Source organism: Calonectris borealis, unplaced genomic scaffold (assembly GCF_964195595.1).
Source record: "Calonectris borealis unplaced genomic scaffold, bCalBor7.hap1.2 HAP1_SCAFFOLD_35, whole genome shotgun sequence".
NCBI classification, from domain to species: Eukaryota; Metazoa; Chordata; class Aves; order Procellariiformes; family Procellariidae; genus Calonectris; species Calonectris borealis.
Genome location: NW_027441451.1, coordinates 481,548 through 551,795, shown reverse-complemented (window position 1 = coordinate 551,795; position 70,248 = coordinate 481,548). Strand labels below are relative to the sequence as shown.

Here is a 70,248-nt window from a genome sequence, read left to right as displayed (position 1 = left end):
CTATTGTACCCCTTGAGGCAAATTAAACACACATTTGTGCTTAAATGTATATATATATAAAATAAATTAATGAACAATGCTTTGGGCAGAGTGCTATGACCAGGAGCGGTTCTTCAAGGAGTCTGCAAAGATGCGTCCCAAACTGATTCCTTATATACACTTGCACCAGCACGAATCCTCTGGGTGTCCGAACCGGGCACCTCAGCCCAGCCTTGGGTCCATCCCCCAGCGCAGCTCTGCTGCCCAAAGGTGGTCCCTGAGTGCTCACATTCCAGGATGGCTACAAGGCAATACTGTGGCTTCTCATCTCGTCACCAAGGGAAACTTTATTTCCTTACAGGGAGTCCTTCTGTCCCTGGCATTCCCGCTTCCAGCCAGTTTAACCCCTTCTGCAGTTGGGCCTTCTTGCCCTCCATGCCAGATTATTCCTTGGTCACAAATTACCAGTGCTGAGCAGTCACAATTTGAATTTCCCCTTCAGGTCTCCTGGACATGGCGCACCCTGTTACAGATAGGATCTGGCAGGAAAGCTCTCAGGGTTTCTTTAGTGTGGAGAAGGATGTGCTGCAGAGCAGGGCTTCCCTGCTGCACGGTCAGAGGGACAGGGCATGAGGGCTGCCTTCTGCTGGGGGGGACCGCAGGGGTGTGCAGGCAGGGGTGCCCAGGGCTGTCCTTGCGAGCAGGGTCCCTGCACCCCAGGGGCTGTGTGCTGGGGCAGGGACTCTGCCGCCTGCCAGGGTCAGCACTCAGCCTGCCCGGGGAGCTCCCCACGGCGCTGTGGGGAGAAGCTGTGGGTGGAAGGAGCGAGCCCCAGCAGGGCAGGGTCCTTCTGCTGTCGAGAGGGTGCTGCCTGGGTCAGGGCTGCTCACAGCTCCAGCTCAGCCCCGGGCATTTCCAGGGGGACTTTTCAAGAAGTCTTTTCAAGGCAGGGACTACCTGGAAGGAAAGGTGCTTTCCAGGGTCTGTGCTTTCAATTTCCTGCTGTGGTTGTGGGGGGAAATAGCAGATGTCAGTGTGTGTGTCAGTGGGTGAAACCACCAGCAAACATCAAACCAAAGCAGCCAGCTAGTATAAAAAGAGGCCCAGGAGCCAGTTATTTGAGAGACCTTAAGTCTGGAGTGGATATTGGAGAGCCCAGAGAGTCTGCGAGTTGGCTACTGGATGGATAATGTGGCCTAAACCACCTCCTGGAGAAGCTGTGGGGTCTTGTGGGTCAGGTGCTGATAAAGCCATCGGTCTGAGTCTGGAGGGGAAGCTGCCCTTTGTGTGAGAGAGCAGCAGGAATGCGTGGAGCACTGCTGGATACAGACAGTCGGACAGTCGGCATGAGAGGGCAGAACGGTGTGAGCAACACTGGGGCGGGTGGATGTGTGCTGCAGACCTCAGGAAGGTGTGGTCAGGAGGAAGAAGTAGATGACGCCTTCTTCAGACAACTGGAAGAAGTCTCATGTTTCCAGGCCTTGGTCCTCATGGCGGGCCTAAGCTATGTCAGTATCTGCTGAAGGGGCAACATAGCAAGGTGCAAGCCAGCCAGAAGGTTTTTGGAGCTTATTACGAAGTCTTCCTGACAAGGGTGACTGAGGAGCCCGTGAGGGGAGGTGTCCTGCAGGACATCATAGGTCAGGGATGTAACAGTCAGGGGTGAGAAAGTAGAGTTGGGGTTTCTGAGAGAAGGGAACAAGGCAAAGAGCAGGACTTGAGGAGAGCAGGCTTTGGCCTGCTGAGGGACCTGCTTGATAGAATCCCACGGGACATGACACTGAAGAGAATTGGGGAGAGCTGTTCGATGGTCAAGGATGTCTTCTTCAGGCTCCAGAACAGTACACCTGGACACGCAGGGAATCAAGTAACATTTCAGGAGGCTGGTATGGATGAGAAAGGAACTCCTGACAAAAATCATGCCTGAAGAGGAAGCCCAGAGAAGGTGGAAGCTGGTTGCTTTCCAGCCTCAATGGCTCTGTGTTTCTGTGCTGGAGGGAGCCATTTGTGTGTGTGTGTGTTTGTCTGTGCGTGGGGGAACTGGAGGGATGAGGGGGTGCCAGGGCCAGCTCCTGGATAGATGGAGAGTCTAAGGTCAGCTTCTGGAGTGATCACTACTGTATGTGTGCCTATATAGGTGTATGTTTTCCACTAACACAGCCTAGCATCCAAACAGCCCAACCCTTGTTTCTCTTTTCTCCACTGACAGTGGTTTCACTTGGCCTAGAGACCTCCCCAGGTCCCTTCCAGGATGAGCGATTGTGCATTTTCTTCCACCACAGGTCTTTCCTTGATGACGGTAGGGAGAGCACTCAGGTTCCCCAGGACCATGGAAGCAAGCAGACATAAGTTTAGAGCGATCAACCGTGGCTTTTTTGTCCCACTGAAGTCATTGACGCAGGGCTGCTAGGCAGGTAACCCCAAGCAGGTCTCATCATATCTGAGCTTAACCTTTGGATTCCTTTTTCCTTCTTTTCCCTCCCAAATTCTTCTCTTTGATCATCCCCAGCTCTGCTCTTTCCCCACTGGCCCTGGCTTTGCTTGCTTTGTGCCTTCCTATAGTGTTTCTAAGAGGGTTGTCGTGCTGATTCCTACATCGGTCAGTACACAACTAGTAAGTCCTTTTATTAGCTGTAGTGTCCTGCAGTTTCTTATGCTGTGATCCTGTGTTGATGGTTCACCACAATCAGGGTGAGCCATCTGCACACTAACATTAACAGGTGGCAAAATGGAGCTTCAGTCCAGGGTGACTTGGAGAAACTCTGGGATTCAGCCAACAGAAGCTTCTAAAGTTTTTCAAGGAGAAGTGGCCAGTCCTGCTTCAGGGGGAAGAATAATCCCATATATCAGGGCAGGCTGGGTCCTAACTGGCTGAGCAGTGACCCTGCGGAGAAGGACCTGGGCACTACGAGAGACACCATATGAGCCAGTGGTGCATGCTCACCAGGAACAAGGTCAACTGCATATGGGGCTGCATTAGGAGGAGCATGGCCACCCCAGACATCTTGAGTTTTCATCCCCCTCCAGTGAGCCGTGGTGTGGCCACACCTGGACTAGTGTGTCCCTCTGTGGGAATTCCTGCTCTAGACAGGTGGGGAGCAACTGGAGAGTGCCCAGAGGAGGTCTGCACATGTCCTACACTTTAGGCCCCAAACCCCGTCTTTGCAGACCTCTTCCATACCTACTGAATCCCAGGAACGTGCTGTCCCTGGAGAACCACTGTGCTCTTCAGGCAGCTCCAGATTCCCCTCCTAGAGGACGGGTGTCCTTAATGTCACCCGTGTGAAAGCCCTAGGTACATCCCTCAGTTACACTCACCATCTTACCTAGCATCAGACACCAGCTGGTGACTCATAAATCCAGTCCTATGTCTCTAAAAGCTCACAAACAGACACTAAACTTTTTAGTTCTGAACACATGGAGGAAAAGGAGCTTCAGGGGTGCAGTTCCTCAGGCCTCTTTGGAGAAGGAGCCCAGCCTGAAAGCACTGCACCAGCGAGATCCCATTTTATTACAGAGATGACACGAGAGAGGCTAACTCTGAGCCAGTGTTAAACATACTTTTATCAGGGCACCAGGTGCACTTACACATGCAAAGCAGGTACATGACTCAGATGTAGTGACGCAAATGCAAACGTTTGTGTAGGAACATAATAACCATGAACAACAATAACAGCAGCAATAATGATAAGTATAATGATTAAAAATACCAAACAAACAAGAAAAAAAGATGGAATCAGGTCTCTGGGAGTCATTTACGGAGAGAGGTCGTAAATTTCTCACTCTTGGAAAATGTCCATGAAATCAGTTTCCTAATGGCATCCTTAAGCTCCTGGTTCCTCATGCTGTAGATGAGGGGGTTCACTGCTGGAGGCACTACCGAGTACAGCACTGCCATCACTAGGTCTGAAAATGGGGAGGAGATGGAGGGGGGCTTCAGGTAGGCAAACATGATGGTACTGAGAAACAGGGAGACCACGGCCAAGTGAGGGAGGCACGTGGAAAAGGCTTTGTGCCGTCCCTGCTCAGAGGGGATCCTCAGCACGGCCCTGAAGATCTCCACGTAGGACACCACAATGAAAACAAAACACACCAAAACCAGAAAAGCACTAAACGTGATGAACCCAACCTCCCTGAGGTAGGAGTGTGAGCAGGAGAGCTTGAGGATCTGGGGGATTTCACAGAAGAACTGGTCCACAGCATTGCCGTGGCAGAGGGGTAGTGACAATGTGTTGGCCGTGTGCAGGAGAGCATTGAGAAACCCACTGGCCCAGGCAGCTGCTGCCATGTGGACACAAGCTCTGCTGCCCAGGAGGGTCCCGTAGTGCAGGGGTTGGCAGATGGCAACGTAGCGGTCGTAGGCCATGACAGTGAGAAGACAATACTCTGCTGTGATCAAGAAGAGAAAGAAAAAGAGCTGTGCAGCACATCCTGCGTAGGAGATGTCCCTGGTGTCCCAGAGGGAATTGGCCATGGCTTTGGGAACAGTGGTGGAGATGGAGCCCAGGTCGAGGAGGGAGAGGTTGAGGAGGAAGAAGTACATGGGGGTGTGCAGGCGGTGGTCGCAGGCTATGGCAGTGATGATGAGGCCGTTGCCCAGGAGGGCAGCCAGGTAGATGCCCAGGAAGAGCCAGAAGTGCAAGAGCTGCAGCTCCCGCATGTCTGCGAAGGCCAGGAGGAGGAAGTAGGTGATGGAGCTGCCGTTGGACATTTGGTCCCTCTGGGCATGGGGACCTGTTGGAGGAGGAAAACACAAGAAGTTAGGGGAGACTTCTCTGAGCAAAATCCAAGCCATTTCCCACAGCCCCTGCCCCTGCTGCACACCCCCCCTTTGCATTTTCCAGGAATCCTTCCTCAGCTGCGGGGCTGGAGCTCTGGTGGGTGCTGGCTGAATGTGGCGTGAGGAGCAGGGCCTCTGCCCGCTGGCTGCCGAGGAGTCAGCCCTGCTCTGCAGCAGTGGGTTCCTGGGAAGGGTGGGGGCAGGGGCCAGTGCTGGCGTTTGACTTGGTCAGATGGAACCGCTCCTAACGCAGAAGGGCCTGTCAGCATCTGCACTCCCCGTGCTGAGGAGCTGAGGTGGCAGAAGGCATTTTGAGAGGCTTGGGGGTTTTGACAGCTCCCCCCATCTCCCCTGGGGAGTGTTCTGGGATGTCAGGAACCCTCAGCATTTCTGCTGCACTCAGGAGAACAGAGAGAGTCCTGCGAGGCAAGAGGATCGCCTGTGGCTCAGAGCGCAGTGAGGGGAGCTGGTCTGTCCCCCGGTCTTGTTCCCAGCTGCCTTGGGCTTGCACCTTCCTGAGATGGAGGGCGATCACATTCTTATGTTCTGTTATGCAGCCAGACACTGCTGAGAGCAGAGGGATCCAGTGCAGAGCACGAAATGTCTCACCCTTCCTCAAGGTCTCAGCACCCCACTTCTAGCCCAGGACACTCGTGGCTCATTTCACCATCCCCACAGCATCTCCTCAGCCAGAGAGTCGCTGCGTTTCTCCGTGGGGCTTTCAGAGAACACAAGGGTGCTATGGGACAGCTTTGCATGCTGGAAGGCAGCTCACAGCTTGGAAGGGCACCCCAAGGAGATAGCCAAGTGTCCGAATGTTGGCAGCTCAGGAAGAGACAATTGACTCACTCCCCAGCCCCACAGGCTGCGTTGCCCACAGCCCCTCGGGTTAGAGGAAAGCTGGGACACTTGTTCCCATTGACATGCCCGCACGAATGGACGAACAAGATCAGGGTGTGACTCTGCAGCTGAAATTCCCATCCCCAGGCAGTCTGGCAGCCAGAACAAGATAACTTTAAAACAGGCACAGGGAGAAAGAAGGAAAAAGACAGTGAGGGTCTGGCTGAACGAGGCAAGCGCCGAGGCAGCCGGGCACTCAGGACAGCGTTCCCCTCACCCAGCTGTGCAGCCACCTCCCAGGCAGTGATAATGCAGGACAGTTGCCCTCAGCCCCATTGCTGGTCAGTGGGAACTGGGGACGTGGCAGGAGGGATGCCCTTGGCCTCTTCTGCTGGTCTGCTGGACAGAGAGGTGACTCCCAGCCTAGACCCCATGGCCGGGAGGGCCGAGGGCTGTGCTGGGTGGCAGAGATGAAGGGGGTTGCTGAGGGAAGGCATCTGCACTGCAGGGGTGGCCGGGAGGTGCCCATATCTCCTCTGCAACAGGGCTTCCATTAGCAGGTCCTTCCTTTGCTGCCCATCTCTCCTGCCTGGAGCTGTCCCTGCCAGGAGCTCTTGCTCTGGCCCCACGGCTCTTCCCTGCCAGTGCTCACAGACCCCATCTCAGCCCCTGGGTGCCCAGCGCTGCCCTGCAGCCTCTCCGTGTGCGCAGGGGGCAAAGAGCAGGTCCCACAACCCCCGATGAGACTGGAAAGGGGATGCTGGTGCTATCTGTAGCCCCCAGAGCCAGAAACTGAACACACAGACGCAGGAAAGCTCCTTATCCAAACAGTCATCCCTCCTTTGACCTTCCAATTGAAAAGTGCCCTTGGAAATGTCCCACTGCCCACCCAGCCAACCAAGAGGAGAAACCTCCAAAGACAGACACCTTCCCTTTCAGGGAACTCCATCTTGAAAAGTCCCCTCAGAAATGCCCGGGGCTGAGCTGGAGCTGTGAGCAGCCGTGACCCAGGCAGCAGCCTCTCGACAGCAGAAGGACCCTGCCCTGCTGGGGCTCGCTCCTTCCACCCACAGCTTGTCCCCACAGCGCCGTGGGGAGCTCCCCGGGCAGGCTGAGTGCTGACCCTGGCAGGCGGCAGAGTCCCTGCCCCAGCACACAGCCCCTGGGGTGCAGGGACCCTGCTCGCAAGGACAGCCCTGGGCACCCCTGCCTGCACACCCCTGCAGTCCCCCCCAGCAGAAGGCAGCCCTCATGCCCTGTCCCTCTGACCGTGCAGCAGGGAAGCCCTGCTCTGCACCATGTCCTCCTCCTCCACACCAGAGAAGGTGGGAGAGACCTCCGGAAATGTCCCACAGGCTGTGGCGTGTGCCAGCTTTTGGAGATCTCTCCAGGCACTGCAGCTTCTTTGCCCTGCGCCCGGAGACTTACCGTGTCAAGGGCTGTGAAGGTTTCTCCTCCCGTTCATTCTCAGCATCCTCCCAGCCCAGGCTGCCTCTAACCTCTCTCTGCCTCGCTCCTCTCCCCTCGGTGCCTGCAGGCAGTGCCCCCAGCCCTGCTCCTGGGCAGAGCTGTCTCTCTGCAGCGCTGCCCGCTTGCCAGGAGCTCCCTCCATCCCAGGAGCCCAGCCCAGCTCAGCAGCAGAGGACCAGCCCAAGGCACCACTTGCTCTGCCCCCTCGGGGCTCCCTCCACGTGTCCCTGCGCCTCCAGGGAACCTGCTGGGAGCAGCCTGAAGCCATCACTCATGGTCCCTCCCTCAGCTGCGGAGAGACACTTCTTTCCAGCAGGGGCATTTCTCCCATCTGAAGAAGAGTCAGCTCCAGGAATCACCTTTTCATTGGCCCATCTGTACACAGGACACCCGGACAGGGACAGGGAAGGACCTCATTTAGCACTGCCCAGGGAAGGGATTCAGCCCCCATTCCATGCTTGTGGCCCTGGGGCTAGAAGTGGGCTCAGCTGCCCCCCACGCACAGCACAAGCCCACAGGAGGTGGGATTCCTCTGGCCTCAGCTCAGGTGTGCACACAGCAGACACCTGCATGTCAGCTCCTTCTCTCAGCTCCCTGCTAATTAATGGAGATGGAGGCCAGGGCTGACGTGGTCACGTGCAAAGACCTGGGGACATTTGGAGTGCCAGAGGTGGTCCAAGATACCTGGAGCTAGCTGCAAGCTCTAGTGGAGCAATGCTGAGAGACAGGGCAGCATCTGGGGGCATCTTCTTGGAGGCTGGAGGTGAATCTCTTTGGCCAGTGGAAATGGCATCAGATGCCCACATTTAGGATGATGGAGCCTGTCTCTCTTCTTTATGTTCTGGGCAGCCTACGCAGGGATTCATCTGATGGAGTCATGTACCACAGGGAGAGCTCAGTTCCTCTCTGTCTTTCCCATCCGCCAGGTTGACTAGATCTCCATTGACTCTAATGGCGGTGGTGTCCTGAACATTCTCGCATTGCCCAATCAACTTCAGGGCAGTTATTCCATGTAAGGCCAGATACAGGCCTGTAATGGTAGGTGAGGTGCCAAGGCTCTCACACACAGCGACATGCAGTTGGCAGGGACAGCGATGGTCCTACACAGGAAAGCCATCCCCATGCAGAGCGAGGGTGTGACAGACACCCAGACAGCATTGCGACAGATCCAGTGCCTTTGGGCCAGAAACTGATTGCCACCCCTGCAGCGTGGCAAGGTCCGTCCCTTCTCTCTCCAGTAGAGGTAGGGCACTCCATGAATGGGAAGCCCATCACACCAGGGTCACCACGCGTGTGCCTACACCTTCAGACTTCTGGTTTTTCTCTCCACCAACCTTCCCTCACCCCCTGGAGAACACAGTCAAGGACCAGACCAACAGTTGTCACAGTGGGCCTCTCAGTAGCACCTTGTCATTCCTGGAGATCAGCTTCACCTCCACCAAAGGCCCTCGGGGACAGCAGAGACCCCACCGACAGCAAACCCATGTCTTGCCAGGGCTGCCCTTCCCAGCCCTGGTCCTCTCTGCCCTTGGGGACAGCAGGGTTTGCTCACTCTCTTGGCACCCAGGTTCAGCTTTCTGTTTCCACCTGCTCTCCACCCCGGCATGTCTCTGCTGTGAAGCAAAGCCTTTGCACACACGGGGGCTTGGACACTTGGTCCCACGTTTGCCTAAGACAAGTGAGAGCTTGGCCTGGGGCTGCACCTGCAGTGCTACAGCCCAAATGTGCACTGATGCCCTCAGCCAGGGGCACAGCCAGGACGAGCTGGAGTCTATGCTTTTTGACATGCATGGAGGAAGTGCCATGGCATGGTGGGACAAGTGACACAGCTTGGGGTGCTGCAATGGCTGGGTAGAGGCTTTTCAGGAGAGCCAGGCTGGAAGGGTCAGGAGTGGGGTTCCCTCAAAGTGAAGAAATTCACTGCATGTATGGAGCTCATCAATGGGGAAGTGACAAGTTGGGTGAATGTCAGAGGAGAGGCCAGTAAAGGTGACATCGTGGTTGGAGATAAGGAACCCACTGTCAGGGTGGGGAAGTTGGCTTAGTCTTTTCTAAGCACCCCAAGGAAGTCTCTGGCTGCAGAAGCCTGGCTCTCATGGGGAATTGTAATGGCCTTGGCATCTTCTGGAAGGAGAACACAGCAGGATGCAAACAGTCCAGGCGGTTTATGTCTGGGGAACCACTTCTTAGCACAGCTGCCAGATGGGCCAACAAGGGCAATCCAAACCCGGACTTGAGACTCACAAGCAGTACAGAGCTGGTCAGGGATGTGAAGGTCGATGTAAGCCTTGGCCGTCGTGACCCTGAAATAACCTCAGATGTTACCATGAGAATGGAGGGGCTGCATCCAAGGGTGCTGAGAGAGCAAGATGATGTCAGAGCGAGGCCAGTCTCCATCATCTTTGACAGGTCATGAAGACTGGGGGGACTCCCTGACGACTGGCAAAAGCAAAAGTTGCATGCCTGTTTCAAAGAGTCCCAGAGGATGAACTGGGGAGGGAAAGGCTGGTTAGCTTTGCTTTGGATGAATAACATGTCCCAGAGGTTGTTCTGGATTGCATTTCTGGGGCGGACGAGCCCCTCCAAGTGACACAGCTTCGGGACTCCCTGGATGTCTTGCAGCTCTGCAGAATAATTTCTTCATTCAAAGCGTTGGGAGGAAATGTATTTTTGGAAATGGCTGTAGAAATCTATATTTCCATAGAGGGAGAGAAAGGGTCGTCGTCTTGCTTGGCCATGGCCATGGCCATGGCCTATGACAAAAACCATGAGAATTTATAGACCAACCTCAAAGTTCTGAAAATGAAGACTTCTCAACAGTCATTACACAGACCTCTTCTCTGGACATGTTTCAACTTTTGCCTAACATCTTCTTTCAGGGATTGATGCAGCTGCCAGCACAGAGGTGGCCACTGCCTCCAAGATACATGGGGGTAGCTGAAGCCCTTCCGTGGGACAGGGAAATGTGACCCAGGACCTACAGGAGCCTTTCTGAAGCAGGAGCTGGTGGCCAGGCAGAGAAGGCCAAGGCACCTCGGTTGAGACACCTCATTTCTCTCTCTTGACTAGAAAGGGACCTCTCAGCAGTTGCACTCGAGGTGTCCAACATTAGAGATCACTCTCATCCCTCTCTTCACCTGCAGTGAAGTCATATGTAATTTACCTGCAGGCAATGAAAACTGAGTGGGTCTAGATGCTGCAGAGTCTACTTGAAGATGCTCCTGTAAGCATTACAGGTTCAGATTTATGCCGATTTCCATGCTCAGAACAAAGCTTTTCATTCGCTTTGTCTCTCTGCTTCTCCCTGTGGCTCGAGGGAGTTTGTGACTCCAGTGTGTGACTGACGGGGTGCAAAGAGCAAATATGGGCAGAGTCAGGGGCAGGGAGTGCTTTGAGGTGTCTTGGGATGTGTGCTGGAGACAATAATGTGTTTTCCATTGGTGTATGGTCATCCACAGTGGGAAGTGGACTTCGGTGGAGGTAACATGGACTTGATATACAGTTGAGGAATGTCTTTTGGGTTTTTAATGAGCTGTGCTTGACTTTGGTTCTGCTTCTTGGCAATGAAGAAGCACCTTTCTGTGCCTGTGTGCAGGTCGTTCTCCAAGTAAAGCAGGTGGGAGTTGGTGCCAATGGGCTGAAACACGCAGCTACAGACTGTAGTGGAGAAAGGTCTGATTTGAACAAGGCTGCTCTAAATCTCAGGTGGGTGATGGGAGAAATGGGGGGGGTTGGGGTAGGGACAAACACTTCCCATGGAGTGTCTGACATAAAGGGCCTTGCCTTCCCTGTATGTCCATACTCAGTTAGGAGATGCTCAGGACCAGTATCAATTGGGGACTGCTGATATCCCTTAATGTGGAAGCAGAAAAAGGAAGAAAAGTTGAAAAAGAAGAAATCCTTTCTTATTGTGATTTTTTATGAAAATGTTCTTACTTTGACAACCCTTCTGAAATCTCTCTGATTAACCACATAGAAATTGAGGAATTAAGGATAATTATGCCCAGAGACTTGGCTTGTTAGGGAATTTTGCATGTTCAGGAGCCCTCTTGTGCCAAGTTCCTGAACTGCAGATACTGAAAGCAGATTGAACAAGGCTCTGGAGATCTAAAAGTCAGCACCAAGCCTCCAAGTTTCTGAGGGTGTCAGCGGGCCCCACTGAGGGCCATCACTGAAGAGACCATGGAGGGAACGACCAGACAAGGTGACTGTCCCTGGGGGCTGGTGAAGCAGGAGCTCAGAGGCCCTGGATACAGGTAGAAAAATGAACGTGTAAGTGGCTGTGAAAGGCCTTGATGTGTTTCCTTAAGGAGGATGGCCAAGCCCTGAGCCCCGTACCCTAGGAATGGGGATTCTTCCCTCATGGGTGTCTCAGGGCGTTTTCTGGGGGCAGTGAGATGCGAGGGTTTGCGGTGCTGAGTGCAGGTCAGCGGTAGTGCACAGCCAGTGGCAGTGATTCTCTTCCTCTGCTCAGCACAAGTTAGACCACATCCAGAACACTTGACCAGGTTTTGGTGCCCCACAATGCCAGAGAGACATTGGCCAAGTGGAGCCAGTTCAGTGGAGGGCCAGCAAGATGGTCAGGGCTAGAGCACTTGCCCTGTTAGGAGGGGCTGAGGGAGCTGGGCTTGTTCCAACTGGAGAATGGAGGGCTTTTGGGAGAGGAGGTAACAGCCTTGCACTGCCTACGGTGCGCTTCCCAAGAAGACACTGTAGTGCAAGACGCAAGGGCAAGAGGCAATGGGCCTCCTTGTTCCTGGGGAAGAAGAGAGGGTCAGGCTTGATACAGGAAGAAACTTTTGACACATGAGGACAGTCGGATATGGGAAGACATTTTCCAGAGAGTGTGCGCTGCCTCCATCCCTGGAAGTTTCAAAGACCCACAGGGATAAAGCCCTGAGCAATCTGGTGTGACCTTGCTTTGAGTAAAAATGTAGGCATCTTACAAGATCACTTCCAGGCTGAATGAAACTTTCGTTCCTTCCCCTTCATGTCGTCAACATTAGGGAAATCACTCGGGTTCCCTCTGATGTGGAGATAATTCACATTGGGTGCAGGGCTGCATCACAGGAACCCCACACAGCCCTGATGACATCCTTTTCCTCACCTTTCATTCCCTGCTTCCCTTTTCCCCACTCTACAGTTCTTCACTATTATCCCCCTCACACCCTCCCAAAACAGGAGCCTCCCCTGTTGTCCTGGCTCTGGCTGGGCTGGAGTTAATTTTCTCCATAGCAGCCCGTGTGGTGCTGTGCTGTGGATTTAGGACCAAACCAGTGTTGATAACACAGCGGTGTTGTAGCTATTGATGAGCAGAGCTTACACAGCGTCAAGGCTTTCTCTGTTTCTCACACCGCTCCACCAGCGAGTAGGCTGGGGGGAGCAGAAGAAATTAGGAGGGGCTACAAGCAGGAGAGCTGACCCCAGCTGAGCAAAGGGTCATTCTGTACCATATGATGTCATGCTCAGCAATAAAAAACTCAGGGAAAGGAAGAGGAAGGGGGAATATTTGAGTTTATGGCATTTGTCTTCCCAAGTAACCGTTACGCATGATAAAGCCCTGCTTTCCTGGGAATGGCTGAACATCTGCCTGCAAGTAGTGGGAAGGAGTGAATTCATTCCTCATTTGCTTTGCCTGCCTGGGCAGCTTTGCTTTACTTGTGAAAATGTCTTTCTCTCAACCAATGAGTTTTTTCCCTTTTGCCCTTCTCATTCTCTCCCCGATCTTGCTGTTGGGGGCAGTGAGCAAGGACGGGGCAGGGGCTGAGGTGCTGGCTGGGGTTTACCTACCACACCAGTTAATCCTTTCCCCATTGGCCATGCTTTTCTTATGTTGTACCCTCCTTTGGTGTTTCTGAGATGGTTGCTGGGGTGTTTTCTACCTTGGGCAGCAAATCCATGAAATAAGTGCCCCCTTTCATTACCTGTAGCATTGTGCAATTGCTCGCGTTGCTGTCTTGATAGAGGACCAGGCATCTGCCCACGTACTGAAACATCTTAGCCTGGGCCTTTCAGTGTTGCCCAAGGAGAAGGGATTCAGCTGAGTCCGAGGGCGAGAATTCAATCACTGGCACGCAAGAACTTCACCTTTATCAATTTCCTGTCTTCCCAAAGCCTGAACAAGGGGTGGCAAAAAAGGATGAAATGAGAGGGGGTCATCACAGGTCTGTCAGTCCATACACAGCTGAGTTTTGTCCTAATAGGTCAGGTTTAATTCAGGTTAATTTTGCTAGCAAGCGTGATTTTTGGAAAGTGTTCAGATATTGTGTGCTTCTCTTTTTGAGGGCTAAAGACTGTCTAGAAAGCATCACCAAAGATATATAGCCGTACTGTAGCCATCTGTGGAGAACAGGTGAATTTGACTCATGAAGATTATGAATTAAGGAGTGCAACACCTCCAAATAAGGTGAGGGAACTGAGGAGGGGACACAGGGAGACACTGGCCTCTGTCTTCTCATGCCCCCAGCACCTCAAGGAGATAAAATCTGGGGTGAAAATAACCCATCATTTGTGTTGTAGTATGCCATAGTGGTATGATACCGTAGCTGTATGATGTCATAGTTGTACTGCAGCAGAAGCCACCCAAAAGAATGGGGGATGAACCTCCTAAGGAACGGGACAAGCGCAGTGGCGATCCAGCCTGATCTGGTTTCAGCGCCCAACAGTCCAACACAAGCATCTTGCCTGTCCTGATTGACCATCACAACCCCTGGAGCCCAAGTCGAGGACTGAATGAACTGAATGGACATTTGAGTGGGCATGGCCATCACCTGGTTTTTTACTGATCTACTCATCCACCCATCCCAACAGCAATGTCCTAACGTGGAGACAAGGATATGGTGGGGAATGGTGTTGAAAGCCCTCAAGAACTCCAGGTAAATGAAACCCACCACTCCTCCCGTACCAGGAAATGCAGTCCTTCCATCTCAGAAAGCAATGAGGATGGTCAGGCATGATCTGCCCTGGGTTCATCCAGTCACCTTCTCTTTCGGACTCACAGAAATGGAATCCAAAAGACATGCTCTCTGACACACTCCTCACCAAAGTGAGGCTGAACAGCCTCTGGATCCCCAGCTCGTCCTCTGCGCCTTGTGGAAAGATGCACACAGCATAATTATTCCAGGTTGTTGGGAAGTTTCCCTGATCTCCATGAACTTGCAAAGACAACACAGAGTGACCTGGCTGTGACATCAGCTGGCTGTCTCAGCACCCTTGGATGCAGCCCCACCAGTTCTGTGGACTGTTAACATCTGAGCTTGCTCCAGTAACCCCTGACTTGATCCACAGCCACTGCTGGTTTTTCTCCTCCAGAGTCCTGCTTCAAGACACAAAGGCCACAAAGAGGACAAAGAGTGCCTCCCTCCGCTCTCTTACAGCTGCTGCACTCTGGTTTTTATCCTTTCTTCAGTGGTATCACAGAGGTGCCACCAGAATTGCTTATTGGCTCAGCTTTGGGCAGTGGCTGGTCCATTTTGGAGCCAGCTGAAATTGGATTTATCCGACATGGAGTCAGCTCTTGAGCGCTTCTCACCTAAGCCCCCCTGCAGCCACCCTCACCACTGCCAAAACCTTCCCATGTAAACTCAATGCACAGGGTCTTTAACGTCCCCAGTAAGACGTGAGGTCATTGGACCCAACACTTCCTCAGGCTGGTTAAATAAGACTTCGTCCCCTTCCTCTCCCTGCTTATAGGTTCTTTCTGTCAGAGCAGAGATGTGCTGGACCTCAGCCGCGGCACCAGGGCCGAGCTCAGATGTGTAACCAAGAAAGCTGGTACCAAGTGCCCAAGCTCCCACGCAAGCAGAAGCTTTGCTTCAGAGCATGCTGGGGTGGCTGGCAGGTGGCAACGTAAAGAGGAAATGAGGTGTCCCTAGGGAGAGCAAACCCTGCTGTCCTCAGGAGCAGAGAGAAGCAGGGCTGGACTGTGCAGCCCTGGCAGGAGAGGGCTTTGCTGCCTGTGGTGTCTCTGCAGCCCCGGAGGGCCTGTGCTGGAGGTGAAGCTGATCTCCAGGAAGGACAAGGTGCTATTGAAAGGTGTCCTTGGCTGGACAGGAACACTGTGAAAATCACTGGTCTGTTCCTTGGTTGCCTCATCAAAGGGATGACTAAAGGATGTGGGAGAAGCACTGCCTTTACTGGGTAGAGATGGGACAGGACTCGCCTCACTGCAGTTCCGTGAACGAAAGCACCAAACATATCTGTGGCTCTCCTGGGGTCGGTTACATGCTCTGAATGGGGACGGTGTTCCTGCAGGTCTTGTGCTGTCCCTGCTGGCTGCACGCGCTTGTGCTGGAGAGCCCTGGCATCTCAGGTAGCACCACAGGATGTAGGTAACCTTTAAATTGAGCAGCTGCCCTGAAGTAGGTTAGGCATTGTGGGGGTGTCGAGGAGAAACCTGCCATAACTGTCAATGGAGATGTGGTAAACACAGCTGATGGAGAAGAGAGCGAGACTTAGCTCTCCAATGGCAATGACCCCATCTGCGCAGAGGAATACCTCTATAGGCTGCCCTGGACATAACGACCAGGTTTCATTGTCCTAAATGTCAGCATCTGCTGTCACTTCAGCTGGCCAAAGGAATGCCCCACCGGCTTCCAAAATGATGACCCCAGGCGCTGCCCTGTCCCTCTGAAATGCTCCATCAGAGCTTACAGCGACCTGCATGTGTCTTGGACCACCTCTGGCACCTCAGATGTCACCTGTGGCTTGCATGGGTACAGGAGGTAGAGGAGATTCCTCCCTATCCATGGCTGGGTGTCCTGTCTCAGAGTGGGACAAGAAGAGGGGATTCTTCGACCTAACTCTGTCTCTGATAGGGAAAATGCCCCTGCTGGAAAGAAGTGTCCCTGCCCAGTGGAGGGAGGAAACATCAGTGATGACTTCAGCTTGTTCCACAGTCGGTTCCCCAGGGACATCCCTGAGGGAGCCCCGAGGGGGCAGAGCAAGTGGTGCCTTGGGCTGGTCCTCTGCTGCTGAGCTGGGCTGGGCTCCTGGGATGGAGGGAGCTCCTGGCAAGCGGGCAGCGCTGCAGAGAGACAGCTCTGCCCAGGAGCAGGGCTGGGGGCACTGCCTGCAGGCACCGAGGGCAGACAAGAGCAGTCAGACTTTCAATGCAGTTGGGAGCACACCACAGCCCATGACACGGTAAGTCTCTGGCTGCAGGGCAATGCAGATGAGTTCCTGGAAGTGTCTCCTAGACCTGGCACACGCCACGGCTGATAGGAGCTGTCAGGATGGCTCTGCTGGCTTTTCTGGGGTGGAGGAGGAGGACGTGCTCCAGAGCACGCAGCTTCCCTGCTGCCCCCTCAGAGGGACGGGGCAAGACAGCTCCCTTCTCCCGGGGACGCCTGCAGGGCTGTGAAGGTGGATGTGCAGCCAGGGCTGCCCAGGACTGTCCAACAGCCCAAACCAGCACAGCTGGGGACAGGGAGAAGGCTCCTGGCAGGAACAGATCCAAGCAGCAGAGAGATGGGCAGGGGTGAGAGGGAGCTGCTGCCAGAAACACTGGGGAGGGGGATGTGGGCACCTCCCTGCCGTCCCTGCGGTGCAGACACCTCTCCCTGGTCTCCTTTCCCACCCTAAGCAGAGCCTCTGCCCCCAGGCCCGTGTGTCTCGGGCATGCGTTGCCCCTGCAGCAGCCAGAGTCCAGAAAAGGACAAACCCCTGATTTCCATCTGTCTTTGCGTGTCCCTCCTCCCTTGGCAGGAGCATTGTGGCATTCCACTGCCATCCCCTCCTGCCTGTGCTGCCCTTGTTCTCCCCGTTGGATTGGCTGAGTCAGTGTGGGGGGTGGGCATCGGGGGTGGCAGGTTCAGCTCCTGTTCAGACACCCACCCTTTGGGTCCTGCTACGCAGACGTGTCCATGGGAGCAAAGAGCCCAAGTGTCCTCCAGGCAGCTTTGGGACATTGAGCTATCTCCCTGGGGCATCCTGCTGGGCTGCAGGGTGCCCTCCAGAAGGGCACAGCTCTCCTGTAGTACCTCTGTGCTACCTAGGATCCCCATGGGGATGGTGGAGAGCAGGGAGATGGTGGAGACCAGGGAGATGGTGGAGAGCAGGGAGATGGTGGAGAGCAGGGAGATGGTGGAGAGCAGGGAGATGGTGGAGATCATGGAGATGGTGGAGACCAGGGAGATGGTGGAGAGCAGGGAGATGGTGGAGAGCAGGGAGATGATGGAGACCACGGAGATGGTGGAGAGCATGGAGATGGTGGAGACCATGGAGATGGTGGAGAGCAGGGAGATGGTGGAGACCATGGAGATGGTGGAGAGCAGGGAGATGGTGGAGACCACAGAGATGGTGGAGACCACAGAGATGGTGGAGAGCACCTCATGGAGAAGACACCCAGTGCTAAGGCCGTGGAAATGGTGCTGGGCAGCTGTGGGTGGGCAGCTGCGGGTGGGCAGCTGCAATGATCCCTCGGTGTCCCAGCCTGGGAGGGGGGAGATGAGATCCTCCTCAGGTACCCTGAGAGAAGGCAAGGGGCCTCTCATCTCCTCCTTGAACCTACATTCCTCTGCTCTCAGCAGGGTCTCGTTTCTTTTAAGGGGACCACCTGAGTGGGACCATCCTCCAGCTCCCAGCTGCCAGCACAGGGCAGCTGAGCACAGGGCTGATGGGCAGAGCAGCTCTCCTCTCCCTGCACTGAGGGACCCTCCCTTTGCCTCTCAGGACCCACAAGATTTCACCTGGAGTGCATTAGAAATGGCAGGGATTTCAACCATCCACAACCACTCCTAAATGTGGCAGAGGTGCAACTGGAAGAAAAGAAACAAACCCAAATGCCCTCAGCTCTGTTCTGCAGTTGGGCAAATTCCAACCAACAATGCCAAAAAAGCTCTTTGCTAGATCTGAGTGCATTGAATTTGAGATCAGCCTGTGTTCCTAGATCCCTCTCGCTGCACAGCAAGAAGGACTCCTCGGGAGCCCATTACAGAGTCCCTGCTCCCAGTGGCCCCCTCAGCCAGCAAAACCCGGAGCTCAAGTGCGGGAGCTGCAGAGAGCTCTTCCTGAAAAGAGTCTGAGTGTGGGGTTGCAATGAGACATGCGATAGGTTTTGCTCAGAGAAGTCTGCCCTAACTCGGTACTGCCTTGTCCTCCTCAACAGATAACCATACCCAGAGGGAGCAGATGTCCAACGGCAGCTCCATCACCCAGTTCCTCCTCCTGGCCTTCACAGACACGCGGGAGCTGCAGCTCTTGCACTTCTGGCTCTTCCTGGGCATCTGCCTGGCTGCCCTCCTGGGCAACGGCCTCATCATCACCGCCATAGCCTGCGACCACCGCCTGCACACCCCCATGTACTTCTTCCTCCTCAACCTCTCTCTCCTTGACCTGGGCTCCATCTCCACCACTGTTCCCAAAGCCATGGCCAATTCCCTCTGGGACACCACAGACATCTCCTACGCAGGATGTGCTGCACAGCTCTTTCTGTTAGCCTTTTTCATCACAGCAGAGTATTTTCTTCTCACTGTCATGGCCTACGACCGCTACGTTGCCATCTGCAACCCCCTGCACTACGGGACCCTCCTGGGCAGCAGAGCTTGTGTCCACATGGCAGCAGCTGCCTGGGCCAGTGGGTTTCTCACTTCTCTCCTGCACACGGCCAATACATTGTCACTACCCCTCTGCCACGGCAATGCTGTGGACCAGTTCTTCTGTGAAATCCCCCAGATCCTCAAGCTCTCCTGCTCACACTCCTACCTCAGGGAGGTTGGGCTTCTTGTGGTTAGTGCATGTTTACTATTTGGGTGTTTTGTTTTCATTGTGGTGTCCTACGTGCAGATCTTCAGGGCCGTGCTGAGGATCCCCTCTGAGCAGGGATGGCACAAAGCCTTTTCCACGTGCCTCCCTCACCTGGCCGTGGTCTCCCTCTTTGTCAGCACTGCCATGTTTGCCTACCTGAAGCCCCCCTCCATCTCCTCCCCATCCCTGGACCTGATGGTGTCATTTCTGTACTCGGTGGTGCCTCCAGCAGTGAACCCCCTCATCTACAGCATGAGGAACCAGGAGCTCAAGGACGCACTGAGGAAAATCATGACTGGATGTTTTTCAGAAGCAACAAACTGCCTGTTTTCCTCTGCATAGCATTGATAATGTAACTCATTACAGCCCCAGCCTGCCTTCAGAAGATTTTGGTGGGGGGGGCGTGGGGTTTTTTGTTTTTCTTGTGATAATGATGTTGTGCACAACGAACTGTTATTATTCATCCCACTTCTACTTCACTGTCTAGCTGTTACAGACTTTGTAGATGAAGAACCGTGCTCTCTGTGCATTTAAACAAAATTAAGGACCCTGTGGCCACTTGTTTCTCTGAGATCCTTCCCGTGAGACCTTCTCTGGAGCTGCAGGGCAGTTCCTGTGTGCAGAGGTGGAGGGGAAAAGAGTCCCGGCACAGCAGCACTGCCAGGGAGCACCAGCGTCTGGTCTTTCTGGAGCTGCTCTTTTTCCATTTCCACACTCTCCTCCTGAGCCCTTGTGTTGGTGCAAGGCCTGAGTGCTCTGGCAGCTTGGTCACAGCCCTGTGGTGTGGCAGTCCTGTGACCGCAGGCAGGGACAGGCAATGGGCACTTCTGTGACAGAGCTGGCCTCCAGAACAGCAGTTCAGCCATGAAAGGGATCTCCTTGGTACAGTGTCTGAAGGCTCAGGTCTTCTTCCAAGGTTTCTCTCAAGAACCTGCCCAAGGAATAGACTCTGAAGAGACTCCTTGCTTTGCTTGTATCTCCATGGGCTCAGTGTGATCAGGTGAAGGTCCCAGTATGGCCTTCTAGGGACTTAGGGCTGGTTCAGGTTTGGCTTGTTCGTGGCCAGCACCCATGCAGATGACGAATGGTCTCCAATTAACCTTCCTGGGGCTGCAGAGCATGTGACAGGGCTGATGGCAGGTGAATGTTTTTCTGGAGGGACTTCGGAGCTGCCAGGAGAGCACGGGGATCTGCAGGGACAGCGTGTGCCAGGGAGTCAGCAGGGACTGGAGGCCACTGAACATGAGCCTGTCCATCGTGGTGCCACCCAGAGATAATATCCTAAATTTGGGTGTGAACCAGCAAACGAGAGCTCTGCCACCCCAGGGGCCACAGCAGGCACAGGAAAAGGAGTCTGGCGAGTGATTCGTTTTACCCTCAGTGCACTTTCATAGACTGGATCCAGTGCGGCACCCAAACACATCTCAGAGCATTGGAATAAGGCATGGTACCTCTGGGCACCCTCCATGGCCACATAAGAGCTTGTGTGGGAGGCGGTCAGCAGCTGTGACCACCATCAGCTGGGTCTGCTCCCAGCTTGACCAGCAGAGCCCAACAGAGTCTCCCCGTGGCCCTGGGCACCAGAGCCCACGTGCTCTGCAGAGCAGCACCCCCAGCTCGGGGGCTGTGGGGAGCCTGGGGAGAGGGTGCAGGAATGGCCGGCCAGGCCAGCGCAGACGTGTTCCCCTGGGGAAAGGCTCTGTGGGGAGACGGGATGTCCCGGGAGAAGAGCAGGGAGGCACAGAAAGAGAAAGCCTTTGCTGCAGGTGCCAGCTTGGGGCAGGCTGTCCTGTCACTGGGGCAGCAGGAGCTGCCTGGGGAGCCCCAGGGCCAGGACTCTGTGCTGTGCTGGGAGCGGGCCTGGACCAGGGGCTGCGGGCTGCCTGGCGTCAGGACATCCTGAGCATGCCCGCCAGAGAGACACTGTCACTGCCCGCCCTTTCCTCCATTTCCTTCTGCAGGGCCTGCCCAGAGCGGGCTTCTCCGCTGGGCTGGGCTGGAGTGAGAGCGGGGAGGTGGGGAGAGCTGGGGGAGAGCTGGGCTGGGCTGGAAAGAGTCCCAGGGAGGGAACCACCAGCTGAACCTGGAAAGTGTGTGAGGGTGCAGGGCGGGGGGACACCACAGTGTCCTTGCACAGCCAGGCTCCTGGCAGAGACATAAAGGACCAGCAGAGCAGGGGCTGTGCCCGTGTGCGCTGGGCACCCCGCGGAAGCTGCCCCAGGGCAATTGTCACCCACCAGCCAGTAACAACCTCCACTTCCAGCACTGGCCTCTCACCCCAGCTCAGAGAGGTTGGTTGTCCCTCCATGGAGGACACCGAATGACGAGGTCAGAAGTCCACCTTTGCACTGTACAGACGAGATGTAAGCATGCACATCGTGTGTGTGCTGTAATACGAATCCGAGTGAGCCCAAATGCCATCATCTACCCCTGGGGGTGCCATGGAGGTCTGTGGGACAGACAGCGTCTTGAGGGGACTTCACGTTGGGAGTGACGTCCCCTGGGAAACCACCTGAATGCAGCCCCGGGATGTGCTTCCTTGAACAGGTCCCTGTGTCCACGCCTCGTGCTGTGGGGCATCTCAGAGGAGTGCGGAGCAGGGCGGCACAGCGCAGGGCTGAGGTGCCTGCCAGCCGCTGGGAATGGCAGCAGGAGGCCGGGGGGACACTGTGAGTGCTGCAGTGCTCTGCCTGTGCGTGTGCAAGGGAAGGGCTCCTGTCTCTGAACAGCCCTCTGTGTGTGAGGAGTGCGTGAGGCCAGCTCAGGCGTGGACACCTCCCCGAGCCCTGACGTTTCCGTGTGCCACTCCGGGAACACCCCCCACCGTCCCAGCTACATTCATCTCCCTGCCTTTGGACAGGCTCATTGCAACTGCCCCTGTCTGCTGCATCCCCCTCCCCTGCCTTTCTGGCCTGTCCCTCTCATCACACACCATGGAAGCGGCAGGTGTGAGGAGCCCCTCACCTCTGCAGTCAGAAGGGTGCTGCTCCATGAGTGGCATTGCCCTCCCGAATAAGGCATTTCACCCTTTCACAAAGCACAGAGACCATTTAGGAAACATGAATACACTCACAGGCACACACACCTCCCTCTTTCCCTGCTCTGAACTTCCTTCACGATTTCTTTAAGCAAGTAACAAAGAAACAAATGTTCTTCCTCATAGGTGTCCTAAATCGAGATCAGAGGGGACAAGAAGGACCTTAGCCTTCCATGGAGAAACGTCAATGGGAAAATCAGACATCACCGGTGGAGTTTCCCCTACTGCAAACGGGGAATGTCCCCAACCCTTCAACAAATCTCTTCCTCGTCTCTCTCATGTCCTGCCCCATGACTGGGGTTGTGAACACGCTCGTCATTGTGCTCCTGGTGGCAAACCAGTATCCGATCAACCCTATGGACTTCTTCCTGGGGAATTTGTCCCCCCTGGATTCCTGCTACAGCTCCACCACCCTGTCCCAGCTGCTGGCCAGCTTTGTGACTGGGGACAGCACCATCTCTGATCACAGCGGCGTTAGTGCTATTTCCCGCACCTTTGACATGCACTGAGTGTTTCCTGCTGGTGGCCACATCCTACTACTGGTACCAGGCTGTGTGCCACCCGCTTCTCTCTGCAAGGCTTACAAACTGGAAGGTCTTTCTTTAGAAGGCAGCTGAACCTTTGCTAGGGTATTTCTGTCCTCTGCAGGAGTCACTTCATGGTTGTCCTAGATACAGTTCTGTGGCCCCAACGTACTGGAGCACTCCTTCTATGATTTCTGGAGCTCTCACACAGTGACACCATGGCACTCACATGCTTTGCTTTCATAACCTGCTTTTTAGACCCAGTCCTCCTCTTCCTGTTACCGTGGGCATCCTGTGAGTGCATCAGAGGTGCCACCCTGTGAATTGCACAGAGAAGTCATTGAGGTCATGGGCCTGGCCAGAAGAAATCTCTTCTGGTTCTCTTCCGAACAGAGGACCTGGGCAGGTGTGCTGTGTCCCAGGCACTCCTCGGGAAGTGTGGGATGCTGAGAAGGCTTTTGGTGTGGGAAGGGGCAGAGAGGTGCTGGTGGAGCTTGCCAGTGTCATCGTGGGACCTCTCTCAAGCATCTTGGAAAGGCCAGAGTGGTCAGGGATGTTCCTTCAGAAAAGGCAGAAATCAAACCCACCTTCAAGAAGAGCAAGAAGAAGGATTGGGTCACAGGCTGCTCAGCCTGTGCTGGGCATTCTGTCACAGGCTGCTCAGCATCGTTTCAGTCCCTGGAAAGGTGATGGGGCAAATCATAGGCTGTTTCTGAGATGACTGAGCTTTCCTTGTTAGTGGCCAAATTGCACTAATCTCATCAAATCTGTGTTACTTGTCTTCCTATGCGAGCATATATAAAAATCTCTGTGTAAGTAAGTGTATAGAAAAATGTGTAGGTGGGCACAGTTACTCAACAAAATACATTTCCTACCAACATTCAGAATGGAGAAACTCTGTTCTGAGGAATTGCTGTATTTATACTCTTTGTCGCTATGTCCCCTGCCCGCTAGGACCACGTTTCCCTTAGCTGCCTTCCTTGTGCTGACAACCCTTTAAGAGAAGCCCTTCTGGGTCCTCCAAAGCAAAGCTCTGTGCATGCCAGCCTCCCCTTTGCACAGAGCTCACCTCCACCTCCTCATCCTCCTGCCTGCTTTTCTGAGGAGCCGTTGCCATCCACGGCTGCCCTCCCACCACTCGAGATGTCTCACCCGGGCTCTGCAGTCCCTGGGGGGAGCCTGTTTCTGCCTGTACAGCAGAAATGACAGTGCTGGGGAGTGGAGATGAGAGGCCAGCAAAGGGGAATCGGCTGGGAGGTTGGCTGGGAGGTTACTTGTGTTGCAGGAAAAGAAGATGCAGGGAGAAGCATCATAGCTGGGAGGTGGATTTGGAGGTCACTTCTGCAACCACCCAATTGTCCAGGTGCTTGGGTAGGCCTCATGATGCCACCTGGAGCATCAGAAAACCCACCCAGCGGTGCCGAGAGCTAGGGAGAGGGGAGGGGTAGAGGAAGGTGAAGATCAGATGGCTGGGAGATGGATTGTGACACCATTTCTATTGCAGCAGGCAGGCAGGTGCTATGATGTCATCAAGCACATCTTAAACTCCAAAGCAACACAGATGCCAACTCAGGGAGTGGAGAGGGGTAGAGGTGGGTAAAGCCAATGAGGTTGGGCTGTTGCTTGTGAGGTCACCTCATTACAGCAAATATGATTAGCCAGGAGCAGCCAGGCATCATGAGGTCATCAAAAGCACCAGATGTGAAGGCTCCAGGCAGATGAGTAGCCTCTGGTGAGCCCTACCCTGGGGTGAAGCCACCGCTATACGACACGGGAACCTATGGGATATGGCATAAGAAATTGCAGGAGGTGGAGAACCATGTGAGAAGGGACCAGATGTACAGGCAGCTCTGTGTGCCCCAGCTGGATCCCACGGGTGGTTAAAGAGATGTGAGAAAAAGTAAATGGTGACGGTTGTTAATTGGGGAGGGGACTGTGGCAGAGAGAGGGAAGGATCCAGGTGGACTGGGAGGAAGAAGCCCATGGACAGGGAGAGGAGGGGACGCAAGAGGACAGCTGCACATTGCCAGGGGGCTGGTCACTGCTGGTCTGTCCAAACCCTGTGCCTGATCACCATGGTCTGTCCTGCCTTCTTATAAAACTCTGCTCCTGGCTATTTGCTGTGTGACGATGCTATTGTGTATGTGTTGGGGGGTGAACTTCTGCAGATGCTTTGCCGGCCAAGTCCAAGTGGGGCTGGCAAGGAGGAGGGTGACAGGCTCTGGAGAGAGCCAGGGTCGGGGCTGAAAAGTGGGTAACATCCCCAAGTCTGGACAGGGGATCTGGGCAGACCCAAAGCCCAGGCCCACACGGGAGGGAGACTGGGGTGGGGGCGGAGTGCCCATGGGTGAATGCTGCAGGGGATGCATGGACCACTCATGACCTTCACACCAGATCAGCCTGAGGGGGGGAAGGGGATGGAGCCAGTTGTCTTTCCAGCTGTGTGTGTGCTGCTGTTGGTGTGGTGGCTGCAAAGGTGCTGTTCCCTGTTGGAGCTGATCTGTGGATGGTCGGGTGTGTCCAACTTGAGTTCCTTGCAGATACATGGATTTAGCACTTTCTGTTTGAGTGATGCCACCTTGCGCAATCTCTTGTTTTGTGGGGCTCCAGTCAGTGCCCACCCCAGGCACATGCTGTCTCTGGAGATCCCCCAGGCTCCCCAGGCAACTCCACGCTCCTCTCCTGGAGGATGTCCTCTGCCCTGTCCCATGTGGGACAGCCCTGGGTATGTACCACAGTGACAATTCACCATCTCCACTGTAACCACACACCAACGGGTAGGTCAGAAACGCAACCCTTGGTCTCTAACAGCTACCAACATGACCATGAGCTTTTCTTTCTGAAATCCAAGGAGCAACAGGCCCTCTTGGAGTGAAATTCCTTGGTCCTGTTGTTGACATCAGCTCAGGAAGGACAGCCCAATCTTGAGGAACTGCACTGGGGAGATGCCATTTCATAACAGAGATGCTATGAGAGAGTCAACTCTGACCCAGTGGTAGAGACACTTTTATAGAGTTTCAATGTGAGACAGAGCAGGTTCATTCCTCTGGAGAAGTGAGATGAATACAGAAATTTATGTAGGAACATAATAACCAGAAATAACAAGGGAAATAATATTAACCATTATGATAAAGAAAGTACAGGTCTGCAATGGGAAACCATAGGAGTCATTTGTGGAGAGAGATAGGAAGTTTATCACTGTTGAGAAACATCCCTGACCTCACTTTCCTAATACCATCCTTGAGCTTCTGTTTTCTCATGCTGTAGACGAGGGGGTTCACTGCTGGAGGCACCACTGAGTACAGCACTGCCACCACCAGATCCAGGGATGGGGAGGAGATGGAGGGGGGCTTCAGGTAGGCAAACATGCCAGTGCTGATAAAGAGGGAGACCACGGCCAGGTGAGGGAGGCACGTGGAAAAGGCTTTGTGCCGTCCCTGTTCAGAGGGGATCCTCAGCACGGCCCTGAAGATCTCCACGTAGGACACCACAATGAAAACAAAACACCCAAATGCTAAACAGACACTAACCACGAGAAGCCCAACCTCCCTGAGGTAGGAGTGTGAGCAGGAGAGCTTGAGGATCTGGGGGATTTCACAGAAGAACTGGTCCACAGCATTGCCGTGGCAGAGGGGTAGTGACAATGTATTGGCCGTGTGCAGGAGAGCATAGAGAAACCCACTGGCCCAGGCAGCTGCTGCCATGTGGACACAAGCTCTGCTGCCCAGGAGGGTCCCGTAGTGCAGGGGTTGGCAGATGGCAACATAGTGGTCGTAGGCCATGACAGTGAGAAGGTACGATTCTGCTGAGATAAAAAAGAGAAAGAAAAAGAGCTGTGCAGCACATCCTGCGTAGGAGATGTCCCTGGTGTCCCAGAGGGAATTGGCCATGGCTTTGGGAACAGTGGTGGAGATGGAGCCCAGGTCGAGGAGGGAGAGGTTGAGGAGGAAGAAGTACATGGGGGTGTGCAGGCGGTGGTCGCAGGCTATGGCGGTGATGATGAGGCCGTTGCCCAGGAGGGCAGCCAGGTAGATGCCCAGGAAGAGCCAGAAGTGCAAGAGCTGCAGCTCCCGCGTGTCTGCGAAGGCCAGGAGGAGGAAGTGGGTGATGGAGCTGCTGTTGGACATTTTCTTCCTCTGGGCATTGGGCACTGTCGTAGGAGAAAAAGGTAGTGACAAGTTACGGGAGACTACTCTGAGTAATATCAAAGCCATTCCCATAGACCCTCGCCCTCTCACACACAGAGACCCTTTTCTTTTTCTAGGAGACCTTCCTTCAGGTCTGTGGCTGGAACCCTTGTTGGTGCTGGCCAAGCGTGTCATGAAGATCAGGGCCTCTGCCCATGGGCTCTTGATAAATCAGCCCTGCTTTGCAGCAATGGATTCATGGGACAAGCGTTTGACTTTGTCAAATGAAACTGCTCCTAACACAGAAGGGCCTGTCAGCATCTGCACTCCCAGTGCTAAGAAACCGGCATGGTAAAGGCAATTTGAGAGTTCTGTATTTTTTTACAGCTCCCCCTCCATCTCCCCTGGGGAGTTTTCTTCGATGTCAGAAACCTCCAGCATTTTTGTTACACTCAGGGAGAACACAATGAGTCCTATAAGGCAAGAGGATTGCCTGTGGCTTAGTGCGGAGTGAGGGGAGCTGGTCTGTCCCTCCACCTGGTTCCCAGTTTCCCTGTGCTTGCACTTTTCCGAGATGGAGGGCGATTACACTCCCATGTTACCCTGAAAAGCAACCAGACTCTGCTGAGAGCAGAAGGATCCACTACAGACCACAAAATGTCTCACCCTTTCTCAAGGTCTCAGCACCCCACTTCTAGCCCAGGACACTCGTGGCTCATTTCACCAACCCAAGAGCATTTCCTCAGTCCTAGAGTCTTTGCCATCTCCATGGGGCTTTCAGATAACACAAAGCTGCTACGGGGCAGGTTTGCATCCTGCCGGGCAGCTGACAGCTTGGAAGGCCACTCTGGGGAGATAGCCACCTGTCCTAATGATGGCATCTCTGTAAGGGAAAATCAGCTCATTCCCCATCCCCACTGACAGCATTGCCCACAACCGCACAGGGGAGAGGAAAGCTGGGACACCTCTTCCCATGGACACACCTGCGTGGGAGGACCCACAAGATCAGCGTGTGACCCTGCAGCTGAAACTCCCATCCCCAGAGAGCCTGACAGCAAGAACAAGAGAACAGTAACACAGGGCAGTGCAGAAACAAGGAAGAAGACGGTGAGGGTCTGGCTGAGCGAGGCCAGGGCAGAGGCAGCCGGGCACTCAGGACAGCGTTCCCCGCACCCAGCTCTGCAGCCACCTCCCAGACACCTCCATTGCCGGGCAGCTGCTCTCAGCCCCTGTGCTCTGCAGAGGGAACTGGGCACGTGGCTGGAGAGCTGCCCCACAGCTCTGCTGGAGCTCTGGCTGCAGAGGAGGTGGTTCCTGCCTTGGACCCCAGTGCCCTGAGGACAGGGGCTATGCTGGGTGGGAGAGGAGGCAAGGGGCTTGCTCAGAGGAAGGGGTTTGCATTGGAGGGGATGATAAGGAGATTTCCGAATCCTCCCTCCCACAATATTTCTGGTTTTGGTTTCCTCTCATTCCCTCATCATATCCCTTCTGCCTGGAGGTTTTCCTCCTGGGAGGTGTTTTCCTGTCCCATGTCTTTTCCCTGCTCACTAACCCCATTGTAATCTCTGTGCACTCACCTACAGAAACCTGCCTGTTTGCAGGGCACTACCTGGGCACAGGTCCTGTTTGGAGGTTCAAAAGGTCAGAACAACCTGATGGGTCCAACAAAGGTGATGCTGGTGCTGTCCATAGGCAGAGGAGTAGCTGAAGACACTTTAGAGGCTATTAGCAGACCTACTGACCACTCAGAGATACAGTTCAGAAGTCTCAATAGCTTCTTCAAACTTGACAGGTCCTTCTCTATTTCTCTTTCACTCCCACACTGCTCCTCTTCTGTCCCCTGCCCTCAGGGTAGGAAACTGAAACCACAGACTCGTGAAATCTCCTTATCTTTATAGTAAACCCTGCCATCACCTTCCCCTTGAAACATCCCCTTGGAAGTTTCCTCGTGTTGATCTGGAGGTGTGCATAGCCCTGACCCCGGCAGCACCCTCTCGACAGCAGAAGGACCCTGCCCTGCTGGGGCTCGCTCCTTCCACCCACAGCTTCTCCCCACAGCGCCGTGGGGAGCTCCCCGGGCAGGCTGAGTGCTGAGCCTGGCAGGCGGCAGAGTCCCTGCCCCAGCACACAGCCCCTGGGGTGCAGGGACCCTGCTCGCAAGGACAGCCCTGGGCACCCCTGCCTGCACACCCCTGCAGTCCCCCCCAGCAGAAGGCAGCCCTCATGCCCTGTCCCTCTGACCGTGCAGCAGGGAAGCCCTGCTCTGCACCATGTCCTCCTCCTCCACACCAGAGAAGGTGGGAGAGACCTCCGCAAATGTCCCACAGGCTGTGGCATGTGCCAGCTTTTGGAGATCTCTCCAGGCACTGCAGCTTCTTTGCCCTGCACCCGGAGACTTACCGTGTCAAGGGCTGTGAAGGTTTCTCCTCCCGTTCGTTCTCAGCATCCTCCCAGCCCAGACTGCCTCTAAGCTCTCTCTGCCTCGCTCCTCTCCCCTCGGTGCCTGCAGGCAGTGCCCCCAGCCCTGCTCCTGGGCAGAGCTGTCTCTCTGCAGCGCTGCCCGCTTGCCATGACCTCCCTCCATCCCAGGAGCCCAGCCCAGCTCAGCAGCAGAGGACCAGCCCAAGGCACCACTTGCTCTGCCCCCTCGGGGCTCCCTCCACGTGTCCCTGCGCCTCCAGGGAACCTGCTGGGAACAGCCTGAAGCCATCACTGATGGTCCCTCCCTCAGCTGGGAGAGACACTTCATTCCAGCAGGGGCATTTCTCCCATCTGAAGAAGAGTCAGCTCCAGGAATCACCTTTTCATTGGCCCATCTGTAGACAGGACACCCGGACAGGGACAGGGAAGGATCTCATTTAGCACTGCCCAGGGAAGGGATTCAGCCCCCATTCCATGGTTGTGGCCCTGGGGCTAGAAGTGGGCTCAGCTGCCCCCCACGCACAGCACAAGCCCACAGGAGGTGGGATTCCTCTGGCCTCAGCTCAGGTGTGCACACAGCAGACACCTGCATGTCAGCTCCTTCTCTCAGCTCCCTGCTAATTAATGGAGATGGAGGCCAGGGCTGACGTGGTCACATGCAAAGACCTGGGGACATCTGGAGTGCCAGAGGTGGTCCAAGATACCTGGAGCTAGCTGCAAGCTCTAGTGGAGCAATGCTGAGAGACAGGGCAGCATCTGGGGGCATCTCCTTGGACGCTGGAGGTGAATTTCTTTGGCCAGTGGAAATGGCATCAGATGCCCACATTTAGGATGATGGAGCCTGTCTCTCTTCTTTATGTTCTGGGCAGCCTACGCAGGGATTCATCTGATGGAGTCATGTACCACAGGGAGAGCTCAGTTCCTCTCTGTCTTTCCCATCCGCCAGGTTGACTAGATCTCCATTGACTCTAATGGCGGTGGTGTCCTGAACACTCTCCCATTGCCCAATCCACTTCAGGGCAGTTATTCCATTTAAGGCCAGTTACAGGCCTGTCATGGTAGGTGAGGTGCCAAGGCTCTCACACACAGCGACATGCAGTTGGCAGGGACAGCGATGGTCCTACACAGGAAAGCCATCCCCATGCAGAGCGAGGGTGTGACAGACACCCAGGCAGCATTGCGACAGATCCAGTGCCTTTGGGCCAGAAACTGATTGCCACCCCTGCAGCGTGGCAAGGTCCGTCCCTTCTCTCTCCAGTAGAGGTAGGGCACTCCATGAATGGGAAGCCCATCACACCAGGGTCACCACGCGTGTGCCTACACCTTCAGACTTCTGGTTTTTCTCTCCACCAACCTTCACTCACCCCCTGGAGAACACAGTCAAGGACCAGACCAACAGTTGTCACAGTGGGCCTGTCAGGAGCACCTTGTCATTCCTGGAGATCAGCTTCACCTCCACCAAAGGCCCTCGGGGACAGCAGAGACCCCACCGACAGCAAAGCCATGTCTTGTCAGGGCTGCCCTTCCCAGCCCTTGTCACCTCTGCCCTTGGGGACAGCAGGGTTTGCTCACTCTCTTGGCACCCAGGTTCAGCTTTCTGTTTCCACCTGCTCTCCACCCCGGCATGTCTCTGCTGTGAAGCAAAGCCTTTGCACACACGGGGGCTTGGACACTTGGTCCCAGGTTTGCCTAAGACAAGTGAGAGCTTGGCCTGGGGCTGCACCTGCAGTGCTACAGCCCAAATGTGCACTGATGGCCTCAGCCAGGGGCACAGCCAGGACGAGCTGGAGCCTGTGCTTTTTGACATGCATGGAGGAAGTGCCATGGCATGGTGGGACAAGTGACACAGCTTGGGGTGCTGCAATGGCTGGGTAGAGGCTTTTCAGGAGAGACAGGCTGGAAGGCTCAGGAGTGGGGTTCCCTCAAAGTGAAGAAGTTGTTTGGATGTATGGAGGTCGTTCATGGGGCCAGTGAGATGTTGGGTGAGCCCTTGTGAGTGTGGGTCAGAGGAGGGGCCAGTAAAAGTGACGTAAGAGTGGGAGATGAGGAACCCACAGGCACGATAAGGGCAGAGTCTTTTTGGAGCACCTCAAAGAAGTCTCTGGCTGCAGAACCCTGGGCCTCACTGGGGGACTTTAATGGCTTTGACATTTTCTGGAAGGGGAACACAGCAGGATGCAAACAGTCCAGGCAGCTTCTGGAGTGTTTTGGGAGAACTTCTTAGCATGGCTGCCAAATCGGCCAACAAGTGTAATGCAGACCTGGATCTGACACTTGCAAGCAGGTGAGAACTGGCCAGTGAACTGAAGGTCAGTGTAAGCCTTGGTTGTCCTGACACTGAAACAGTGGGGTCCCAGCTCCCGAGGGAAGTCAGGAAGGAGAATTGAAGGCTGTAGATGCCAGACATCAGAGGAGCAGACTTTGGCCTATTCTGGGGAGTTCTGGTGCGGTCTCGTGGTCAGCAGCATTGAAGGGCAGCAGAGCTCAGTGCAGCTGGTCTTCAAGGACAGCATCTTCCAAGCACAGAAATGGTCTCTATGAAAACTCAGTTGAAACTTGGATGTAAATTCAAGGGCACCATAATGAGCTGTTACTACTTCAGGGACAGTTCAAGAAGAAGCAAAGATAATATGGGATCACCCCTAAATCTAGTAAGAGTAGGCATGGATAGATCTGAGATATTTGATGTGCTCTTACCACCAGCAAGGTCTCCCAGGCCTTTGCGCCTCAAGGCAGGACTCTAGAGGAAAACAGCCTTCAGTGGACAGGAATCAAAGCAGTAGCTGCTTGAGCAAACTCAGATGTTACCAGTGAAAAGGGACCGGATGTAGAAATCTGTATTTACATCGAGGGAGAGAAAGTGTCATCAGCCTTGCTGGTCCATGTCCGTGGCCTGTGAAAAATAATGAGAATTTACAGACCAGTGTCAAAGCTGTCAAGATGAAGCCTTCTTACACACTTATTACGCCGAGGTCGTTTCTGCATATGTTTCAACTTCTGCCTAACATCTTCCTTCAGGGGTTGATGCACTTGCCCACACCGAGGCGGCCACTGCCTCTGAGATTCCCAGGGGTAGCTGAAGACCCCACATGGTACTGGGAAATGTTACCCAGGGCTGACAGGAGCCTTTCTGGAGCAGGAGCTGTGGACAGGCAGAGTAGGCCAAAGTATCTCAGTTGAGACAACTCCTTTCTCTCCCTTGAGTAGGAAGGGAAGCCTGGACAATTGCCCCCAAGGTGTCCAGCACTGGAGGAGAATGAGAAATGAGTGGGTCTAGATGCTGCAGAGTCTACTTGAAGACGCTCTTGTAACCCCGCTATGTTGGGACTAGTGCAGATTTGGCTGTTCAAAAGAGAGCATTCCATGCACTTTGCCTCTTTGCTTCCCTCTGTGCATTAAGGGAGCTCATGACTTCAGCGTGTGACTCGCTCTGAGTGAGTATGGAGAAACAGAGCCTGGGGCAGGGAGTGCTTTGGGGGTTCTTGGGGTCTGTGCTTGACACAAACGTGTTTTCTGTTGGTCTAAGGCCATCCACTGTGGAAAGTGGACTTCAGAGGAGGTAAGGTGGACTGAATATACAGCAGAGGAGAGTGGTTTATTTTTTATTGAACCATACCTTCATTTGGTTTTGTTTGCTGGAATTAAGAAACATCCTTCTGTGTCTGCGTGCAGCTCGTTCTCCAAGCAAAGCGGGTGGGAGTTGGTGCCAATGGGCTGAAACACGCAGCTACGGACTGTAGTGGAGAAAGCTCAGGTTTGAACAAAGGTGCTGTAAGTCCCAGGGGGCCGATGGGAGAAATGGTGGGGTTGGAGGTAGGGACAAAGACTGCCAGTCTGACATACAGGGCCTTGACTTCCCTACATCTTCAGCCTCCGTTAGGAGATGCTGAGGATCAATATCAGTTGGAGTTTTCTGGTACCACGGAATGTGTAAGCAGAAAAAGAAGAAGTGGAAAAAGAAGAAATAGTTTCTTACTGATATTTAGTATTGGAAACTTTTCACTTTGACTACACTCCTGAAACCTCTCACATTAACCACACAAGAACAGAGGAATGAAGGAAAGTTATGCCCAGAGACTTGGCTGGGTAGGGCATTTTGCATGTTAATGAGCCCTCTGGTGCCAAGGTCCTGAACTGCAGATACTGAAAGAGGATTGAACTGGCCTCTGGAGAAGGAAAAGTCAGCAGCACGTCTCCAAGTGCTTACAGGTTGAAGATCAGATGTGCAGGCAACTGTGAAAGGCCTTGATGTGTTTCATCAAGCAGATGCTCAAGCGCTGACCCCCATGCCCTAGGAATGGGGATCCGTTCCCTCCTGCGATGCTCAGGGCTCTTCCAGGGAGCAGGGAGATGTGGGGGGTGCAATGCCGAGGGCAGGGCTGCAGTAGGACTCCTCCCAGGCTGTGTGGAGGGTGGGTGAGGAGACAAGGAAGTGCTGGGGCTGTGAGGAACTGGTGTCCTCTCAGGGGCTCCAGTGGAAGAGACAGCAGCCATAGTCGAAAGGACAAGGATTTCAGTTCTGTTGGGGGGTCCCAGCCCCCACAAAGGGGCCATCTCCACCACAGGCTGTCCTACACTGTTCTGTGCCTGTGCCTCTTTCTCTGCAGATTTTAACCACCAGCCGTGATTCCCCACCTCACTCTCACCCCATCAAGTCCCAAGCTTTACTGATGACTTTCTGTCCTCATTGACGAGTTCTTCAAACACAAAGCTGAGGTTTTCTGAGGTTCTGCCAATGGCTGTGAGTTCCCCACACACTGTGCGGCTTCTTCCAAAGCCCTGTTAATGCTCCTCAATCACCCAAGATGTGATGGGACATCAGCCCAGGAGGTTTGTGTGTTCTCCAGGCTCATGGATGTTTGCCTGAGGCCCATCCAAGCGTGGGGAGTGAAGGAAGAAAAGAGATCAATGTCAGCTCATTGGGCACTACTGAGCACATTCCCCCCAGCAGTGGGCATTCCCCTTCTGCCAGGCTGAGCCGTGCACACAGGATGGAAATGTCTCTATCATCCCTGTTTGTACAAGAAGGGCCTTTCTTCCTGCCATATTCCCAGGACAATCCTCCTCTTCTTCCTCCTCCACCTGCAGACATCAACTGCTGTCCATTGCTGGGCTCAGGCATGGTTGTAAGGATTTGCTAAAGCCATCAGCCATCCCCTTGCTTCTCCCGGACATCCCCCGACCCTCTCTCCCAGACCTACCCATGGCCAATCACTGCTGCCCAGGGCCTCTCGCTCTTCAGAAGAGGCCTTGAGCTTCTTGGTTCTTCCTGGTGCTCATTATAAACTTCCTCGCTCACTCCAGAGTTCATGGTGAGCTTTCTTGTCCACAACAGGGCCTTTTTGACCATCTCTTATGAAACCGTTTTCTGTTTATGATCGTCTGTGCAGAAAGAGCAGTCACAGAAAAGCACCAAATGGATCAAAACGGATGCTGCGTGAAATGCCATAAAAACCTGCTGAGTTCCCCCCGCGGCTGTGTCTTTCTGGCAAGGAGTCTGTCCTGAGAAGGGGATCCAGCCTCTGCCACTCTCTGGAGAGGCAAACCAGCAGCGTCCATGCCACCTGGGGAGAAAAAGGGTGACTTGTGCAAGACCGCCCTTCATCTGAACCACTTCGATATGTACTTGGGCACGGAGTATCATGCCTTAGAGTGCAAACACCGATCTGATGGGCACTGCCCAGAAGGGCACCCACAGATGCAGACTGCTATTTTGCAGGTGTTTATATTTAGGCAGATTAAACTTTTTAAAAATTTTTTCTTAATTTTTTAAATACTGATAGCCTTAGGGAAATCACACAGACACTTGAAGGATTATTGATGCATTTTAACATGATTATGGACAAAAGACCCACCAGCTTTGCATGTAATGTGATGCCACAGGCCAAGATTGGATGGTTTGGGCACCGTCCTGGGATCAGGGAAACAGAAGCGTGCTCCCACCTCCCCGACACCCTGCCCTCCTCACTGAGGCGTGTGAGAACCTCTGCCAACGAGGTCTGAGCTCACAGTCGTGACAAGTATCATATGTATAACTGCAGCCAACGTTGTCCTGCCAGCTCGGGATTTGAGCTTCCATCTGAGTCAAAACCCCTTCAGTTCACACTACCTCCAGCTTCCCTCTGAGGCTGGCTGTTGTGTGGCACAACTGTCCCGGCTCTCCAGGCAGGCTGGGCAATGGGTTGATGCCTGAATTGGAAGTTTTCCTCTTCCTGGGGTACAAGACCCTCGATGCAAGAAGGCTGTAGAGATTTCGGTTGCAGAGGTTTGAAGTAGTCCTTTCAAAATCTGAGCAGGGTGAGCTTTGGAGCCAAGGAAAAATAGAGCAGCTCTCAAGGGTGTTTTTGAATTAGTGCTACACCACCAGTACCTGCACTTCCAGTTCCCAAAGTCCTACCTGTGCAGCAGAGAGCCTGGAGTTGTGAGCTCCCTTCATCTGCCCCGCATGTCAGCATGTGAAATGGAACTAACCTAGTCACAAAGTTGGGTTTGGTTCTCTCCACAGCCTGAAGCACCACATGGGTCAGGAGACAAGCCAGGATACCTGACGAGGACTCACACTTCTCTGCACTTAAAGCTTAGGGTTCCAGGGAATCTCAGGTGGCATGGCATACCGATTCCTGGTTTGAAGGAGCTGGTCAAGTGCCTCGTCTCCATTTCTGTGGTGGTGGCTTTGATGCCTGGCTGATGTGCAGACTCTGTACATGGTTGCTGACACCTATTGAGAAACCTGCTCTGAAAGGTTTACCAAGGTAGGCTGTTCTTTTTGGAAGGGTATTAGGAGAGTGAAAAGGAAGAATGTGGGTTAGGACAAATGAAAAGGGATGCCAAAGATGTGGTCAGGGCTGTTTGGGGGTACTTGTAAGGCAGCCCTGCACGTGATGTGAATTATTTCTGGGGTCAGGGAGAACCTGAGAGCTTCCTCTACTCTGAAACCATGAAGGGGAAGGAAGGACAGCATCCTTCAGGCTGGAAGGGACCTCAGGAGGTGTCTCCACCAACCTCCTGCTCCAAGCAGGGTCAGACCAGATTACTCAGGCCTTTATCCAAACACATCTTGATCATATTCCAGGACAGAGCTGGTGCACGCTCCCTGGGAAACAGCTTCCAGAGTTTGACTTTCCTCATGATTGAGAAGTTTCTCCCTTTATCTAGCGTCCTGCCAAGCTCAACCATCCAGCTTCTTTTTTACCCATCTACTTATACACCCATGCAGACCATAATATCCTCTCTTGGCCACAAGAATATTGTGGGGGATGTTGCTGAATGGCTTGCTGACTTCCAGGGAAAAGACCACCACCGCTCTCCCGAAGTCCAGCAGTCCTGTCCTTTCATCACAGAAGGCAAAGAGGCCGGCCAGGCACAATCGACCCTGGGTAAATGCAGTCACCTTCTCTTCCAGACCCCCAGAGGTGGGATCTGAGTGGACGTGCTCTGGGGCACAGCCTTTAGATCCACGGCTCATGCATTGGCCATTTCTGAAAAGTGCAGACCACATTTGGGTGCTGCCAGGCGTCAAGGAGTTCTCCCAGTCTCCGTGACCTTTCAGAGATGATGGAGGGTGGCCTCACTGTGCCACCAGCCTGCTCGCTCAGCTCCCTGGGATGCCGCCCCTCCTGTCCCAGAGACTGGTAAAGATTGCATTAGTCCAAGTGACCCCGACTTGATCCCCATCCACTGCTGGCTGTTCTTCTCCAGATTCCTACCTCGAGTCACAGAGGCCTGGGAGACCTTGCTGGCGAAGATGGAGGATGAGAGGACATGGAGAATCTCACCTCTATCCCTATGAAATTCAGCAGTGGCCACACAGTGTCTTTGTTTCTTCTTTAACTCTTCCTCAAGGAGTCAACACTCCTTATGGTGCCCTTGAGTTGCCTTACAGGTCTAGACTCAGTTTCGATCGGGACTATTGCTGTGCCTGGAGGATGCTGTCCTTGAAGAGCAGCTGCACTGAGCTCTGCCACCATGCCTTGGCAGTTCATTCCATCAGTGTCACAGCTCGGTCTCTGACATGAACGGCTCCAGCTCACCGTGTCTGTGGCCCTGGCTGAGGGCATTGCTGCACATCAGGGCTGAAGCACATACGCTGTGGAACCAGGCAAGCTCTGACTTGCCATAAGGGGTCCTGGTACCAAGTGTCCTCGACCCCGTGTGTGCAAAGGCTTTGTTTCAGCAAGACTCGCTCACCCTTTAACAGTCCCATATGGCCAGTGCGAAAGTCTAATGGAGAGTGGAGACTAACAGTAGACTATCGTGGCCTGAACGAAGTCACACCGCTACTGAGTGCTGCCGTGCCGGACATGGTAGAACTCCAATACGAACTGGAGTCAAAGGCAGCCAAGTGGTACGCCACAACTGACATCACTAATGCGTTCTTTTCAATCCCTTTGGCGGCAGAGTGCAGGCCACAGTTTGCTTTCACTTGGAGGGGCGTCCAGTACACCTGGAACCGACTGCCCCCGGGGTGGAAACACAGCCCTACCATTTGCCATGGACTGATCCACACCACACTGGAACAGGGTGAGGCTCCGGAACATCTGCAATACATGGATGACATCATTATATGGGGCAACACAGCAGAAGAAGTTTTTGAGAAAGGGGAGAGAATAATTCAAATCCTTCTGAAAGCCGGTTTTGCCATAAAACAAAGTAAGGTCAAGGGACCTGCACAGGAGATCCAGTTTTTAGGAATAAAATGGCAAGATGGACGTCGTCAGATCCCAACGGATGTGATCAACAAAATAACAGCCATGTCCCCACCAACTAGCAAAAAGGAAACACAAGCTTTCTTAGGCGTTGTGGGTTTTTGGAGAATGCATATTCCAAATTACAGTCAGATCGTAAGCCCTCTCTATCACGTGACCAGGAAGAAGAACGACTTCAGATGGGGCCCTGAGCAACGACAAGCCTTTGAACAAATTAAATGGGAGAGAGTTCATGCAGTAGCCCTTGGGCCAGTCCGGGCAGGACAAGATGTGAAGAATGTGCTCTACACCGCAGCCGGGGAGAATGGCCCTACCTGGAGCCTCTGGCAGAAAGCACCAGGGGAGACTCGAGGTCGACCCTTAGGGTTCTGGAGTCGGGGATACAGAGGATCGGAGGCCCGCTACACTCCAACTGAGAAGGAGATATTGGCAGCATATGAAGGGATTCGAGCTGCTTCGGAAGTGGTTGGCACTGAAGCACAGCTCCTCCTGGCACCCCGACTGCCGGTGCTGGGCTGGATGTTCAAAGGGAGCGTCCCCTCTACACATCATGCAACTGACGCTACGTGGAGTAAGTGGGTCGCACTGATCACACAACGGGCCTGAATAGGAAACCCCAGTCGCCCAGGAATCTTGGAGGTGATCACGAACTGGCCAGAGGGCAAAGATTTTGGCATATCCCCAGAGGAGGAGGTGACACGTGCTGAAGAAGCCCCACTGTATAATAAACTACCAGAAAACGAGAAGCAATATGCCCTGTTCACGGATGGGTCCTGTCGCCTTGTGGGAAAGCATCGGAGGTGGAAAGCTGCTGTATGGAGTCCTATACGCCAAGTCGCAGAAACTGCTGAAGGAGAAGGTGAATCGAGCCAGTTTGCAGAGGTAAAAGCCATCCAGCTGGCCTTGGACATTGCTGAACAAGAAAAGTGGCCAGTACTTTATCTCTATACTGACTCATGGATGGTGGCAAATGGCCTGTGGGGGTGGTTGCAGCAGTGGAAGCAGAACAACTGGCAGCGCAGAGGTAAACCCATCTGGGCTGCCGCATTATGGCAAGATATTGCTGCCCGAGTAGAGAACCTGGTTGTAAAAGTACGTCACGTAGATGCTCACATACCCAAGAGTCGGGCCACTGAAGAACATCAAAACAACCAGCAGGTGGACCAGGCTGCTAAGATGGAAGTGGCTCAGGTGGATCTGGACTGGCAACATAAGGGTGAATTATTTATAGCTCGGTGGGCCCATGATGCCTCAGGCCATCAAGGAAGAGATGCAACATATAGATGGGCTCGTGATCGAGGGGTGGACTTAACCATGGACGCTATTGCACAGGTTATCCATGAATGTGAAACGTGCGCTGCAATCAAACAAGCCAAGCGAGTAAAGCCTCTTTGGTATGGAGGACGATGGTTGAAGTATAAATATGGGGAGGCCTGGCAGATTGATTATATCACACTCCCACAAACCCGGCACGGCAAACGCTATGTGCTCACCATGGTGGAAGCAACCACCGGCTGGCTGGAGACATACCCTGTGCCCCATGCCACTGCCCGGAACACCGTCCTGGGCCTTGAAAAGCAAGTCCTATGGCGACATGGCACCCCAGAAAGAATTGAGTCAGACAACGGGACTCATTTCCGAAACACCCTCATAGACACCTGGGCCAAAGAGCACGGCATTGAGTGGGTCTATCACATCCCCTACCACGCACCAGCCTCCGGGAAAATCGAACGATACAACGGGCTGCTAAAGACAACACTGAGGGCAATGGGTGGTGGGACATTCAAGCATTGGGACACACATTTAGCAAAAGCCACCTGGTTAGTCAACACTAGGGGGTCTGTTAATCGAGCTGGCCCTGCCCAATCAAGACTTTTACGTACTGTAGATGGAGATAAAGTCCCAGTCGTGCACATAAGAAATATGCTGGGGAAGACAGTCTGGGTTACTCCTGCCTCTGGCAAGGGAAAACCCATCCGTGGGATTGCTTTTGCTCAAGGACCTGGGTACACTTGGTGGGTGATGCAAAAGGATGGGCAAGTCCAGTGTGTACCTCAAGGGGATTTGATTTTGGGTGAAAATAGCCAATGAACTGAATTGCATGATGTCAATTGTTATATGATATTGTATATCATTATTTCTATGGTTGCTATCAATGGTGTAGCAGTAAAAATCACCCAGATTAATGAAGAATGAGCTAACTCTGATGAAACCGAGCAAAGTGCAACGATGATAGAACTGGACGAGCGCAGCAGTACCGAAATGAGAACTGGCTTCAGGATGCAACAGCCCAACACCACACACCATCTCTCTGGCCCTGAAAGACTGTTATAACAGATGGAGCCCAAAGTCATGGACTAAATGGACTCAATGGACATTTTAGAGGGATGGAAAATAGGCTAAGGGAATGATATCTGTGCGTGCATATATATATATGTGTATATATAAAAAGAAAGATAGGGTGGTTAATTGAAATGTATTAAAAAAAGATGTGAGACCTAAGCATGACGTAAATGGTATAGAATAAGGAGTGGATACTGTCCTGGTTTCGGCTGGGATAGGGTTAAATTTCTTCCTAGTGCAGTGTTTTGGATTTAGTATGAGGAGAATGTTGATAACACACTGATGTTTTCAGTTGTTGCTAAGTGCCCTCCTAGTCCAAGGACAGCTCCCCTGCCTACTGACTGAGCTAGGTACACAAGATGGGAGGGAACATAATCAGGACAGCCAGCCCAGCTGGCCAATGGGGTATTCCATACCATGTGACGTCATGCTCAGTATATGAACGGTAGGCGTGATCCAGGAAGTACCAATCGCTACTTGGTTATCGGTCAGCGCGGGTGGTGAGCAATTGCATTGTGCGTCACTCATTTTTGTATATTCTATCATCATCATCGTCGTTATTATTGTTGTTGTTGTTATTATTATTATTATTATTATTATTATTATTATTATTATTTCCCTTTTCTGTTCTATTAAACTGTCTTTATCTCAACCCACGAGTTTTTCTCACTTTTACCCTTCCGATTTGCTCCCCGTCCCACTGGGGGAGAGTGAGTGAAGGGCTGCGTGGTATTGGCTGCCTGCCAGGTTAAACCACGACAAGCCTTTTACTGCAAGCCAGTGACTGAACCTTTCATTTTGCTCTTGGTGTTGCCTGCAGCCCCCATCAGCTCCAGGTGAGCTCTGGCTTTCCTAAACACATCCCTGCATGCTCAGGTCATGTTCCTGAATCCCCCCTGCACAGCCTGTCCTTGCTTCCACCTCCTGATGGCTGTGCTGGAGCTCCCACCTGTGCCTGAGCCAGTGCAGCCCCACTGCCCAGCACGTGCCCCCACATCCCCCTCAGCAGACACAGCACAGCACAGGGTACGTTTGGGGTGGGGAAACGCTCCCCACCACAAGTCCCTGTGCCAGACCTCAGGGTCCATCCCCACCAGCCCTCCTTCTTTTGCAGCCCGCCAGTGCCCAGCCCCAGCCGTGGCCCACGCAAGGCTTTGCAGAGAGCCCCACTCTGGGCTCTGCCAGGTCTGGGCAAGAAGAGAGCCTGGGGCAGGGCTGGCTCTTCCCCCAACACAGGTACCAAGACCAACAGGAGGGAGGAGGTGGCCACAGAGCAAAACCACCCCTAAACTGGGATGAGTGGCCAGTGCTGGAAATGGCCAAGGGAAGAGGCTGGGGTGGGGGTGTGATAAATGCCCTGGGGGACCTTCTCGCTCTGTCCTTGCCACCAAGGGCACAGAGCAGCCTCCTCTCTCCTGCACCCGCCTGTCTCAGTTCCCTGCCAGGAGATTGGGCTCTGCACCACACACCCACTGGAGCATGTCCCTGCCCTGCTTGGTCACACAGCTGAGGTAACATCGGTGTTGTCCTCTCCCAGGCACTTCCCAGCCCAGCCCAGACCTTTCCCAGCTCTTCCCATCTCCCCTGCCCTCTCCCCAGCCCAGCCCCGCAGAGCAGCCCAGCCTGGGCTGGTCCCACGGCAGTGCCCACCGCAGGGTGCTGCAGAGCTCTGGGCACTCACCCCACGGCCCCAGCCCCTCTGAGGGGCACAGCAGCTGCTGGGGGGCAGAGAGGGGTCTCAGCCTCCCCATCAGCCCCAGGGATGGAGGCTCACCATGCCATGAGGAAATGGAGGTCAGCGAAACCGAAGAGCTCCTGGTCTTGGGTGCAGGAGATCCCCAGCCCAGGCTGCCTCTGGAGCTCAGTGCCAGCCGCTCTCCCCAGGCCAGCACCAGAGTCCTGGTCAGGGGACAGAGCAGCCTGCCCCGAGTGGGTGCCTGCAGAAAGACCTTTCTCTTTCTCAGGGATTCCTCCCTGCAGCACAGAAATGCTCCCTTGCTCTTCTCCCTGGATGTCCCGTGCCCCAGGTGAGCATGTCCATGCTGGCCTGGCCAGCCTGTCTTGGTTCCCACCCCGTGCTCTCCACAGGGCCCTGAGCTGGCAGTGCTGCTCTGGAAAGACCAGGTCCTGCTGTCGTCCATGGCCATGGCTCCAGGGAAGCAGCAGCCCCATGTGAAGGTGGCAGCAAGGATCTGTCCACTGAGGCAGCAAGGGGCAGCCCCGAGGTCCACAAGTGTCTGCTCCTCCATGTGGCAGGGGGGCTCGTGGCCCCTTGAGCCCTCCTGTGTGCTGGGGCTGCACCCCCAGCTCCAGAGGAGATGGAAGAGATGGGAACAGAGACAAAACATTTTCTGCTGCATTCTTTATTCCCAGCTCCTTTACCTACACAGGGAGCCTGGCTCCATATGTACATGAGGTCTTTCGGGTCCAAAAAGACTGGTGGGGGTGGGAAAGACTAATATTATTTAAGTGGAAGTAATATATGATGTATAAGAAACAAAGAGAAAAACAAGACACACATGATCAAAAGAACATCTGAGCTTTTCCTGAGGAGGATGGACACCTTATTGATGCTGCAGTAATGCGTCTTCAAATAGTTTCCTCAGGGCATCCTTGAGCTCCTTGTTTCTCACGCTGTAGATGAGGGGGTTCACTGCTGGAGGCACCACTGAGTACAGCACTGCCACCACCAGATCTAGAGCTGAGGAGGAGATGGAGGGGGGCTTCAGGTGGGCAAACATGATGGTGCTGACAAAGAGGGAGATGACGGCCAGGTGAGGGAGGCACGTGGAAAAGGCTTTGTGCCGTCCCTGCTCAGAGGGGATCCTCAGCACGGCCCTGAAGATCTCCACGTAGGACACCACAATGAAAACAAAACACCCAAATACAAAACCGACACTAACCACAAGAAGCCCAACCTCCCTGAGGTAGGAGTGTGAGCAGGAGAGCTTGAGGATCTGGGGGATTTCACAGAAGAACTGGTCCACAGCATTGCCATGGCAGAGGGGTAGTGAAAATGTATTGACCGTGTGCAGGAGAGAATGGAGAAACCCAGTTCCCCAGGCAGCTGCTGCCATGTGGACACAAGCTCTGCTGCCCAGGAGGGTCCCGTAGTGCAGGGGTTGGCAGATGGCAACGTAGCGGTCGTAGGCCATGACAATGAGGAGACAATACTCTGCTGTGATGAAAAAGGCTAACAGAAAGAGCTGTGCAGCACATCCTGCGTAGGAGATGTCCCTGGTGTCCCAGAGGGAATTGGCCATGGCTTTGGGAACAGTGGTGGAGATGGAGCCCAGGTCGAGGAGGGAGAGGTTGAGGAGGAAGAAGTACATGGGGGTGTGCAGGCGGTGGTCGTAGGCTATGGCGGTGATGATGAGGCCGTTGCCCAGGAGGGCAGCCAGGTAGATGCCCAGGAAGAGCCAGAAGTGCAAGAGCTGCAGCTCCCGCGTGTCTGCGAAGGCCAGGAGGAGGAACTGGGTGATGGAGCTGCCGTTGGACATTTGCTGTTTCTTGGCATAGGGGTACTGTTCAAAACTGGAATAGACAAGGAAAAAGTATGACAGACTTCTCCAAGCAAAGCCACTCCTTTTTTCATAGAAATCCACCCCCCGCCCCAAAATGAAATGCATTTCCTTCTCTGTTTTGTGCTGGCTGAGTGTGCTGTGAGGAGCAGGACCTCTGTCCATGGCCAAGGAGCCAGCTTTTCTCTGCTGCAGTGGGTACCTGGCAGCTGGTTTGTGACAGCTCCGATGTTCCCAAGGGATGTCAGATGTCATCCGCCCTTAATGGAAAAGATCAGTATCTGCACTCATGACTCTCAAGAGCGTGGGCTGCAGAAGAGAGGCTTAGCGTGTCCTTATAAGAATTTTGTCTCTGTTTTTTATTGTCCATCATCACATCTGGTGAGTGTTCTTTTTAGGGGTAGAAATGCTCATTTCTATGACTGAAAATGTGAAGAGTCTTGAGACAGGAGAGGCAAAAGGGCTCAGCTCTCTGTGGCTTAGTGCAGTCAGGTGAGCTGCAGTGTCCATCAGTCTGTTACCCAGCTGCCCTGCTCTTTCCCTTGTGCTGCCTCAAAGATGACTTCACACACAAATTACTCATTAAAAGAAACCAAACCAAACCACTGGACTCTGATGAAAGCAGGGGAGCACTGTTGCAGAGGGCAGATCTGCACACTCTTCTCTTTCCCACCCCAGAGGTGGAGTTGTGATGGAGAAGGACACCGTCCCTCACAAGAGAAGCAAAGGACTCTGAGCGGAGAGTACTGACCTCCAAGGGAAAGCTCAGCCCTCCCTGGGATCCTGCAGGAGAGCTGTGCCTTTCTGGAGGGCAGCTCGCAAGCCCAGCAGGACAGGCAAAGCGGAGGGTCAGGGGTCCTGAAGATGGGATGTCCTAAAGGGAGAGTCAGCTCATTGCCCAGCAGACAATGCCCAGAAGACATCCACAGTGAAGGACCGAATGAGAGCTGCCTTAATGGAGCCTACCCCGGTGCTTGTTTGCAGCTTCCTCCCACCCCCTGCCCAGGTCTCTGCTGCCTGGAGCTGTCCCTGCCGAGAGCTGGTTCCCTGTCCCCACCTCTCCTCCCTGTTGGTGCTCACAGACCCCATCCCACCCGCTGTGTGCTCAGCTCTGCCCTGCAGACCCCTCCCAGCAGCCGGGCACTGCGCAATGTCTTCTCTGTCCATGCAGGCTCTGATGGGATCATCAGACCAACCCTTATGAGGCTGGAGAAGTTGTACTGCTGCTGTCTGTAAGCCACGGTGTGTTGATTTCTCATACTCCCTGCTTTATTCACCTCCAAGAGTAACAGATTTGGAAATCCAGTGCCTCCTCTTGACATGAGACATTAATTTCTATGTCCCATTGCCCACCCAGGCAACCCAGAGTACAAGGTAGAAAGAACAGGACACTTGATTTACAGGTAGCCCCTGCCTTGCTGTGCTTCTTCAAAAGTCTTCTGGGAAAGTCCTGTAGTGATCTGAAGATGTGAGCAGCCCTGACCCAGGCAGCACCCTCTCGACAGCAGAAGGACCCTGCCCTGCTGGGGCTCGCTCCTTCCACCCACAGCTTCTCCCCACAGCGCCGTGGGGAGCTCCCCGGGCAGGCTGAGTGCTGAGCCTGGCAGGCGGCAGAGTCCCTGCCCCAGCACACAGCCCCTGGGGTGCAGGGACCCTGCTCGCAAGGACAGCCCTGGGCAACCCTGGTTGCACGCCCACATGCACACCTCCACAACCATCCCTGGGAGAAGGCAGCCCTCATGCCCTGTCCCTCTGATGGTGCGGCAAGGAAGCCCTGCTCTGGAGCACTTCCTCCTCCTCCACATTACAGAAACTGAGTGAGTCCTCCTGACAGAGCCCATAAACTGTCAGATGTACCAGTTTTCGGAGATCCCTCCAGGAACTGAAGCTGCATTGCCCTGCACCCAGAGACTTACCACGTAGAGGGCTGTGAAGATTCTCCCCCAGTGAGCTCTCAGCATCCTCCCATTCCCGACTGCCTTTAAGCTCTCTCAGCCTCGCAGGTCTCCTCTCGGTGCCTGCAGGCAGTGCCCCCAGCCCTGCTCCTGGGCAGAGCAGTCTCTCTGCAGCGCTGCCCGCTTGCCATGAGCTCCCTCCATCCCAGGAGCCCAGCCCAGCTCAGCAGCAGAGGACCAGCCCAAGGCACCACTTGCTCTGCCCCCTCGGGGCTCCCTCCACGTGTCCCTGCGCCTCCAGGGAACCTGCTGGGAACAGCCTGAAGCCATCACTCATGGTCCCTCCCTCAGCTGCGGAGAGACACTTCTTTCCAGCAGGGGCATTTCTCCCATCTGAAGAAGAGTCAGCTCCAGGAATCACCTTTTCATTGGCCCATCTGTAGACAGGACACCCGGACAGGGACAGGGAAGGACCTCATTTAGCACTGCCCAGGGAAGGGATTCAGCCCCCATTCCATGGTTGTGGCCCTGGGGCTAGGAGTGGGCTCAGCTGCCCCCCACGCACAGCAGAAGCCCACAGGAGGTGGGATTCCTCTGGCCTCAGCTCAGGTGTGCACACAGCAGACACCTGCATGTCAGCTCCTTCTCTCAGCTCCCTGCTAATTAATGGAGATGGAGGCCAGGGCTGACGTGGTCACATGCAAAGACCTGGGGACATCTGGAGTGCCAGAGGTGGTCCAAGATACCTGGAGCTAGCTGCAAGCTCTAGTGGAGCAATGCTGAGAGACAGGGCAGCATCTGGGTGTGGCATATTGTTGAGAAATAATCAGCGCACTGCTCCGTGGAAGTAGGAAAAAGATCTTACTCTCGCCCATCCGCACAGCTTATATACTACTATTCACTTGTTATCTACGTGCTACAATACTGTCTCTGTGTTTAGCCCTTCTTATAATTTCTGCATCTCATGACAAGCAGCCAATCTTTTGAATTGCTTTGTTTCCAAGGCATCAATCACGGGGGTTTCGGCCACCTGCCTCACTGTTTCCATTTCGGTTTCGGGATCAGCAATATTCACTCCCTTCTTGCTGTTCTCATGGTTTTGGTGCCAGCAAGGCCTCAGCATTTGCCCAAGGTTTGTTCAATGATACAAAGTCAGAACCATCCACTGTTGCTCTTATCCCTACTCCCACATCTCGCCCTTTTTTGTTTGCTGCTTGGATTAACATGACACGTTGTGACGAGCGGTTAATCATATTCTGTACACAGGATAACAAGCATGGAGTGCATAGCAATACACAGATAAAAACTCCAACACACAACAGAGCAAGGCACAAAAGACGCTTAAGCCATCCCGCAAGGCCCCAGTTGCTTATCCAGCTAAAAAAGTCAAAAAACGGATTATTATCGCTAAGAACAACTAATTGCTTAGTTAGGTCTTGCAAATGCTGAATGCTAGCATGAATAGATTCCGAATGATCACTCAAATTCATACAACACATCCCTTCAAAATCTTGGCAACCACGTCCTTGTGCTAGTAATAAAAAATCAATAGCAGCTCTATTCTGTAAGGTAGCATGACGTACGGAATCAACATCCATAAGAAGGTTGCGAAGCGCTTTACTTGTAGCATTTGTTTCTTTTGCTAACCAGCAGCCGAGTTTATTGAGTGATGCTAGGGCATGAGCTGTGCCTACACTTGCAATCAAACTGGCCGCAACGCGTTCAGCGGAACTCCAAAAAACAACATTAGAATCACATGTGGAGTCAGAATAAGTTGTACTCCTTTTAGTGCGTGCAAGCACGGAAGCATGATTAAAGGCAAATCGGTATGGATTGAACAATGTCAATTTTCCAAAGGTACAAGGACCTCCATTAGCTCGGCCAGGAATACCCAGCCAGGCTCATTGCCCACAAACCAGAAAAATCGAATCAGGAAGTTCTATAGGGGATGTTCCTGATTGAACCTGCGAACCAAGAGCAGAATTACACCACATGGAAGCATTCTGATATATTCCCACTGGGGATATATCTATGCCAGCGCTGTTCGCGTTGTGCCCAGTTGTGTAATTTACAAAAAAGCATAGCAGTGCTTGCACTACCCCTAAAATATCTAACTCTTGCGGCGGTAAAGGCAAGGCAGGAAAATCATTTACATCGTTAAGATTCTGATACCATGTGGCACTCTTTCCGTTCGATTTGCGCCAAGACGCTTGGCACCACCAGATAGGTTGCCGTGTTCCAGGAGCTGAGCAATCGGGGAGAACCGAATCGTTGTATAAACGTCCCCAACGATCCAGTCCTAACGGTACACCCACCAGACACGATCGGAAAGGGCTGGAAGGCGTAGCGAGCACCAGGCATAGGCTGTCTGTCCCCGTGGCGTTGGCAAGAGTCACCCACATGTTTCCGGCTGATGGGAAGAAGGGTGCTCCGTGGGCGATTCTGAGGAGAGATATGGTCGCACACAACGCGCGGGGGTCCACCTTGGCCCAGCACCTGTTGACACACAAGCGTACCCTCGTTCCCATGTTATCAATGGTAACGGTAGTCCCCACTCTCCTGTTAGCACGTCTTTCACTTGCACTAAGGGACGAGGCCCCTGCAAGGTATCCTCTTTCCCGAAATGTCGGACTATGGGGGGATCACCATTAGAGAGGCGATTCAAAAAATTGATTACATAGAGGGCTCTGTGAATACGTTCCTGCGGGGTCAGTCCCTCGCTCCCCCTTTGTTGTTTGTGTAACATGCGCTTTAATGTGCCGTGAGCGCGTTCAATAATAGCTTGACCTGTGGGGGAATGAGGGATGCCAGTAATATGGCGGATACCCCATCGCTGGAAAAAGGATTGCGCGCGATGGGAGATGTATGCCGGTCAGTTATCTGTTTTGATCGAACACAGGATACCAAGGGTAGCAAAGGCAGAGGAAAAATGTCTACAAACATCACGAGATTTCTCTCCTGTGTGAACAGAAGCAAAAATACATGTTGAAAAGGTATCAATGGAAACATGAACATATCTTAAACGACCAAATTCTGGAAAATGAGTAACATCCGTTTGCCACAATTGTAGAGCTTGCAGCCCGCGGGGGTTAACACCATAAAACCCTGTTGCACTTGAACCCTGACGGTCCGGGCACATTTGTAGTATGGACTTTGCTTGCGCATGAGTAATGTGAAATCAAGGCTTGGGCATTTTGATGAGAAAAGGTATGAGACATACGAGCTTGCTGTAAGGTATCAGGAACCACTACTACGGCAGGATTAGCAGCGGCAATCTGGTCTGCACGTGCATTGCCTTCCGCTAAAACTCCAGGTAAACCTGTATGAGAACGAATATGGATAATATAATAAGAATTTGATCTATGGTTTAAAAGAGACTGTAACTGAAGGCAGTAAGCAAACAAGGTAGGGTTGGAAATACGCTTCAGATAAGAATGCTCCAGACGAGTAACCAATCCTGTAACATAAGCAGAGTCAGAAACAATGTTAAGAGCATCAGGAAACAACTGAAAAGCACAAATCACGACATATAGTTCAACAAGCTGAGGTGAACCCACAGTTTTTTCACAATGGGACTTCCATAACCCATCAGAGGCACGCCAGACAACGACCGCATTCCTGGTCTTCCCTAATCCATCTGTAAAGACAGTTAAAGCATCCGGTATAGGAGTACGTGACTGATGGGACTGCGAAGCTACAGGAACATCTTGGAGAAAAGTCACAAGAGAGGAAGAGGGAAAATGGATCTCCGGTTGCCCTGGATATCCAGCTAAGGCTATTTGAAAATTAACATCTGATTGTAGGAGCCAATTTAGATGCTGCTTTGTAACTGGCAAAAAAGTCTTTTGAGGCTCTTGGCCGGTAAGTGCCAAGGTCCGTGACCGGCCTCGTTGAATCAAGGAACCGATTAGTTCCGGAAATGTAGTAACAGTCTTTGTAAACTGGTGAGGTAAAAAGAACCATTCTAATATTGACAGCATTTTTTGTGTTTGAAAACAAATTTGCCCCAAAAATGCAAAGCGTTGAAATTTTGCATAAATTATTAATAAACAGAGAGGCTGATTCTCAAGGATTCTATAAGCTGAGTTTTCGCAATCAGATCAGCAACTCATGAAAGAGTTTCCTTACACTCTGAGGTAAGAGAACGTGGGGAGGCGATATGTGGATCACCTTGCAATAGCTGAAAAAGTGGGTGTAAAAATTCTGTAGAAAATCCCAAAAGAGGCCGAAGCCAATTTAGAGCTCATAGCAATTTCTGCACATCATTTAAAATTGTAATGTGCGGTACCAGTTTCATGGGTTGAGGCCTGATGCATTGATCATAAATTTTCCACCCCAGGTAATGCCAAGGGGCTGATTTTTGGATCTTTTCAGCAGCGACGTCTAAGCCGGCTGCTGTCACGGCAGCAATTACTGATTGTACAACAATGTCATTACCTGATACAGTTGAAGTGGCGACTAATATGTCATCCATATAATGATAGACGACAGCAGAGGGATGCTGTAATCGAACAGGTGCTAAGGCCTGAGCAACGAACCATTGACAAATAGCAGGACTGTTACGCATGCCTTGCGGCAACACTGTCCAATGATACCAACAGTGAGGAGCAGCGGCATTAATAGAGGGTACAGAAAATGCAAAACGAGGGACATCTGCTTCATGCAGAGGAATTGTGAAAAAACAGTCTTTTAAATCAATTACAGTCAAAGGCCAATCCTGAGGCAGCATAGCAGGTGAGGGGAGTCCAGGTTGCAAAGCCCCCATAGGTTCAATGACTGCATTTATTTGACGAAGGTCTTGCAGCAGTCTCCATTTGCCACTCTTCTTTTGAATCACAGACACAGGACTATTCCAGGGACTTGTGGTAGGTACAATGTGCCCATCCTTAAGTTGCTGATCAACAAGGACTTGTAAATGGTGCAGCTTCTCCTGAGAAAGGGGCCACTGATCCACCCAGATTGGCTTGTCGGTAGTCCAAGTTAAGGCGGGAGTTTGCTGCCCTGCGGTGCCCCCTATTAAAAATCAGTAACTAGCCGAGCATGCCACTGACTTAAGCAATCGCGACCCCAAAGGGATGAAGGCAATGGCAAAATACAAAGCTTGATGTTAGCCGTACGGCCATCGGGACCAATAGCAATTCAAACATCGCGACTTTGGCGCGGAGCAGAGAGCCCCCCCAACCCCTGCTAAAGCCACAGAAGTTGCCGTGGTGGGCCAATGGGACGGCCACTGCGCAGCAGCAATGACAGTCACATTGGCACCACTATCGAGCGTGCCCATAAATTGCTTTGTTCCCAAAACAGCATGGTGCAAGTCACAGGAGAGCATAGGTCGCTCCTTTTGAGTTAGCCGCTTGGCCCACCAGATTTGCGGCTTTCCGGTAGAACCAAATCCTCCCGTTCCCCTAACAACGTCTTTTGCATTCCCTTGAACTGCATAAAAAAGAATTAACTCAGCAATATAAGTGTTCGCAGGAACAACACAAGGGGGTGTAGGAGTCCATGCCATAATACATATTTCACCTTCAAAGTCAGAGTCAATAAGCCCAGGCGATACAAACAGTCCTTGAGGGGTGACTGACGACCGTCCTAGTAACAGAGCGCTACACCCTGGTCCAATGGGACCATACACCCCAGTTGGGATTACGTGGACTGTTGAATCGGTTAGTTCGACTTGTTTTGCGGTGGCCAGGTCCAAGCCGGCGCTGTGGGCGGTTGCGGCGGAAAGGTCTGTGACTGAGATGGTGGTCGGGAACACTTTTGTCATCGCGCGTCCCCTCGCGCTGATCTTCCGGTTTCCCTGCACCCGTTGTGACAGCGGGTGCCCATCTTTATGAAATTTAGACTTGCATTGATTGGCGTAATGACGCCCTTTCTGACAGCGAGGACACACGCCTGGGGTCTTGGCAAAAACAGCGGTACCGCCCGAGGGCTGCAGCATAGGGCACTGTTTTTTCAAGTGCCCCGATTTTCCACATATATAACAAGGACCTATCTGAGCTGGCACATGCAGGGTGGCAAAAGCCTCTGCCAGCATAGCAGACTGGTGTGATTGCGACCCAACATTTTGGCATGCTTTCAACATCTCGGTCACAGTAGGATTGGAGCTCTGAAGAGGTCGCAAAACCTTCTGACAATCTGCATTAGCATTTTCTACTGCGAGCTGCTTAAACAAAAGCTCCTGAGCGGGATTGTTATCAACCTGTTTCTGTATAGTCTCTCGCAAACGGTCTAAAAAAAGCATAAAAGGCTCCTGCGGTCCTTGTCGAATATTAACGAAAGAGTTTTCTTGTTTGTGCGCCTCTGGCACCTTCCGCAGCGCTGACAAGCATAAGTGTCGCACTTGCAGCAACCCCTCTATAGGAATTTGCGCCTGAGCGGAGGGTGTCTGATAGGTTCCCTCGCCAGTGAGAGCATCAACGCCAACGGCCCGCAGGGGAGACCCTTGTGGCAGCTGCAGATTATCCATGGAATAGACAGTAGCTCTCTCCCTCCAATCTGAAAGGAACAGAGTGAACTGCATTGGGGTCATTATCATCTTTGCTATCAATTTCCAGTCATACGGGGCGAGCTGCCAGGAGCCTGCGGCACCCTCTCTCAGATTTAAAGTATACGGGGCAGTAAGACCGTTCTCCCGTACTGCTTTTCTAATTTCCTTTATCAACTCATAACTGATAGGCTCCCATCGAGGGGGATGACTCGCAGAAGATATCACAGGACATACTTGCAGGACATCAATGTCCCCTGCCGCCTTTGCTTGCTGCCGAAAGTCAGCCCACCGATCATGAGTGTCCGAGGGGGAAGGGTCTGGTTCTTCTTCCGGACTAACGGGACCCGGATCAAAAGGCACAAACGGACATTCTTTCGGGAGTTCAGTTCCCACTAATGCCTCTATCTTGGCAGGCTCCGATTGTCGTGTGCTCCCACCTGCCTCGCAGGAAGCTGGGGCAGGCGCGCCGGACCCTGCACACTCCTTCAAAGCTTCAAACAAAGTCCACCAGGGGGCTAATAACTCGGCAGCAGTCTTGTCATTACGAGTCGCCCTGTCCCATAACCGAACACCAACCGCGTCCCATTTCTCAGGCTCATACATATTTTGAAGATTAAGATCAGGGTCATTATCTCGCGCCCATGCCAGTAAATTTTTCAAATCATAGTCAGCAATATGCTTATGCTGTGGGGCCAAAATCTCTTTCAAGACTTCCAACGCATTTTTCTGTTCAAGGGTCAATGTATTGCCCATGCTGTCCCCGGTCGCTTACCTTCTGTCCGGCAGAGAGGCAATAGTGGTGCACCCAGCGAGCTTCCTTTCAGCTCCTCACAGTTTGGCTGGGCTACGCCACCCAAGCTTCAGGTCCCTGTTCGGGCGCCACACCGAGGTGGCCACTGCCTCTGAGATTCCCAGGGGTAGCTGAAGACCCCACGTGGTACTGGGAAATGTTACCCAGGGCTGACAGGAGCCTTTCTGGAGTAGGAGCTGTGGACAGGCAGGGTAGGCCAAAGCATCTCAGTTGAGACAACTCCTTTCTCTCCCTTGAGTAGGAAGGGAAGCCTGGACAATTGCCCCCAAGGTGTCCAGCACTGGAGGAGAATGAGAAATGAGTGGGTCTAGGTGCTGCAGAGTCTACTTGAAGACGCTCTTGTAACCCCGCTATGTTGGGACTAGTGCAGATTTGGCTGTTCAAAAGAGAGCATTCCATGCACTTTGCCTCTTTGCTTCCCTCTGTGCATTAAGGGAGCTCATGACTTCAGCGTGTGACTCGCTCTGAGTGAGTATGGAGAAACAGAGTCTGGGGCAGGGAGTGCTTTGGGGGTTCTTGGGGTCTGTGCTTGACACAAACATGTGTTTTCTGTTGGTCTAAGGCCATCCACTGTGGAAAGTGCACTTCAGAGGAGGTAAGGTGGACTTAATATGCAGCAGAGGAGTGTGGTTTATTTTTTATTGAACCGTGCCTTCATTTGGTTTTGTTTGCTGGAATTAAGAAACATCCTTCTGTGTCTGCGTGCAGCTCGTTCTCCAAGCAAAGCGGGTGGGAGTTGGTGCCAATGGGCTGAAACACGCAGCTACGGACTGTAGTGGTGTCGTGGTTTAACCTGGCAGGCAGCCAAATACCACGCAGCCGCTCACTCACTCCCCCCGCACCCCCAGTGGGACGGGGAGAGAATCGGAAGGGTAAGAGTGAGAAAAACTCGTGGGTTGAGATAAAGACAGTTTAATAGAACAGAAAAGGGAGAATAATGATAATAAATAATGATAGAATATACAAAATGAGTGATGCACAATGCAATTGCTCACCACCCGCGCTGACCGATAACCAAGTAGCGATCGGTACTTCCTGGATCACACCTACCCTTCATATACTGAGCATGACGTCACATGGTATGGAATACCCCATTGGCCAGCTGGGCTGGCTGTCCTGATTATGTTCCCTCCCATCTTGTGTACCTAGCTCAGTCAGTAGGCACGGGAGCTGTCCTTGGACTAGGAGGGCACTTAGCAACAACTGAAAACATCAGTGTGTTATCAACATTCTCCTCGTACTAAATCCAAAACACAGCACTAGGAAGAAATTTAACCCTATCCCTGCCGAAACTAGGACAGTATCCACCCCTTATTCCATACCATTTACGTTATGCTTAGGTCTCACATTTTTCGATACCTTTCAATTAATCACCACTATCTTTTTTATATATATACATATATAATACATATACATACATATATACATATAATACATATACATACATATATATACATAAATATATATAAATGTCCATTGAGTTCTTTTAGTCCACAACTTTGGGCTCCATCTGTCATAACAGTCTTTCAGGGCCAGAGAGATGGTGTGTGGTGTTGGGCTGTTGCATCCTGAAGCCAGTTCTCATTTCGGTACTGCTGCGCTCGTCCAGTTCTATCATCGTTGTACTTTGCTCGGTTTCATCGGAGTTAGTTCATTCTTCATTAATCTGGGTGATTTTCACTGCTACACCATTGATAGCAACCATAGAAATAATGATATACAATATCATATAACAATTGACATCATAAAATTCAGTTCATTGGCTATTTTCACCCAAAATCAAATCCCCTTGAGGTACACACCGGACTTGCCCATCCTTTCGCATCACCCACCAAGTGCACCCAGGTCCTTGAGCAAAAGCAATCCCATGGATGGGTTTTCCCTTGCCAGAGGCAGGAGTAACCCAGACTGTCTTTCCCAGCATATTTCTTATGTGCACGACAGGGACTTTATCTCCATCTACAGTACGTAAAAGTCTTGATTGGGCAGGGCCAGCTCGATTAACAGACCCCCTAGTGTTGACTAACCAGGTGGCTTTTGCTAAATGTGTATCCCAATGCTTGAATGTCCCACCACCCATTGCCCTCAGCGTAGTCTTTAGCAGCCCGTTGTATCGTTCGATTTTCCCGGAGGCTGGTGCGTGGTAGGGGATGTGATAGACCCACTCAATGCCATGCTCTTTGGCCCAGGTGTCTATGAGGGTGTTTCGGAAATGAGTCCCGTTGTCTGACTCAATTCTTTCTGGGGTGCCATGTCGCCATAGGACTTGCTTTTCAAGGCCCAGGATGGTGTTCCGGGCGGTGGCATGGGGCACAGGGTATGTTTCTAGCCAGCCGGTGGTTGCTTCCACCATGGTGAGCACATAGCGTTTGCCGTGGCGGGTTCGTGGGAGTGTGATATAATCAATCTGCCAGGCCTCCCCATATTTGTATTTCAACCATCGTCCCCCATACCAAAGAGGCTTTACTCGCTTGGCTTGTTTGATTGCAGCGCACGTTTCACATTCATGGATAACCTGTGCAATAGCGTCCATGGTTAAGTCCACCCCTCGATCACGAGCCCATCTATATGTTGCATCTCTTCCTTGATGGCCTGAGGCATCATGGGCCCACCGAGCTATAAATAATTCACCCTTATGTTGCCAGTCCAGATCCACCTGGGCCACTTCCATCTTAGCAGCCTGGTCCACCTGCTGGTTGTTTTGATGTTCTTCAGTGGCCCGACTCTTGGGTACGTGAGCATCTACGTGACGTACTTTTACAACCAGGTTCTCTACCCGGGCAGCAATATCTTGCCACAATGCGGCAGCCCAGATGGGTTTACCTCTGCGCTGCCAGTTGTTCTGCTTCCACTGCTGCAACCACCCCCACAGGCCATTTGCCACCATCCATGAGTCAGTATAGAGATAAAGTACTGGCCATTTTTCTCGTTCAGCAATGTCCAAGGCCAGCTGGATGGCTTTCACCTCTGCAAACTGGCTCGACTCACCTTCTCCTTCAGCAGTTTCTGCAACTTGGCGTATAGGACTCCATACAGCAGCTTTCCACCTCCGATGCTTTCCCACAAGGCGACAGGACCCATCAGTGAACAGGGCATATTGCTTCTCGTTTTCTGGTAGTTTATTATACAGTGGGGCTTCTTCAGCACGTGTCACCTCCTCCTCTGGGGATATTCCAAAATCTTTGCCTTCTGGCCAGTTCGTGATCACCTCCAAGATTCCTGGGCGACTGGGGTTTCCTATTCAGGCCCGTTGTGTGATCAGCGCGACCCACTTACTCCACGTAGCATCGGTTGCATGATGTGTAGAGGGGACCCTCCCTTTGAACATCCAGCCCAGCACCGGCAGTCGGGGTGCCAGGAGGAGCTGTGCTTCAGTACCAACCACTTCCGAAGCAGCTCGAACCCCTTCATATGCTGCCAATATCTCCTTCTCAGTTGGAGTGTAGCGGGCCTCCGATCCTCTGTATCCCCGACTCCAGAACCCTAAGGGTCGACCTCGAGTCTCCCCTGGTGCTTTCTGCCAGAGGCTCCAGGTAGGGCCATTCTCCCCGGCTGCGGTGTAGAGCACATTCTTCACATCTTGTCCTGCCCGGACTGGCCCAAGGGCTACTGCATGAACTCTCTCCCATTTAATTTGTTCAAAGGCTTGTCGTTGCTCAGGGCCCCATCTGAAGTCGTTCTTCTTCCTGGTCACGTGATAGAGAGGGCTTACGATCTGACTGTAATTTGGAATATGCATTCTCCAAAAACCCACAACGCCTAAGAAAGCTTGTGTTTCCTTTTTGCTAGTTGGTGGGGACATGGCTGTTATTTTGTTGATCACATCCGTTGGGATCTGACGACGTCCATCTTGCCATTTTATTCCTAAAAACTGGATCTCCTGTGCAGGTCCCTTGACCTTACTTTGTTTTATGGCAAAACCAGCTTTCAGAAGGATTTGAATTATTCTCTCCCCTTTCTCAAAAACTTCTTCTGCTGTGTTGCCCCATATAATGATGTCATCCATGTATTGCAGATGTTCCGGAGCCTCACCCTGTTCCAGTGTGGTGTGGATCAGTCCATGGCAAATGGTAGGGCTGTGTTTCCACCCTGGGGGCAGTCGGTTCCAGGTATACTGGATGCCCCTCCAAGTGAAAGCAAATTGTGGCCTGCACTCTGCCGCCAAAGGGATTGAAAAGAACGCATTAGTGATGTCAGTTGTGGCGTACCACTTGGCTGCCTTTGACTCCAGTTCGTATTGGAGTTCTACCATGTCCGGCACGGCAGCACTCAGTGGCGGTGTGACTTCGTTCAGGCCACGATAGTCTACTGTTAGTCTCCACTCTCCATTAGACTTTCGCACTGGCCATATGGGACTGTTAAAGGGTGAGCGAGTCTTGCTGAAACAAAGCCTTTGCACACACGGGGTCGAGGACACTTGGTACCAGGACCCCTTATGGCAAGTCAGAGCTTGCCTGGTTCCACAGCGTATGTGCTTCAGCCCTGATGTGCAGCAATGCCCTCAGCCAGGGCCACAGACACGGTGAGCTGGAGCCGTTCATGTCAGAGACCGAGCTGTGACACTGATGGAATGAACTGCCAAGGCATGGTGGCAGAGCTCAGTACAGCTGCTCTTCAAGGACAGCATCCTCCAGGCACAGCAATAGTCCCGATCGAAACTGAGTCTAGACCTGTAAGGCAACTCAAGGGCACCATAATGAGTGTTGACTCCTTGAGGAAGAGTTAAAGAAGAAACAAAGACACTGTGTGGCCACTGCTGAATTTCATAAGGGATAGAGGAGAGATTCTCCATGTCCTCTCATCCTCCGTCTTCACCAGCAAGGTCTCCCAGGCGTCTGTGACTCGAGGTAGGAATCTGGAGAAGAACAGCCAGCAGTGGATGGGGATCAAGTCGGGGTCACTTGGACTAATGCAATCTTTACCAGTCTCTGGGACAGGAGGGGCGGCATCCCAGGGAGCTGAGCGAGCAGGCTGGTGGCACAGTGAGGCCACTCTCCATCATCTCTGAAAGGTCACGGAGACTGGGAGAACTCCTTGACGCCTGGCAGCACCCAAATGTGGTCTGCACTTTTCAGAAATGGCCAATGCCTGAGCAGTGGAACTAAAGGCTGTGCCCCAGAGCACGTCCACTCAGATCCCACCTCTGGGGGTCTGGAAGAGAAGGTGACTGCATTTACCCAGGGTAGATTGTGCCTGGCCGGCCTCTTTGCCTTCTGTGATGAAAGGACAGGACTGCTGGACTTTGGGAGAGCGGTGGTGGTCTTTTCCCTGGAAGTCAGCAAGGCATTCAGCAACATCCCCCACGATATTCTTGTGGCCAGGAGAGGATATTATGGTCTGCATGGGTGTATAAGTAGATGGGTAAAAAAGAAGCTGGATGGTTGAGCTTGGCAGGACGCTAGATAAAGGGAGAAACTTCTCAATCATGAGGATAGTCAAACTCTGGAAGCTGTTTCCCAGGGAGCGTGCACCAGCTCTGTCCTGGAATGTGAACAAGATGTGTTTGGATAAAGGCCTGAGTAATCTGGTCTGACCCTGCTTGGAGCAGGAGGTTGGTGGAGACACCTCCTGAGGTCCCTTCCAGCCTGAAGGATGCTGTCCTTCCTTCCCCTTCATGGTTTCAGAGTAGAGGAAGCTCTCAGGTTCTCCCTGACCCCAGAAATAATTCACATCAGGTGCAGGGCTGCCTTACAAGTACCCCCAAACAGCCCTGACCACATCTTTGGCATCCCTTTTCATTTGCCCCAACCCACGTTCTTCCTTTTTACTCTCCTAATACCTTCCAAAAAGAACAGCCTACCTTGGTAATCCTTTCAGAGCAGGTTTCTCAATAGGTGTCAGCAACCATGTACAGAGTCTGCACATCAGCCAGGCATCAAAGCCACCACCACAGAAATGGAGACGAGGCACTTGACCAGCTCCTTCAAATCAGGAATCGGTATGCCATGCCACCTGAGATTCCCTGGAACCCTAAGTTTTAAGTGCAGAGAAGTGTGAGTCCTCGTCAGGTATCCTGGCTTGTCTCCTGACCCATGTGGTGCTTCAGGCTGTGGAGAGAACCAAACCCAACTCTGTGACTAGGTTAGTTCCATTTCACATGCTGACATGCAGGGCAGATGAAGGGAGCTCACAACTCCAGGCTCTCTGCTGCACAGGTAGGACTTTGGGAACTGGAAGTGCAGGTACTGGTGGTGTACCACTAATTCAAAAACACCCTTGAGAGCTGCTCTATTTTTCCTTGGCTCCAAAGCTCACCCTGCTCAGATTTTGAAAGGACTATTTCAAACCTCTGCAACCAAATCTCTACAGCCTTCTCTCATCGAGGGTCTTGTACCCCAGGAAGAGGAAAACTTCCAATTCAGGCATCAACCCATTGCCCAACCTGCCTGGAGAGCCGGGACAGTTGTGCCACACAACAGCCAGCCTCAGAGGGAAGCTGGAGGTAGTGTGAACTGAAGGGGTTTTGACTCAGATGGAAGCTCAAATCCCGAGCTGGCAGGACAACGTTGGCTGCAGTTAGACATATGATACTTGTCACGACTGTGAGCTCAGACCTCGTTGGCAGAGTTTCTCACACCTCACTGAGGAGGGCAGGGTGTCGGGGAGGTGGGAGCACGCTTCTGTTTCCCTGATCCCAGGACAGTGCCCAAACCATCCAAACCTTGGCCTCTGGCATCCCATTACATGCAAAGCTGGTGGGCCTTTTGTCCATAATCATGTTAAAATGCATCAATAATCCTTCAAGTGTCTGTGTGATTTCCCGAAGGGTACCAGTATTTTAGAAAAATAAAAGCCAATTTCAAAAGGGTTAATCTGCCTGAATATAAACACCTGCAACATAGCAGTCTGCATCTGTGGGTGCCCTTCTGGGCAGTGCCCATCAGATCGGTGTTTGCACTCTACGGCATGATACCCCATGCCCAAGTACATATCGAAGTGGTTCAGATGAAGGGCGGTCTTGCACAAGTCACCCTTTTTCTCCCCAGGTGGCATGGACGCTGCTGGTTTGCTTCTCCAGAGAGTGGCAGAGGCTGGATCCCCTTCTCAGGACAGACTCCTTGCCAGAAAGACACAGCCGCGGGGGGAACTCAGCAGGTTTTTATGGCATTTCACACAGCATCCCTTTTGATCCATTTGGTGCTTTTCTGTGACTGCTCTTTCTGCACAGACGATCACAAACAGAAAACGGTTTCATAAGAGGTGGTCAAAAAGGCCCTGTTGTGGACAAGAAAACTCACCATGAGCTCTGGAGCGAGCGAGGAAGTTTATAATGAGCACCAGGAAGAACCAAGGAGCTCAAGGCCTCTTCTGAAGAGCGAGAGGCCCTGAGCAGCAGTGATTGGCCATGGGTAGGTCTGGGAGAGAGGGTCGGGGGATGTCCGGGAGAAGCAAGGGGATGGCTGATGGCTTTAGCAAATCCTTACAACCATGCCTGAGCCCAGCAATGGACAGCAGTTGATGCCTGCAGGTGGGGGAGGAAGAAGAGGAGGATTGTCCTGGGAATATGGCAGGAAGAAAGGCCCTTCTTGTACAAACAGGGATGATAGAGACATTTCCATCCTGTGCGCATGGCTCAGCCTGGCAGAAGGGGAATGCCCACTGCTGGGGGGAATGTGCTCAGTAGTGCCCAATGAGCTGACCTTGATCTCTTTTCTTCCTTCACTCCCAACGTTTGGGTGGACCTCAGGGAAACATCCATGAGCCTGGAGAACGCACAAACCTCCTGGGCTGATGTCCCATCAGTGCAGGGGCAGAGGAAGGGTTTCTGAGACACACGGGCATGCAGGAAGAGAGCCGTGGGTGGGTGGCAGCGTGTGCGTTAAAGGAGGAAGAAGATGTGAAATAGCAGGGAGTGGGAGGGTGTCATGTGGAAGTGACATAGGTTGAGCTTTGATTGTGAGGCAGCAGAAGAAGGAGGATGTGCAGTTCAGTGCTGGGATATACAGATAAATAGAGGATTCAAGTGAGTCTGTGTGCTGGGACATCTTGGGCGATTGAGGAGCATTAGCAGGGCTTTGGAAGAAGCTGCACAGTTTGTGGAGAACTCACAGCCATCATTAAAACGTCCGAAAAACACAGCTTTGTGTTTGAAGACCTCGTCAATGAGGACAGAAAGACATCAGTAAAGCTGGGGACATGATGGGGTGAGAGTGAGGTGGGCAATCAGGGCTGGTGGTTAAAATCTGCAGAGAAAGAGGCACAGGCACAGAACAGTGTAGGACAGCCTGTGGTGGGGATGGCCCCTTTGTGGGGGCTGGGACCCCCCAACAGAACTGAAATCCTTCTCCTTTCGACTATGGCTGCTGTCTCTTCCGCCGTAGCCCCTGAGAGGACACCAGTTCCTCACAGCCCCAGCACTTCCTTGCCTCCTCACCCACCCTCCACACAGCCTGGGAGGAGTCCTACTGCAGCCCTGCCCTCGGCATCGCACCCCCCACATCTCCCTGCTCCCTGGAAGAGCCCTGAGCATCGCAGGAGGGAACGGATCCCCATTCCTAGGGCATGGGGGTCAGCGCTTGAGCATCTGGTTGATGAAACACATCAAGGCCTTTCACAGGTGCCTGCACATCTGATCTTCAACCTGTAAGCAGTGCCTCTGCGTTCCTGCTTCACCAGCCCCCAGAGACAGTCGCCTTGTCATCTCATTCCCTCCATGATCTCTTCAGTGATGGCCCTCAGGGGGACTAAATAACACCTGCAGAAACTTGGAGACGTGCTGCTGGCTTTTCCTTCTCCAGAGGCCAGTTCAGTCTTCTTTCAGTATCTGCAGTTCAGGACCCTGGCACCAGAGGGCTCATTAACATGCAAAATGCCCTACCCAGCCAAGTCTCTGGGCATAACTTCCCTTCATTCCTCTGTTCTTATGTGGTTAATGTGAGAGGTTTCAGGAGTGTAGTCAAAGTGAAAAGTTTTCAATACTAAATATCAGTAAGAAACCATTTCTTCTTTTTCCCCTTCTTCTTTTTCTGCTTACACATTCAGTGGTACCAGAAAACTCCAACTGATATTGATCCTCGGCATCTCCTAACGGAGGCTGAAGATGTAGGGAAGTCAAGGCCCCGTATGTCAGACTGGCAGCCTTTGTCCCTACCTCCAACCCCACCATTTCTCCCATCAGCCCCCTGGGACTTACAGCACCTTTGTTCAAACCTGAGCTTTCTCCACTACAGTCCGTAGCTGCGTGTTTCAGCCCATTGGCACCAACTCCCACCCGCTTTGCTTGGAGAACGAGCTGCATGCAGACACAGAAGGATGTTTCTTAATTCCAGCAAAAAAACCAAATGAAGGTATGGTTCAATAAAAAATAAACCACTCTCCTCTGCTGTATATTAACACCTTACCTCCTCTGAAGTCCACTTTCCACAGTGGATGGGCTTAGACCAACAGAAAACACGTTTGTGTCAAGCACAGACCCCAAGAACCCCCAAAGCACTCCCTGCCCCAGGCTCTGTTTCTCCATACTCACTCAGAGCGAGTCACACGCTGAAGTCATGAGCTCCCTTAATGCACAGAGGGAAGCAGAGAGGCAAAGTGAATGGAATGCTCTCATTCTCCTCCAGTGCTGGACACCTTGGGGGCAATTGTCCAGGCTTCCATTCCTACTCAAGGGAGAGAAAGGAGTTGTCTCAACTGAGATGCTTTGGCCTACCCTGCCTGTCCACAGCTCCTGCTCCAGAAAGGCTCCTGTCAGCCTTGGGTAACATTTCCCAGTACCATGTGGGGTCTTCAGCTACCCCTGGGAATCTCAGAGGCAGTGGCCACCTCGGTGTGGGCAAGTGCATCAACCCCTGAAGGAAGATGTTAGGCAGAAGTTGAAACATATGCAGAAACGACCTCGGTGTAATAAGTGTGTAAGAAGGCTTCATCTTGACAGCTTTGACACTGGTCTGTAAATTCTCATTATTTTTCACAGGCCATGGACATGGACCAGCAAGCTGATGACACTTTCTCTCCCTCGATGTAAATACAGATTTCTACATCCTGTCCCTTTTCACTGGTAACATTTGAGTTTGCTCAAGCAGCTACTGCTTTGATTCCTGTCCACTGAAGGCTGTTTTCCTCTAGAGTCCTGCCTTGAGGCGCAAAGGCCTGGGAGACCTTGCTGGTGATAAGAGCACATCAAATATCTCAGATCTATCCATGCCTACTCTTACTAGATTTAGGGGTGATCCCATATTATCTTTGCTTCTTCTTGAACTGTCCCTGAAGTAGTAACAGCTCATTATGGTGCCCTTGAATTTACATCCAAGTTTCAACTGAGTTTTGAGAGAGACCATTTCTGTGCTTGGAGGATGCTGTGCTTGAAGATCAGCTGCACTGAGCTCTGCTGCCCTTCAATGCTGCTGACCACGAGACCCCACCAGCACTCCCCAGAAGAGGCCAAAGTCTGCTCCTCTGATGTCTGGCATCTACAGCCTTCAATTCTCCTTCCTGGCTTCCCTCGGGAGCTGGGACCCCACAGTTTCAGTGTCAGGACAACCAAGGCTTACACTGACCTTCAGTTCACTGGCCAGTTCTCACCTGCTTGCAAGTGTCAGATCCAGGTTTGCATTACATTTGCTGGCCCATCTGGCTCCAGCTCGTCCTGGCTGTGCCCCTGGCTGAGGGCATCAGTGCACATTTGGGCTGTAGCACTGTCACTACCCCTCTGCCACGGCAATGCTGTGGACCAGTTCTTCTGTGAAATCCCCCAGATCCTCAAGCTCTCCTGCTCACACTCCTACCTCAGGGAGGTTGGGCTTCTCGTGGCTAGTGTCTGTTTACTATTTGGGTGTTTTGTTTTCATTGTGGTGTCCTACGTGGAGATCTTCAGGGCCGTGCTGAGGATCCCCTCTGAGCAGGGACGGCACAAAGCCTTTTCCACGTGCCTCCCTCACCTGGCCGTGGTCTCCCTCTTTCTCAGCACTGGCATGTTTGCCTACCTGAAGACCCCCTCCATCTCTTCCCCAGCTCTAGATCTGGTGGTGGCAGTGCTGTACTCGGTGGTGCCTCCAGCAGTGAACCCCCTCATCTACAGCATGAGGAACCAGGAGCTCAAGGACGCACTGAAGAAGCTGATTCAATCACTTGTCTTTCAGCAGCAATAAGCCCCTCCACTTCTCCAAAGGTATGAACCCAGCCTGTCTGACCCAGGGGCCTTTGTCCGTCTGTCTGGCAGGATGGCCCAGCTGGCCTCCTGTGTCGCATCTCTGTAATAAAATGGATTTCCTCAGTGCTCGTGTCTGGAGCTTGGGCTCTTCTTCCAAAGCTGAGGTCAGGAATAGGCTGAAGAAATTGCCCCCATGAAGCCGTGATGCTGTGCTTGGGTTCTCCATGGGCTCAGGACAGGAGGACATGGGGCGATGTCTTAGGGAATGGGCCTGTGCTGACCCTTCACGTGTGGGTGCCCAGTGCCAGTGGAAATGATGGATGATCTGCAGGGATCTGCCTGGGACTGTGTCCCTGTGGCTTTCAGGCACCACTGCCCTGCAGAGCAGCCCTGCCAGCTCAGGGATGGCCCGAGGTGACATCCCTGGACAAGATCAACGCTATTTCTGCATGCACCAGCTGGGGCAGGCTTTTCTCTCACTGGTGCAGCAGGAGCTGCCTGGGGGGACCCCAGGCCAGGGGTCTTGTGCTCGGTAGAGGGACTGGCACAGAGGGGCTGCCAGCATTGGGCAATAAGGATCTCTTTGAGAGAAGAGCAGCAGACACAGGGAGACGCTGGCCTCCGTCTCCTCATGCCATGGCTGGCCCCAGGCCTGGGGCTGATGGGGAGGCTGAGACCCCTCTCTGCCCCAGCAGCTGCTGTGCCCCTCAGAGGGGCTGGGGCCGTGGGGTGAGTGCCCAGAGCTCTGCAGCACCCTGCGGTGGGCACTGCCGTGGGGCCAGCCCAGGCTGGGCTGCTCTGCGGGGCTGAGGAGGGGGCGGTGGAGGTGGGGAGAGCTGGGGAGGAGCTGGGCTGGGCAGGAAAGTGTCTGGGAGAGAAAATCACCAGTGTAGAGCTTGTGCTGCATGAGCATGCAGGGTGAGCACTGACACCAGGGGGTTTGTGGTGCAGAGCCAGGGCTCATGGAAGGGACCAAAGACATGCAGGCGCAGGAGAGAGGCTGCCGGTCTGTGCTCTTGGTGGCATGGACAGGCTGGGGAGGTGGCCCAGGACCTCTGTCACCCCCCAGCCTCTCTCAGCAGCTCTGTCCAGCACTGGCTGCTCCCCTCAGGTTCATGGGTGAGTCTTGCTGCAAAGCCACCTCCATCCTCCTGCTGGGCTCAGCGCCAGTTCAGGGGAACAGCCAGCCCTGCCCAGCCTCTCCCCTGGCCCATGCCCCAGCAGACCCCAGGGCAGGGCTGTCTGCAAAGCCCCACGTGGGACATAGCTGGGGCTGGGAGAGGGTCGGGTACTGGGGGAGGCTGCAAAAGTTATGTGATGGGGTTATGGTTTGTTGGGGTTCTGGGGGGACATTGAACTGAAGGCTGTCTTTGGAACCATAACTGGGGGAACTTTCTGCACCCCTGAATGTACCCTTTCCCACGCTGTGCCTGCACAGAGGGGCTGTGGTACCATGTGTGGGGCAGTAGGGCTGGGTCAGCACAAGAAGAGGGTGTTTACAGGGGCCATGAAGCAGCTGCCAGGAGGTGACAACAAGGACGGGCTGCAAAGAAGGAACTTCTATATATTGCCTGTGTGGTAGAGGCACTTTTGAAGGAAAGGCAAAGGACATTTGCAGTTGATGGCTGCAAGGAATGTCAAGTGTAAAAAGACAACATTGATTGCTGCGTTAGAAACCAAGGCTGACCAAGCAAAATGCAGGGCTGCTGCTGAGTGTGGAAGGTGATTTAATAACAGCAGACACAGGTGGAGCTGAGGGACTCAATGCCTTCTTTGCCTGAGTCTTTATTGAAATGGTCTCCAGGCCTCTGTGCTCAATGAAGGGGTTCAAGGAGGAGGAGAGCACGTATTGGCAGGAACCTCATGAAGTCCCACAAGGACAGATGCCAGTGTCTGCCCCGGCAGGGGACTCACCCTGGCAATGGCACAGGCTGGGGGCTGCCTGGCTGGGAGTAGCCCTGTGGGAAAGGTCTTGGTGAGCAGGGAGCTGGACAGGAGGCAGCCGTGTGCCCTGGCACAAGGGAGGACAGCAGGGCCCTGGGCTGCACGACAAGGAGCATGGCCAGGAGATGGAGGGAAGGGATGATGCAGGTTACCGTGTCCAGATTTCCAAACTGGAACAGGTTTAGCAAAGGGCCTCCAAGATGGTCAGGGCTGGAGCACTGTGCCTGTGAGGAGAGGCTGAGGGAGCTGGGCTTGTCCAGCCTGGAGAAAGGAAGATCTTGGGGGGAACATGCAGCAGCGTTGCACTGTTTCAGGAAGGCTCAGTCAGGCTCCCCAAGGGAGTTGGGGAGAGGGGAGCATATTTCACTTTCCCAAATGCAAGGAAAGAGTCGAAAGCATCCTTCCCTTGGGCTCTGGCGTTCCATTTCTTGAGAATCAAATCTGCTGGGGCTTCTGTCAATAATCTTACAATAATTCTTCAGGTGCGGTTTTTTTTTTCCTATTTCCCCAAGAGTATCATTATTTACCAAAAATAAACATTATTCTGCCTCAACATAAATGTCTGGAACAGAACACCCTGTATCTGTGGTAGCAACACCGGGCAGTGCCAACTGAGTCAGTATTTGCCATGTACTGCATGGCACTGCACCCTCAGTGACATACCCAGGGCGGTTCAGATGAAGGGTGATCTTGCAAAAGCCACCTTCTGTGTCCCCAGGTGGCAGAGGCTGGATCCCCTTCCCAGGACAGACTCCTTGCCAGCAAGCCACAGCCCTGGCTGTTGCTCACTGGTTCTTACTGGCACTTCACTTGGCACCCCTTTTGGTGTGTTTGATGCTTTTCTGTGACTCTTCTTTCTGCACAGAAGATTATAAGAAGACAACCGTTTCAGAAGTGATGGTCATAAAGGCCCTGCTATAGACAAAAAAGTTTGCCATGAGCTCTAGATGGAGACAGGAAGGTAGTTAATAAGCACCAGGAAGCTCAAGGCCTCTTCTGAAGATGAGTGGCCCCGAGCAGCAGGGATTGGCCCTGGGTAGGTCTGGGAGAGAGGGTGGGGGATGTCAGTGAGAAGCAAAGTGATGCCTGATGGCTTTAGCAAATTGTGAAACCACATCTGAGCCCCAAATGGAAAGCAGTGGGTGTCTGTGGGTGGGGAAGAGGAGGAGGTTTGTCCTGGGAAGGTGTCAGGAGGGAAGGCCCTCCTGTGCAAATCAGGGGTGACAGAGACATTTCTATGATGTTGTATGCACGCCTCAGCCTAGAGACGGGGAACGCCTGCTGCTGGGGGTGGCCATCCTCGGTCATGCCCCAGGAGCTGACCTTGCTCTCTTTTCCTCCTTCACTCCCCAAACTTTGATGGACCTCAGGAAACATCCATGAGTGTGGAGGACACACAGACCTCCTGGGGTGAGGTCCCATCACTGCAGGGGAAGAGGGAAGGCTTTGTGAGACACGTGGGCGTGCAGGGCGATAGCGGTGCGTGTGTGGCAGTGAGTGTGATAAAGGCAGGACCAAGGCCTGAAATAGCAGCTGGGTGTGGGGGGGCTGTCATGCTGAGGTGGAGAAGGTTGAGTGTTGACTTTGAAGGATGCAGAAGCAAGAGGATGTGCGTTTCAGTGCTGGGACATGAAGAGAAATCGTGGATTCAAGCAAGTCGGGGGTAGGTCGTCTTGGGTGCTAGAGGAACAATAGGGCTTTGGAAGTAGCCGGATGGGTTGTGGGGAACTCACAGACATTGGCAAATCCTCGGAAAACCACAGCTTTGAGTTTGAAGAAATAGTCAGTGAGGACAGAGAGTAATCGGGAAAGTTTGGGACATTCATGGGGTCAGAGGGAGTCAGGGGATCAGGAGGGTGGCTGAAATCTGCAGGGACACTGGCACAGCCATAGGACAGTGTAAAAGAGTCTGTGGTGGGGATGGCTGAGGACTTTGGTAGGACTGGGACCCCCAACAGAACTGAGGTCCATGTCCTCTTGGCTATGGCTGCTGTCTCTTCCGCTGAGGCCCACGGGAGGACACCAGTTCCATACAGCCCCTATGCTTTCTTGCCTCCTCACCCTTGGTAGAGCCTGGGAGGGGTCCTACCACTGACCTGCACTCAGCATCGCAAACCCTCGCATCTCACTGCCCCCAGAAAACGCCCTGAGACACCCATGAGGGAAGAATCCCCATTCCTAGGGCACTGGGCTCAGGGCTTGGCCATCCTCCTTAAGGAAACACATCAAGGCCTTTCACAGCCACTTTCACGTTCATTTTTCTACCTGTATCCAGGGCCTCTGAGCTCCTGCTTCACCAGCCCCCAGGGACAGTCACCTTGTCTGGTCGTTCCCTCCATGGTCTCTTCAGTGATGGCCCTCAGTGGGGCCCGCTAACACCCTCAGAATCTTGGAGGCTTGGTGCTGACTTTTAGATCTCCAGAGCCTTGTTCAATCTGCTTTCAGTATCTGCAGTTCAGGAGCTTGGCACAAGAGGGCTCCTGAACATGCAAAATTCCCTAACAAGCCAAGTCTCTGGGCACAATTTTCCTTAATTCCTCAGTTCTTGTGTGGTTAATTAGAGAGATTTCAGAAGGGTAGTCAAAGTAAAAAGATTTTTATAAAAAATCACAATAAGAAAGGATTTCTTCTTTTTCAACTTTTCTGCCTTTTTCTGCTTCCACATTAAGGGATATCAGCAGTCCCCAAATGATACTGGTCCTGAGCATCTCCTAATTGAGTATGGACATACAGGGAAGCCAAGGCCCTTTATGTCAGACACTCCATGGGAAGTGTTTGTCCCTACCCCAACCCCCCCCATTTCTCCCATCAGCCACCTGAGATTTAGAGCAGCCTTGTTCAAATCAGAGCTTTCTCCACTACAGTCTGTAGCTGCGTGTTTCAGCCCATTGGCACCAACTCCCACCCGCTTTACTTGGAGAACGACCTGCACACAGGCACAGAAAGGTGTTTCTTAATTGCCAACAAGCAGAACCAAAGTCAAGCACAGCTCATTAAAAACCCAAAAGACATTCCTCAGCTGTATATCAAGTCCATGTTACCTCCACCGAAGTCCACTTCCCACTGTGGATGACCATACACCAATGGAAAACACGTTATTGTCTCCAGCACACATCCCAAGACACCTCAAAGCACTCCCTGCCCCTGACTCTGCCCATATTTGCTCTTTGCACCCCGTCAGTCACACACTGGAGTCACAAACTCCCTCGAGCCACAGGGAGAAGCAAAGAGACAAAGCGAATGAAAAGCTTTGTTCTGAACATGGAAATCGGCATAAATCTGAACCTGTAATGGTTACAGGAGCATCTTCAAGTAGACTCTGCAGCATCTAGACCCACTCAGTTTTCATTGCCTGCAGGTAAATTACATATGACTTCACTGCAGGTGAAGAGAGGGATGAGCGTGATCTCTAATGTTGGACACCTCGAGTGCAACTGCTGAGAGGTCCCTTTCTAGTCAAAAGAGAGAAATGAGGTGTCTCAACTGAGGTGCCTTGGCGTTCTCTGCCTGGCCAGCAGCTCCTGCTTCAGAAAGGCTCCTGTAGGACCTGGGTCACATTTCCCTGTCCCACGGAAGGGCTTCAGCTACCCCCATGTATCTTGGAGGCAGTGGCCACCTCTGTGCTGGCAGCTGCATCAATCCCTGAAAGAAGATGTTAGGCAAAAGTTGAAACATGTCCAGAGAAGAGGTCTGTGTAATGACTGTTGAGAAGTCTTCATTTTCAGAACTTTGAGGTTGGTCTATAAATTCTCATGACTTTTGTCATAGGCCATGGCCATGGCCATGGCCAAGCAAGACGACGACCCTTTCTCTCCCTCTATGGAAATATAGATTTCTACAGCCATTTCCAAAAATACATTTCCTCCCAACGCTTTGAATGAAGAAATTATTCTGCAGAGCTGCAAGACATCCAGGGAGTCCCGAAGCTGTGTCACTTGGAGGGGCTCGTCCGCCCCAGAAATGCAATCCAGAACAACCTCTGGGACATGTTATTCACCCAAAGCGAAGCTAACCAGCCTTTCCCTCCCCAGTTCATCCTCTGGCACCTTTTGAAACAGGCATGCAACTTTTGCTTTTGCCAGTCGTCAGGGAGTCCCCCCAGTCTCCATGACCTGTCAAAGATGATGGAGACTGGCCTCACTCTGACATCATCTTGCTCTCTCAGCACCCTTGGATGCAGCCCCTCCATTCTCATGGACTGGTAACATTTGAGGTTGCTCAAGCAAGCCAGGACTTGATTCCTATCCACCCCTGACTGTTCCCCTCCAGAGTCCTGCCTCGAGGCACAGAGGCCTGGGAGACCTTGCTGGTGAAGACTGAGGCACAGAGGACATCAAGTATCTCAGCTCCACCCACACCTGCTTTACTCAGTGGAGCAGTGGCCACACATACTCTTCTTGACCTGTCCCTGAAGTAGTCACAGCTCATCGTGGTGCCCTTGAAATCCCATTCAAGTTTCAACTGAGTTTTGATATGGACCATCGCCAAGCTTGGAGGATGCTGTCCTTGAAGACCAGCTGCACTGAG

The 70,248-nt window shown here is 52.9% G+C and overlaps 3 protein-coding genes across 3 annotated transcripts; 1 reads left to right on the top strand and 2 right to left on the bottom strand.

The window, feature by feature from the left end:
* Positions 1–3,730: 3,730 nt before the first annotated feature.
* Positions 3,731–4,690, bottom strand: LOC142076229 (olfactory receptor 14J1-like). The gene has a single exon (XM_075138607.1). The coding sequence runs from the start codon at positions 4,688–4,690 to the stop codon at positions 3,731–3,733; it is 960 nt and encodes a 319-aa protein (XP_074994708.1).
* Positions 4,691–18,199: 13,509 nt separating this feature from the next.
* LOC142076178 (olfactory receptor 14C36-like) lies at positions 18,200–22,360 on the top strand. Its single transcript, XM_075138556.1, has 2 exons — positions 18,200–18,796; positions 22,193–22,360. The coding sequence occupies exons 1-2, from the start codon at positions 18,200–18,202 to the stop codon at positions 22,358–22,360; spliced, it is 765 nt and encodes a 254-aa protein (XP_074994657.1).
* Positions 22,361–25,542: 3,182 nt separating this feature from the next.
* On the bottom strand, positions 25,543–26,589 carry LOC142076233 (olfactory receptor 14C36-like). The gene has a single exon (XM_075138611.1). It carries the CDS (start codon positions 26,587–26,589, stop codon positions 25,543–25,545), a length of 1,047 nt encoding a protein of 348 aa, XP_074994712.1.
* Between the last annotated feature and the right edge of the window lie 43,659 nt (positions 26,590–70,248).

Excerpts from the sequence above, each read along its gene's own strand:
- LOC142076178 (XM_075138556.1), top strand. The coding sequence starts at position 18,200 with ATGTCCAACGGCAGCTCCATCACCCAGTTCCTCCTCCTGGCCTTCACA. Across the intron at positions 18,797-22,192 it reads GGGAGGTTGGGCTTCTTGTG|TATCCGATCAACCCTATGGA; the intron begins GTTAGTGCATGT and ends GTGGCAAACCAG.
- LOC142076229 (XM_075138607.1), bottom strand. The coding sequence starts at position 4,690 with ATGTCCAACGGCAGCTCCATCACCTACTTCCTCCTCCTGGCCTTCGCA.
- LOC142076233 (XM_075138611.1), bottom strand. The coding sequence starts at position 26,589 with ATGGCTTTGATATTACTCAGAGTAGTCTCCCGTAACTTGTCACTACCT.